The 72,089-nt window shown below is 39.1% G+C and overlaps 3 protein-coding genes and 2 long non-coding RNA genes across 19 annotated transcripts in view; 1 reads left to right on the top strand and 4 right to left on the bottom strand.

Moving 5' to 3' along the window:
- Window positions 1-13,165: 13,165 nt before the first annotated feature.
- Window positions 13,166-26,540, bottom strand: LOC129771718 (zinc finger protein 497-like). Of its 12 annotated transcripts, none has more exons than XM_055775680.1 (18): window positions 26,346-26,539; window positions 25,725-26,218; window positions 25,569-25,652; window positions 25,429-25,512; window positions 25,290-25,373; window positions 25,151-25,234; window positions 24,858-24,941; window positions 20,512-20,595; window positions 20,282-20,455; window positions 20,141-20,224; window positions 20,001-20,084; window positions 19,764-19,937; window positions 19,624-19,707; window positions 19,484-19,567; window positions 15,844-19,428; window positions 15,748-15,784; window positions 15,348-15,688; window positions 13,891-15,113 (listed from the first exon to the last, which is right to left on the bottom strand). In XM_055775680.1, exons 1-15 carry the CDS (start codon window positions 26,408-26,410, stop codon window positions 19,340-19,342), a joined length of 1,836 nt encoding a protein of 611 aa, XP_055631655.1. In that variant the 5' UTR covers window positions 26,411-26,539; the 3' UTR covers window positions 13,891-15,113; window positions 15,348-15,688; window positions 15,748-15,784; window positions 15,844-19,339. The 12 variants fall into 12 exon arrangements, with proteins under 12 accessions (XP_055631660.1, XP_055631662.1, XP_055631663.1 ...); XM_055775677.1 differs by having other exon boundaries at window positions 13,896-15,113; window positions 15,348-15,784; window positions 15,844-17,001; window positions 19,137-19,428; XM_055775676.1 differs by having other exon boundaries at window positions 15,348-15,784.
- An 11,476-nt stretch (window positions 26,541-38,016) lies between these two features.
- On the bottom strand, window positions 38,017-39,146 carry LOC129771728 (uncharacterized). The gene is made up of 3 exons (XR_008742464.1): window positions 38,968-39,146; window positions 38,474-38,908; window positions 38,017-38,417 (listed from the first exon to the last, which is right to left on the bottom strand). It is a non-coding gene; the product is annotated as an uncharacterized LOC129771728 (long non-coding RNA).
- Window positions 39,147-39,954: 808 nt separating this feature from the next.
- On the top strand, window positions 39,955-41,138 carry LOC129771727 (uncharacterized). The gene is made up of 3 exons (XR_008742463.1): window positions 39,955-40,172; window positions 40,232-40,669; window positions 40,726-41,138. It is a non-coding gene; the product is annotated as an uncharacterized LOC129771727 (long non-coding RNA).
- A 1,049-nt stretch (window positions 41,139-42,187) lies between these two features.
- LOC129771719 (zinc finger protein 501-like) lies at window positions 42,188-62,491 on the bottom strand. Of its 4 annotated transcripts, XM_055775689.1 has the most exons (15): window positions 62,243-62,489; window positions 61,680-62,107; window positions 61,474-61,557; window positions 61,334-61,417; window positions 61,194-61,277; window positions 61,056-61,139; window positions 43,624-43,707; window positions 43,364-43,447; window positions 43,224-43,307; window positions 42,996-43,169; window positions 42,856-42,939; window positions 42,719-42,802; window positions 42,581-42,664; window positions 42,357-42,524; window positions 42,188-42,300 (listed from the first exon to the last, which is right to left on the bottom strand). In XM_055775689.1, the coding sequence occupies exons 1-15, from the start codon at window positions 62,263-62,265 to the stop codon at window positions 42,212-42,214; spliced, it is 1,722 nt and encodes a 573-aa protein (XP_055631664.1). In that variant the 5' UTR covers window positions 62,266-62,489; the 3' UTR covers window positions 42,188-42,211. The 4 variants fall into 4 exon arrangements, with proteins under 4 accessions (XP_055631664.1, XP_055631665.1, XP_055631667.1 ...); XM_055775690.1 differs by lacking the exon at window positions 43,364-43,447 and having other exon boundaries at window positions 62,243-62,490; XM_055775692.1 differs by lacking the exons at window positions 42,856-42,939; window positions 42,996-43,169; window positions 43,224-43,307; window positions 43,364-43,447 and adding an exon at window positions 43,497-43,546 and having other exon boundaries at window positions 62,243-62,491.
- An 8,387-nt stretch (window positions 62,492-70,878) lies between these two features.
- The window catches only part of LOC129765680 (zinc finger protein 709-like), a 67,738-nt gene continuing 66,527 nt past the window's right edge, over window positions 70,879-72,089 (bottom strand). The window contains exon 30 of the mRNA XM_055766091.1: window positions 70,879-72,089. This exon is cut by the window's right edge and continues 932 nt beyond it. The gene's annotated coding sequence lies outside the window, so the exon portion shown is untranslated.

Below are 72,089 nucleotides of genomic sequence, written 5' to 3'. Positions count from 1 at the left end.
GGAACAAGGTTCCTGCAGTTTACGGAAGGCGCTTGAATTTTCATTGAAAACACCGAAGCCAGTGGATCCATTGAGGCGAGACCCATCAGTGAAGTATGTTTTCATGCAATTGACTTTTTGGTACTTTCGGTTAAAAATACGGGGAATGAAAGTTGGTCGAAGCTGATCTGAAATCCCAAGTATTGCTTGTTTCATCGACAGATCGTATTCAATTGAGGAACTGCTGATGGTGAAGTGAGCACGGTCTGGAGTAAACGATGGAAGACAAATATCTGATGAAATATAGTGATGATAAATTCTCATAAACCGAGATTGTATATTTAGATGAAGCATTTTATCAAAGTTTTCAATCACAAGTGTGTTCGTGATACCGCATTTCACCAGTATTCTGAGAGAAAGTTCCCAGAATAGGTTCTGTAGAGGAGTTACTCCTGCCAGAACCTCGAGACTCATGTTATGCGTTGAGTGCATACAGCCGAGAGCTATACGCAGACAATGATATTGAATTCGTTCCAATTTTAGAAGGTGACTTTTAGCTGCTGAGAGAAAGCAGAAAGAGCCATACTCCAGAATAGATATAATAGTTGTTTTATAAAGCGTTATGAGATCTCCCGGATGAGCTCCCCACCACGTGCCGCAAATCGAGCGGAGAAAGTTGACTCTTTTTTGACATTTTTGCTTCAAATACGTAATGTGGGTATTCCAAGTGCATTTTGAATCAAACCAGACACCAAGGAAGGTACGCTCCCAATCCATGGTGGGATGGCCAGTGTTCCAAGCTTTATGGAGATAAATCGAATGCATTTAAAGCTTTTCGGAAACGTGGAACCCCTGAAAATTTTCAGAAGTATTTGGACCTTGAAAATCAATTTAAAAACTTGATCAAAGGGAAAAAACGTGCTTATTGGCGAAATTTCGTGGGAGGTTTGTCACGAGAAACGTCAATGAAAAAATTATGGAAAGTGGCTCGAAACATGAGAAATCGCTCTTCATCCAATGAAAGCGAGGAATATTCACATCGATGGATTTTTAATTTTGCACGAAAGGTTTGTCCCGATTCCGCTCCAGTGCAAAGAATTATTCGAGATATACCACAAGATAGGTGCGATCTTGATTCCGAGTTTTCGATGGTAGAATTCTCTCTTGCTCTCCTTTCATGTAACAATTCTGCTCCGGGATCGGATAGAATTAAGTTCAACTTGCTGAAAAATCTCCCTGATGTGGCGAAACATCGCTTGTTGAACTTATTCAATCGGTTTCTGGAGCATAATATTGTTCCAGATGATTGGAGACAAGTACAAGTTATAGCTATTCAAAAACCCGGAAAACCCGCGTCCGACTTCAATTCGTACCGCCCAATAGCAATGCTGTCTTGTATACGGAAATTGTTGGAGAAAATTATCTTGTTTCGCCTTGATCGATGGGTTGAAACGAATGGCCTACTCTCAGATACACAATATGGGTTCCGCAGGGGCAAGGGGACGAATGATTGTCTTGCGTTGCTTTCTTCAGAAATTCAACTGGCTTACGCCGAAAAAAACAAATGGCTTCAGTATTCTTGGACATAAAGGGGGCCTTTGATTCTGTTTCAATAGAGGTTTTGTCAGACAAATTACAATCTCGGGGTCTGCCGCCTCTACTGAATAATATGTTATATAACTTGCTTTGTGAGAAACATTTGAACTTTTCTCACGGAGATTCGGCAGTAAGTCGGGTCTCTTACATGGGACTCCCCCAGGGCTCATGTTTAAGCCCCCTTTTGTACAACTTCTACGTAAGCGACATTGACAATTGCCTTACACAAAATTGCAGCCTAAGACAACTTGCAGATGATGGAGTGGTGTCTGTCGTAGGATCAAACGAATCCGACCTGCAAGAATCCTTACAAGATACTTTGAACAATTTTTCAACCTGGGCCATTGGGCTAGGGATCGAATTCTCCACGGAGAAAACAGAGATGGTGGTTTTTTCTAGGAAGCATAAACCAGCAAAACCAAAGCTTCAACTTTTGGGTAAACCGATCACTCATGCTATGTCATTCAAGTATCTTGGGGTCTGGTTCGACTCTAAATGTACTTGGGGGGCCCATATTAGGTATCTGAGTAAAAAATGTCAACAAAGAATAAACTTTCTCCGTACAATTACCGGCACCTGGTGGGGAGCCCATCCCGAAGATCTTATAATGTTGTATCGAACAACTATTCTCTCAGTGATGGAGTATGGCAGTTTCTGTTTTCAATCAGCTGCCAAAACACACCTCATTAAACTCGAGCGAATTCAGTATCTTTGTCTCCGTATCGCGTTGGGATGTATGCCCTCAACGCATACCATGAGTCTCGAGGTTTTGGCAGGCCTACTCCCACTAAAAGATCGCTTCAATTTATTATCTCTTCGGTTCCTCATCCGGTGTAAGGTTATGAACCCATTGGTGATCGGAAATTTTGAGCAGCTGATCGAGCTAAATTTTCATTCTGGATTCATGAGCTCATATCATGAATTCGTCTCCATGCAGGTTGATCCTTCTTCGTATATTCCCAACCGTGTTTGTTTTCCTGACTACATCAATTCCTCTGTGCATTTTGATCTGTCCATGAAGCAGGATATCCATGGAACATAAGATTATCTTCGATCGAGGATCGTTCCAACGATCTTCGATGCAAAGTATGGGGATATCAATTGTGATAATATGTACTTTACTGATGGGTCCTCTATGAATGAGTCCACAGGATTTGGAGTGTTCAACGAATTTTTTAGCACCTCACACAGTCTTCAGAATCCTTGCTCAGTGTATATTGCTGAATTGGCAGCGATACACTGGGCGCTGGACAGCGTCGCCTCACGACCTGTTGAACACTATTACATTGTAACGGATAGTCTTAGCTCTGTCGAAGCTATCCGTTCAGTGAGGCCGGAAAAGCACTCGCCGTACTTCCTTGAGAGAATACGAGAAATTTTGAGTGCTTTATCCAGACGCTGTTATGTCATTACCTTTGTCTGGGTCCCTTCACATTGCTCAATTCTGGGTAATGAGAGGGCTGACTCATTAGCAAAGGTAGGTGCAATTGAAGGCGATATTTATCAGCGTCAAATCGCCTTCAATGAATTTTATTCTTTAGTCCGCAAAAATACCATAGTTAACTGGCAACGCAAATGGAACGAAGATGAATTGGGCCGGTGGCTCCACTCGATTATCCCTAAGGTTAGCCTCAAACCATGGTTCAAAAGTCTGGACTTGAGCCGGGACTTTATTCGCACCTTCTCCCGACTCATGTCCAATCACTGTTCGTTAGATGCGCTACTCTTTCGTATTAATCTTGCCGACAACAATCTTTGTGTTTGTGGCCAAGGTTACCACGACATCGAGCACGTTGTTTGGTCGTGCGAGCTGTATCTTGTCGCCAGATCGAATTTAGTAGTCACCCTTCGGGCCCGAGGAAGGCAGCCCAATGTGCCGGTGAGAGACGTGTTGGCTCGGTTAGACCTTGATTACATGTCCCAAATATATGTATTCCTTAAAGCTATCGATCTTCGTGTGTGATTGTCCTTATACCCTTAGTTTTTCCTTTTCCTTTTCCTTTGTGAGAGATCGGATCCCTTCTTAAGAATAAGATGAAATGTAAATACATATTAGATATAAGATAGGTTTAAGAATTGAGTGTGATGAGTGTGATTGAGAGTGTGATTGAGAGTGTGAGTGTGATCAATGTCAACATATCCTCATATCCCCTCCTTTTCCTGAAGAAAATATGTCACCCTTCTAAACTCGAGTTGACCGCGAGTAATCGGTTTCCTATATTATTAACATTAGAATTAAGGAAAAATGTATATATACTAGTAACAATACAGTAAGGAGTTCGGCTCCTTTAAACCTATGTAACTGAGCCTGTAAAAATAAACGATTTAAATAAAAAAAAGACACCAAGGTACTTGAATGTCAATGATTGGGTAATGTTTCTCCCCAAAAGCTTAAGTTGCAATTGGGCTGGGGACCGCTTTCGAGTAAACAATACCAGTTCTGTTTTCTGCGGCGAGAATTCTATCCCTAAGTTCCTTGCCCAAGAGGACAAGTTATCTAGGGAATTTTGCAATGGTCTTTGCAAGTTTTCGGCATGGGGACCTCTGACGGAAACCACACCATCATCTGCAAGTTGTCTTAGCGTGCATTGTTCTGCCAAACAACTGTCAATATCTTTCACATAAAAATTATAAAGAAGGGGGCTGAGACATGAGCCTTGGGGTAGACCCATATAACTATTTCTGGAAGTTGTCAGCTGTCCAAGGGTGAAGTTCATTTGCTTTTCTGACAACAAATTGTACAAGAAGTTATTCAAAATTCCAGGAAGTCCACATCTGTTCAGATTGTCTGACAGAATTTCTATGGAAACTGAATCAAAAGCTCCCTTAATATCCAAGAATACTGAAGCCAGTTGCTCCTTGTGCGCAAAGGCCAGTTGAATATCTGTAGAAAGCAACGCTAGACAATCGTTTGTTCCTTTGCTCTTGCGAAACCCAAATTGTGTACTTGATAGCAAATTATTTGTCTCGATCCATTGATCAAGTCTTCGAGGGATCATTTTCTCCAGCAATTTTCTAATGCACGAGAGCATAGCAATCGGACGGTATGAGTTATGGTCAGATGCTGGTTTGCCAGGCTTTTGAAATGCTATTACTTTGACTTGTCTCCATTCGGGTGGCACAATATTGTTTTCTAGTAGAGTATTGAATAAGTCTAGCAAGCGTCTTTTCGCGATATCGGGAAGATTTTTTAGAAGAACGAATTTAATCATATCGCTTCCGGGTGAAGAGTTGTTCGATGAAAGAAGAGCCATAGAAAATTCCAGCATTGAGAATGGTCTGTCCAGAGGTCCACCGCTCGGAGACGTTTCTCGAAGAATATGTTGGGCTGGAACTGAGTCTGGACAGACCTTTTTAGCGAAATCGAATATCCATCGGTTGGAGTATTCTTCACTCTCGTTGGTAGATGAGCGGTTACGCATGTTGCGAGCTACCCTCCACAAGGTGCGTATTGAGGTTTCACGAGAAAGACCTTCGATGAAATTGCGCCAGTAACCGCGTTTTTTTGCTTTAACTAATTGTTTCAGCTGTATTTCAAGCTTTGAATATTCCTCGAAGTGTGTGGATGTTCCATGTCTGCGAAAAGCTTTGAAAGCATCAGATTTTTTCAAATACAATTTTGTGCATTCATCGTCCCAGCCAGGTGGCTGGTTTTCTTTTAAATGAAGCACTTGGAACTTTTCTTTTTTGTGCTTCCAGTGAGCTTTTATACAATAAATCGACGAAGAATCGATATTCTTCCAATGGTGGAAGTATATCTATTGATTCGACACCAATTGTTACCGCCGTTGCAAATTTTTGCCAGTCGATGTTCCTTGTTAGATCAAATGGAACTCGAGATGGTTCAGTGGATTGCGGGCTACACTTGATTGATATATTGATTGGCAAGTGATCGCTACCATGGGGATCATTGATGACCTTCCACTGACAATCTAATGATAGCGAGCTTGAGCAAAAAGATAGGTCGAGCCGACTTTCTCGGGCCGGAGGTTTTGAAATTCGTGTCGCTTCACCAGTGTTCAAGATAGTCAAATTGAAATCATCACATAAATCGTAAAAAATAGCCGCCCTAGCGTCATCATAAAGATCGCCCCACCCAGTACCATGGGAGTTTATGTCACCCAAAATTAGAACTGGGGTTGAGAGAATCGAAATTAGATTCCAAAGTTGACTACGGCTAATGGAAGTATTCGGGGGAACGTATACTGAAGCTATGCAGAGTTCTTTATTCTTTGCAGTTATTTGACAAGCGACGATTTCGACGTCTGATAGAGCTGGGAGAGGAATTTTATAGAAAGAGTAGCACTTTTTGATCCCTAAAAGTACTCCTCCATAGGAATCATCTCTATCCAGGCGAATAATATTAAAATCGTGGAAGTTGAGTTCTGTGTCAGAAGAAAGCCATGTTTCGGAAAGAGCGAATATATCACAATCATAATTTTGAAGTAAAAATTTGAACGAGTGTAGTTTAGGCACTAGACTACGGCAGTTCCATTGTAGCACATTGATCATATCTTCTACTACGTTAGATGAATTATCCATCGAAAGATATGATTGATGCAAGGAGGGGCCATGAAGCAGTCAATTGCTTAAGATAAGACTTTAAAGATGGAAGCAAGGCAGAAATAAGGCTTCTGAGGGGGTCTTGAATTTTGAACGTGTTTAGTATGAAGTCCACAATGTCCGAAAAAGCTATCAATCCTCGATTAGACGCGAATTTTCTACGAGAAGATCGAGGAGCAGCGTTTTTATTTCTCTCTTCTCTGGGTAATGACGTAAAATCCTTGCTGCAACCAGGAACTGGCTGAGAAGGAGCCTTCGAATTCGTTTTATTGCTACTATTACCCTTGGAATTAGACAATCTTCCGAGGGTCATTTTAGCTTTCTTACGGTGCACCATTGGTGAAGAGAGCTTTCTTTTTGATGATTCATCCTTTATTGAAGATTCTGGTGCAGCCGAAGTATGACCCTCATCAGAATCAGAATCCGATTCTTGAGATGACAAAACCGAAAATTGGTTTTCATTTTGAGCGGCTGATGCGGTCTTTAGCATTTCAGCATAAGTCCGCTTGGAGCGTCCAACGATAGAACGCTTCACTTTATCGGAGTGCTGTTTGTACCTTGGGCACTCTTGTAGAGGGTGAGGATTCTCGCCACAGTGAATACATTTTTCCACTGTTTGAGTGCAAGAATCCTCACTATGTTTATCGCCACATTTGCCGCAACGAAATTTGTTGCCGCAGTGGCTAACCGAGTGTCCCAACTTTTTACATTTGGTACAATTATAAACCCGCGGTACAAACAGGCGCACTGGGAAAAAACATTTTCTACTTTCACATAGTTTGGGAGAACAGAACCTGCGAAAGTAACTCGAAAAGAGTGCGAGGGCTTATAAACTTTTTTATTTTCTTCCAAAGATGCTGAATGCCGATTTCTAACATCCAGGATCTTTACAAGATCTCCAATCATCGAGTTTTTGAAGGAACCCGACGCTTGTTTTAGTTCATCGACACTCAGACTCGCGTCGGTTACTACGCCTTCTATCTCCACTTCTCGAGAAGGGATGTAGATGTGATACTCCCTGTTAAAAACTTCGTGGTCAACAATCTTGTTGGCCACATCAAAAGTCGGTGCTTCTACACGCAGTTTGTCCGGTCTCTCTTTATGTATCGAGACGCCCTTATAATTACGCAGCAAATCTCTTGAAATATCAAGAGTTCTCAAAGCTTTTTCCTTGGGCCGAAAGAAAACAACCCATGGTGCCTTCGAGGACTGTTGATAATAACGCGTCCGCGCAACATTGGCATCAGCAGATGTCATAACACGCACACACTCACGCAAAAACTCAACTTAAAACTAACTTAGACTAAAAACTAACTTAAACTAAAAACTAGCTCAAATCAAAAATCTTCTTGAAAAAAAAACAATAATTTCGTAAAAAAAAAAATTAATAAATAAAAACTCAATAAAAAAATTTAGTCTGATGAGTTCGAACAACTTGAACAACCCTATTCAGGGAGCTATACAACGCTGCACGCTACGGTATAAGCACAATAGCGAGACGGCAAAAACTATTCTATTGTACTTCTCTGTTTGATGTTTGGTGAAGATACAAATGTGACGCTCAATGGAACCAATTCACAGAACACCGGTCCAGCGTCGCTGGAGAGGTGCTGCTTCCTCGCTGTTCCGGATGCGTTGGCACTTAACTTGTCACCAATGGGCGAAAGAAAAAAAAACAACAACGAAAAATCACTTTGGCGGAGGGGGAAAAAAAAAACTTTCCAGCTTCGATATTGTAGCGGAGGACGGGCAATGTGTGTCCGTCTCTTGCAAATAATCGACGAGGAATGAATCGAAATCTATCCAGTTGTGAACCGTACAAAACTTTATTAACCTTTTGGGCATTGTAACGTCTCATAATCGGAGATTCGCTTCCAGTTCCACCATACACACCGCGTCCCTTTTGTGGAATTCTGGCTTTGATGTTATTTGTAGTGGTTTGTCTTGCTTATCCCACGATCTTTTAGGAACAATATCGTATTTTACCCATTTCTATACACCGTGATCCATTTGCTGATAAAAATTTAATCAAAAATTTACAAAATGTAGCAAAAATTTACAATAATTCATGTGGCTTCCAAACATCGAGTTTCTTTGCGAAGTTTTTTTTTGATTGGTTAATTTTTATGCCTAGTTTACACAGTGTAAGGTATTGCTGAATCGATCCTTCCGCACCTTCAAAGCCCAACCTCCCAACACTTGTTTGGTTTCTCGTAAAAAACTGGACAAGGTTCTTTTTCATGCTATCCAATGAGTCGAAATTATTGCGTTCAAGAAAAGTGGCCTGAAAAATTGATAACCGGAATGTGCAATATCTGGTGAGGACGGCGGGTGAAATAGCACTTCTCAGGCAAACCTAACATTCCCGGCCAGGCTGTCAAAGAGAAGGAAGATTGACATTGTCCTGGTGGAATATGACGTCTATTTTATTGGCTAATTCAGTTTGTTCTTTCTGGATCGCCGACTTCAGTTTCGTTTAGTTATAAGCAGTACTTGTTAGAATTTATCGAAGCTTTGTAGAAGTACATAAAACGGAATTTCTTTCCGTTCTCACCAGACACAAGACGCAAAAGTATGGAACCGATATATTGTAGCGTTCTACGTGACCAAGCTTCACCAGGTAATTTGTTGTTCATTTTCCTTTGGTTCATCACCTTTGGAGTTCTCAAAAGACAGATACAAGAACAAAACCCGTAGAAAACTATGTCGTGCATTTTTCAAATTACAAGATTCTAACATTCTTTGGTGGAGTCTTCGTCCTGGCGGAATGTATGATCCTCTTCTGCCAATGTAAATAAATCCATCACTCTCAGTGAATGTGCGTTACTCTCAGGATACACATTTCAGCGAAACAGTTCAACAATATAAAAATATATTGATAAATACGGAGTACTCGTAAGAGGCGTCAAGATTGAAATTTGATAAAAATGCAGAGCAGATTTTGAAACGTATAGCAACGTATTTTCAAAAATATAGTCATTTTATATATCCACGTGAACATTATCTAAACCCCCTCTTTCTTCACCGTGGACAAGCGTGGACATTTTCGTACCCCCTACCCCCCATAAAGTTGTCCACGTAGTATTTGGACCCCTTTTGAAAATGAAGGAAATGGAGCATCAAGTTCTGTGGCACACATTTGGACCAGGGGTTAGACATCAATTGAATACAGGCTAAAATCAAAATCAATATGGCATCATTTGTTTACCAACATATCATTTGCGAGGATTGAAATTGTTGAATTCACGGAGATAGTAAAAATAAAGAAAAATGCTGCTTTATTTTCAACTGCATGAGCGATTTTCATATTTCGGTTTCACATTTATCATGGAGTTTGAAGTTAGCCAATATTCGACTATATAACCGGACCGTAATTAATTGACAGAACCAAAAGTAAGTAATTGACAGAACCAAAATGTCAGTTAACCGCAGCAATATTGGGTATATGAGGGATTTGACGTTTTAGTCATACCCCTGGATTGGACGAGTTGACAAAAAGCAATACCTACTCAGGGATGCCAGGTGATTTTTTCAAAAGTCCTCACATGGTACGAGAAAATGTATTCAAATGGTACGAAAATATGTCTTCAAATGTCTTCACAATCATATCGAAGGAAACTAAAATTCATAGCTTACTTTTGAACAAAGTTTGATGGCTTATTCAATGTTATTTTAATTGGCATTGTTATATAGCGTATTTCACTAAACTTGTCTTGAGGTTTTGAAGTTTATTTCAATAAATGTGAACAAAGAATATATTTCACAACTGCAAACTAAATTTCATGAGTTTAGAAATGATAATTAGTTTGATATACCGTTGATTGAGTGAATATTGCCAAAATAATAAAAATACAATGTCACAATCATTCAAATTTTCTGATGCAAATGAGCTAATGTCTTCTAGGGACAATATGTATTTTCAACTGCTTGAAGTTCTCCAGATTCATATTTGAAGTAAAAGTCGCTTTCTTGTTGAATTAATTCTATATACTTGGGGATTTCCTGCTTGAAAAAGTTTTAAAAAGCGAGTGAATGATCCCGAGGCTAGCGTTGCGCAGTGACGATTTCATAACCAATGAGGTTTATTCGAGGTGTGATTATTGTTAGTTGAACTAAAAAACCTGAGATAAAAGTCTCCGTTGATTGATAAGAAAAAAAGTAAACAAGTGACACGCGATAAGAACGAACGAATGACACTGAGACAAAAGCCCCATTTTTTTTGACGATCTTTTCGGCCAAAACATAGAATTTTATGGAAATAATATTTCTCAAAAATTCACATAGGCTATCGTACTAAATGTTTTCACATATTTCATAATGTTTTCACAATGTCTTCACAAACGTAAATGTCTTCAAAGTCAAATGTCTTCAAAATCTGAGACGAGACATGACAATAGGGGGCCGATTCCGGACCACTCCTTCTGTCAAACTCGGACCACTTGCAACTCGGCTTCTGATTGGTTGATGAGAAAAACAATTGACAAAGATAAATATACAAAAATGGGATTTCCAACATTTTCACAGTGTTGCCAAATATATTCAAAATTGAATAATAGTTGCATTCACATTTCATTTTAGCGAAAATTTCTATTATGGATTCTTTGTATATTTTCGTTTCTGTTACGTCCGGTGCTCAGTTCCTGAAGAGAGGGAAACATTGCATCTTTTTGTGATTCTCTTGCCATCTGGCATAGCATAATAGCAGCGGCCTAGCAGAGAAGAACATTCAATTATTTTCCAACAGTAAAGCAGTTAGCAATAAAATTAGGATCAAATGACAAATAACAACGATACGGTGCCGACATCTGGATACGAAATTAGTTTTTAACAAGCCTTACTACTCAGTCCGAAGGCACTTTTCAATTGCTAAAATCTGAATGAAAATTTTTACTTGGCGTTATTTATTTAATTGAAGCACGTCTTCCTTACCCTAACTTGACCTATTTTCTATACACTTTGCGATATTCTCACTAAAACTTATCATTATAATATAAAATTATCTTCAAATACAATTTTTGTACGAGATTATTTTACCAAATGAAGAAAGCAAAGTTTTCCATTCACATTCACATTCACACTAATTTGATACGGAAAATTTAATTTTTATTTATAATTTCTATTTGAAAAGGGTTCATTCTACCTGAAAACCCATAATTTTTTTTAACTCGTGAAACTAAATTTAATGGCGCGTCGTTCATTTCGATTTCATCGTGAAGTGTAAACGATAAGGCCCATAATTTCTTGATAAATAAAATTAACTATGAATTTAATTCATGTATTTCAACATATACTCCTACTATCAAATCTACATTTTCTAGTTTTCTTTATCTCTTTACATTTAATTTTTTGCATACCAAAATAACAGGAAAGTACTTATTGTTTGAAATATGTGACATTCGGTTGAAGAATTAACACAAAAAAATGGTGCAGCTCAGAAAATACATGATACGAAGAACACATGTTTTTCATTGGAAAATAATCTTCCAAAATTTTATAACATTTGGCAACCTTCACATCTCGCTTTCCTGTTATCTAGCACTTGGTCGACGAAAATGCAGAAAGAAGAGTAAGAAGCCAGTTGTCACGTCTTGTCTTGAGACTGAAGGCTGATTTAGACGATGCCAGTCAGCGCTCTAGTTGAAGTATCCAGTGAATAGAGAACAGACACGCTGTTCAAGTTAGAGGCCAATTACTTGTTCGATACTGGTACAAGTAACTTGAATAGAGTGTCTGTTCTCTGTTCACTGGATACTTCAACTAGAGCGCTGACTGGCATCGTCTAAATCAAGACGGGTCTATGGTACTAGGTGAGGCCGTTTCGTCACTAAGTTGGTTAGGGGAGCGGTATATGAAAACAGTACGGAAGAAAGCAGAAGGGGAATTTTTCCCATGAAGTGTGAAAGAGACAGACTGATCACGAGCGAGCTTGGGCACAAGCGTATTGTGTTTTGTTTACAAACAAAACACAGTAGACTTCCAAGATGGCTGAAGAGTGGTTTTAGCAAGTTGGCCCACCTTAGGATATACTTCTACGCGCCTTGGTCTAAATCAGCCTTTAGTTCAAAATGAAGACATGTCTTCAAACATGGCATCCCTGCCTACACTGCAACACTGCACGTGAAACTCTCAAACCAAGGTGTTATACTATAGGTGGACCGCAATGTCAAAATTGCTGTTCGGCCATTGCTCGTGGAAAAAACAAATTTGTTTACAAAACAAATCGTATATTTTGGTGACAGCTCGCGTTTTACTGTCGGATCATAACTTTTGTCTCAGTGTCATTTGCGCTTGAGTAGTCGAATGATTGAGATATTGTATTTCTATTATTTCGGGCCTATACTATACAATAGATTAGCCTAATTCTTTCAAACGATCACTTCACAAATCGAATGTTTTCCAGTTACACAACGCTTCAAACATCAGTTTTATGGATATGGATATGGAGTCACAACCAAAACTTCAAAGCTGAAATAAACAAATTGAGTTATCATAGTACCGTTTTTGTGGAAGAATTGAAGCTATATTGAGTCAATCAACGGTTTATCAAGCGAATTATAACTTCTAAACACATAAAATCTAGAAATCTTCAAAACCTCAAGGTAAGTTTTATGAAATGCGCTATATAACAATACAAACTATAATAAAAATTGATTAAGCTTTCAAACTTTGTTCAAAAGTAAGTTATGAATTTTAGAGTTTCCTCCGATGTTATGGAACTACATAAATAAAGTACTGTTGTCAATGGCAAAATAAATCAAAAATAATAAAAATGAACGAACTACCGTTTTGCATCAATTAATGCTAGCATACAGAATCGGAAAAATATAGGTGATATTTTGGCAGGAACTGAAATTTCATTAATATTGAGATAATTTAAACTAATTATTGCAACTTTACTTCCCGCCGAAATTTATTATTTTTTGTGTTTTCGGGCGTTTTAAAAATATTTTTTCTTTCATTCAAACAAAAATACGAATTACACAAATTAAAACATTTATTTCATTCGAGCTCATACAAATCACAAGAAAAATAAAATCAAAGAATAATATTTAAATAAACATACTTTGGCTATCGTGCCACCTGAATCTGGTCTTCATTGAACACTTTACTGAGACCAGGTGGGTGACGTCTTTAGAGAACTCCTATTGAACTGACAGGAGCCAACATATCGAGTATCCCACTGACATTTTCCCTTTGTTTTCCCATGAATTGGGTATCCCACTGACAGTTCTGCTTGAGATTTTGCTAAAGATCTTAGCATCAATCATAGCACCCGGCTGACTGAGACGCTGCAGAACTTCGAACTGTTTGCTCAGCTGATTGAATTTCGATTTCCAATACTGAGCTTTCTGACCATCGATCCGGGAAAACAAAACACCAAAATATTGTGCCAAATATTAGGTAATTTTTCTTTTCGTATGATACAATCCTGATTGATATATCCACAATATTCTAATTACAGATTGCACGAAATGTGGCGACAGAGTTTTGCAAGGCTTTAAATTTTTTTTTGGAAATTTCACACTCGGATTCTGCGATTCGTCACTCCATGGATTAGGATCATCTCGGATGGAATCCGCGTAGTCATGAACATAGCGGCAAAACAATCTGCGCTACGTGTTGGTGATGGACGTAGTCCTCTTGCTCGACAATCGCCCTAGATGTTCGAAAGGCGTTTCGCAGTTTCACCAGGTTCCCTTTTCGGTTGAACTAGAGCAACGTATTTTTATTCAAATTATCCTGTAAAAGTAAATGAAAACTTTGCAACTTGCTTAAGTGGATAATAATTTGATCGATCTGGCTAAATGCATGACTTCTTCTTCTAGAATGGCGTTAACGTTAACGTTAACGTATACGTCTCAACGTATGCATTAACTAGCATCATTTATTAATACTTAGTTGAGATTTCTTAAGCCAAATAACACGCCTTGAATGTATTCCGAGGGGCAAGCTCTTGAATACGCGTGACCACAGTGCAAAGTCGAAGGAAACTTTTTTGACGAAAAATCCCCCGGCCAGAAAGGGAATCGAACCCGAACACCCGGCATGATAATGTGAGACGCTAACCACTCGGCCACGGGTGCACACTCTGCTAAATGCATGTAAAAATGAATGATGAAAATTGTTACGTAGCCGTTTTCTGATATCCCAATATTTAATTTTTCATGATTTTTTAAATGGCGCCTTTCGTTGAAAACAGGCAAAAAAATTGGCTATTTCTACTTTTTCACAAGCCAATTATAGATCGGTCCACTAGATTCTGAGTAAAACGTACCACTAGTTTCAGAGAGAGCAACAACGCGTCCAGTTGCCAACAGCATACCCACATTCCGTTTTGCCTGCCAAGATCGGGTCGATGAAATGTCAACAATCGACCTCAAATGCTGCCACCTTGCAATCGAGTTATCGACCTTTCATATGCATTCATCGAACAACTTGACGCCACTTTTTCGCCAACATGTGCAAGGCGTCGACCTGCTTGCAGCGCTGCTTCCAGCACTGCTTGCTGCTTGTTTGTATTGGTTTGTTATTGAAAATGAAAAGGAAATACATTGATCGATTTTAATCATTTTATTGAAAACATAATAATAAAAAACCATGTATAATAAAAATAAGGTATATAATGGAATCGGTGCATCCGGGTTGTCTGGATTGACGATTCAAATCCGACTGAGTACATTGATGAATACCTCCTTGCCCTTGATGACACAGATATGTGGCTGAGGAGGATTCTTCAATGTGCGTGAAGCACGGGATCTCCGATGGGGAAAATTGCTCGAAATACTGTCGATGGCCAGGTCCTGCTGCTGTTGCTGTTGATGCTGTTCCCCGGAATAGCACCCTGGACTTAAAGGATACTGCTGCGGGAAAGCTGATGCTGTTGGCTGGTGTGACAGAAGTGGAAATAAGCAATGTGGTGATGAGGGAAATCATCTTTCTCACTCGCCGATTGATTGAGTCGGATGTATTCATAGCTGAAACAAAATAAAATGATTAGTAAGTGAAAAGCAGAAATGAATGTGGAGGCGATCTGGCGTAGTGGTAACATCCATGCCTCTCACGCTAAAGGTCACGAGTTCAATTCTCACTCCCGACATTCTTCCAAAAATGGAAGTAAAAAGTGACGAACCAGCCAAATGAGTTGAAAATCACTATAATACAGATAAAAAAAAAAAAAAAAAAAAAGCAGAAATGAATTCCCTACTCACCAGTTGTATGATCCGGATAAAAATGCGAACATTAAAATGTCATGCGATTACGTTCGCTAACCTCGCCTATTTTCATTCTACTATACTACGGAATCAGTGCATTCGGGTTCCTCCGGGGTGGTAATTCAGCTGAGCAAGTTGATAAATACCTCCTTGTCGTTGAGTTTTCGTGTCTGAAGAGGATTTTTGAATGTGCGCGAAGCACGGATCCTCTAATGGGGAAAGTTCTTCGCAAACCATACCATGGTCAAATTCTGCTGCTGCTGCAGTTGATGCTGTCCCCCGGCGTTGCCAACAGGGGTTGGAGGTTACTGCTGCAGTAAAACGGATGTTGTTGGCTGCTGTGATAGAAGTGGAAATCCGCACTGTGGTGATGGGAGAAATAATCTTTCTCACTTACCGATTGATGGAAGCAAACGAGTCGAATGTATTCATAGCTGATAAGACAAGATAAAATAATTAATAATTAAAAAGCCGAAATATATTTCATACTCACCAGTTGTATGATCCATTTGTTTTTGTTTGAGATGACAGTTTAGCGGAGTGGAAAAAAGAACCACCAGTGACGCCATTTAGTTTGTTTAATTATTCAGTATTTTCGACTAACGAACTATTCGCATTGACGATATTGGGGAAGAGGCATGACAGTATGGATTTGCAGAAGGAATGAATACACTTTTAAAATGAAAATTATGAATGAACATGATTTTTCCTTAATCAAATTAGTACTCTATGTAAGTGAAAATCACCATTGCCTACAAGTGGTGAAAAAACGTCATAAAAAAATATGTTTTGAGATAATTTTATATTATAATGACAAGTTTTTTTGAGAATATCTGAACGTCTATAGAAAATAATTCAAATTAGGGTCATGACAACGTACCTTAAGTAGGAAAAATTATGCCAAGAAAAAAATTTCATACAAATTTTAGCAATTATAAACTGATTCGGGCCGACTAATATGATAGAGAATAGTTTGCCTCATACAAACTAATGCCGTATCCAGATGTCGATACCTAATCGTCGTCATCGTGAATAGGTAACAGCGCTACGGTCGTTGTTAGGTCGATGTTTTTTTCGTCGATTGGATTGTGGGACGTTACCAAACTATCAAATTACTCGGTGAGCCCAAGGCAGATCTATGGAACAAGGTGCGCCCATTTGCTAATCATATTTAACTCGAAACAATCGTCAAATTCGGGAAAATTCAAAGAAGGCAGTTTTGCAATCTTAAAATTTGAATGGAGATTTGATTACTTAAAACACGACGCTCTCTTGACCATTTGGCTATATATTTCACAACATACAACATTTACAAAAACTCGCCATTATAATATAAAATCATCATCAGACACAATTCCAGTTCAATATTACGTAATACTGTATTGCATAGAATACATATTCGAAATAGAAAAGTAAATTTTCATTCATAATTTTTTATTTTAGAAGTGTGTTAATGTCATCCTGTAAATTCATGGCTGTAGAGTGGTTTTTCACATTTTGACCCACCTGGCAGTATGTTAAGCGCCTTGATTTACACCAGCTTGAGAGTTTGACAGTTCTCGCAAGTGACAGTGGTCACAAATTGCATTTGTGACCCGGTACAATTCGATACAACGTACAAAGAGAAATGAAACGTTATATCGAAGTTTACCTGTAATTATATTTGTTTTTCGACCTCAACGGTTCATTAGAGTGGTTTGTATAGGCATATAATTAATACTGTACTCGCGCACAAAATCGTAACTGGTATACTCACAGACTGTGCGCTAGGGTACCAATGAATGTATGGGAAAAAATCGACCCTCAAATTTAAAAAAAGTTACCCTATACAAAATGTTCACCACCTCGAAAAAACACCCTATGCAAAATTTCAGCTCATTCGGACTTGGCGCAAAACGGTCACACTTTGAGTTTTTTGAAAATCGAAAAATCACCCAAGCGGTGGGTAAAGGGAATCGGGGTTTTCGATTTTTTTTTTATGCCAAATGTCTTAAAATTGCATGAAACGTCGTCATCTCGATTTTTTTTGTCAAAAATCGACACACAACACAAAATCGGAATTTTTTTGGACTACATGGTTTTGGGTACCAATAAAAATAGTTAGCTCGATTTTTCATTCGGAACTTGCTGCGAAATGTTGATTTGCACTATAATATACCCTATGCAAAACACTAACTCATTCGAATTTAATTTATTAGTGTCGCAGACGTTAAAATTTGAGTTTTTTTTTAACCGAATCACCGGAAATTGGGGTTTTCTGATTTTTTTTTTATGCGAAATATTATAAAATTACATGACACGTCGAGATTTAGAGCCCCCGCATACTACAGACTTTCTGTCAACCAACAGTTTGGTCGGGTCGGCCTTCTGGTGCAAAAACCGACCCAACTGAATCGGCATAATGTGCGCATACCTCTCCGTACTGATTAAGAAGCCGATTAAACTATCGGTCGACAAATCAGTCTGCAGTCTGCGGGTGCTCTTACAGTTACCTCGAAAGATTTTTTTTTATCAAAAATCGATTTTTCAGACGGGAAAACGACCAAGTGCCCAAAAAATTGTTTTTGACAAAGATTTTTTTCTAGTCCCAGAGTGTCGATTTTTGACAAAAAAAAATTCGAGGTGACACTAGATCTCGACGCTTCATGCAATTTTAAGACATTTGACCGCTTTGCGCCACGCTGCCTTAAGTCCGATTGAGTATTTTCAATTTTTTTTGGTATTTATTTAAATAAAAAGCTATCAACTCCAGAAAATATTTTTACTTCACGTTCATTCAGTTTTAATAGTTATTTAATTCAACCACTTCATTGATTCTCGTTATGCCAGACCGTATGCGCGAGTATAGAAGGGTTAAATTAATTGGCGATCTAACGTACAAATCTACACCTAGGCGGCGCTGCGGTGAAAGTGATAATGGTTTTAAATTTTGCCATGTGAGCTTATGGTAGGTTTGTAGTTCTTTCCATAAATTACAATGTTATAGTCATAAACGATTATTTGATTGCGATGAGTTTGTAAGAAATTTAATTCTGCACAATTTTATATATAACATGTTATTTATTTACCTCTTTCAGTAGTGAAAACTATAAAAATGTTGACAATGGTTGAATTAAAGAAGGAAATTCGAGAGCATAATCAAACACAAGTAGAAAAATGCACGATTCCTGCATGTGAGAACTACCTTGGAAAGCCCGGAAGTAAAGTATACGTGATTTGTTTTTGAGTTTTAGGTTACATTAGCATCATTTTCTTAGTTCAAAAACAAAATCCAGATGTCTCACCGATCGTTTACGTTTTGCGTTAGATCGCCAATAGCGTTTAAATTGGAATATACAGTAAACATTCACTAACTGGGCGAAAAGGGAAGACCACTTATCGACATTCGCGTTTTAACTGGTCCGGCATGTTAAACGTCAAATAAAATCGAGGGAAACTTCAATGAATTGTTTGATTCGCATTGTTCCTGTAATTGGATAAACAAAAGGATTCCAATGGAAGTTTCGCATTGAGTGCGACAACAGGTATGACATATGATTTGAGAAAATTGTTTTTCTGTAGTTTAATCAATGTTTTTGTCGTGCGAAAATAATGTCAACTTTCATAACATTTAAAATTACATTCGAATGCCCCTCACAGCAAATCTTCCATTTGAATATGGCGTCGATTGTTTACGAAATTCTGCTTTTTAACTGGTCCAAGGACCAGTTAACGTTCGCCCAGTTAAACAGCAGACCAGTTAAACCAGGACCAGTTAGCGAACGATTACTGTACATATGAACTTACCTTTTTGTCAGTTTCGTGTGCTTCCTATTCATTGTTAATCGATAACTCCAAATCAAACAAAAATTTTCTTAAAAGTTCTGACCAGTATTCAGAATATTTGACATTTTCTATCTACTAGTTTGTCTATGCGTACTCTAGGTTTGCTATACGAAGTGAGCGCGCTTGCAACCAGGGGGCTGCTAGCAATAGTAAAACATTCTAGGTCAACCTGTATGACTTCTAATGTGCTTTTGGAGTGTCGAAGAACAAATAAACGTTTTTGAACACTGTGAACAAGAATAGGGTCGTTCACCTGCAAATAAATAACTCTACTGAATGTTCCATTGTAGTAAAACTTTTTAGCCAACCCGTATGAATTCGAATGTGTCTGTCGAGCGACGAAGAATCCATAAACGTTTGTGAACAATGTGGACAAGAATAGGGACGTTCACCTAGAAAAAAAGAACTCTGATGAATGATTTATTGTACTAAACCATGTTTTACCAACCCGTATGAGTTCGAATGTGTCGTTTGAGATGTGAAGTTTGCCTATAAGTCATAGGACAATGTGGACATGAGTAGGGACGTTCATCTGCAAAGGAACGACTATGTTGAAGAGCGCATTGTATTGAAACATTTTTTACTAACCCATATGAGTTCGAATGTGACAGTGCAGGGCCGAAGATTGATTGAACGCTTTTGAGCAATGTGGACAAGAATAGGGACGTTCATCTGTGAAAGAATGGGTTTGAACGTGCCGTTTGAGCGTTTTAGAAAACTTAAACGCCTTTGGACAATGTGGACAGGAAAAGGGATGTTCATCTGCAAAGAAAAAACTCTGTTGAAGAGCACATTGTACATTTTTGTAAAACATTTTTTACTGACCCATATGAGTTCGAATGTGACATTGCAGCGTCGAAGACTGGTTGAACGCTTTTGGGCAATGTGGACAAGAATAGGGACGTTCACCTGCAAAGAAATAACTCTGCTGAATGATTAATTGAACTAAAACGTGGTTTACTAACCCGTATGAGTTCGAATGTGTCGTTTGAGATGTGAAGTTTGCCTATATGTTCTAGGACAATGTGGACATGAATAGGGACGTTCATCTGCAAAGGAATAACTATGTTGAAGGGCGCATTGTACTAAAACATTTTTTTACCAACCCTTATGAGATCGAATGTGATATTGCAGCGTCCAAGACTGGTTGAACGCTTTCGAGCAATGTGGACAAGAATAGGGACGTTCATCTGCACAAGAATGGGTTTGAACGTGCCGTTTAAGCGTTTGAGAAAGCTTAAACGCCTTCGGACAATGTGGACAGGAAAAGGGATATTCATCTGCAAAGGAATAACTCTGTTAAAGCGCGCATTATACTAAAACATTTTTTACCAACCCATATGAGTTCGAATGTGACATTGCAGCGTCGAGGACTGGTTGAACGCTTTTGGGCAATGTGGACAAGAATAGGGACGGTCACCTGCGAAGAAATAACTCTGTTGTATGATTCATGGTACTAAAACATGTAATAATAATAATGAAGGTCCCGCCTAATTCCCCTACATAGGTTTGTGTTTGTCGATCATCTAAAACGAACTGAATTTAATCTACAGATATGAAATCACGTCTTTATATGTATACCGGCTTCATATTTTCAAAGTTTCTTTGGACATGATTGTAAAAAGCAAAGAGTAAATTTTTCAGCTCAGCCAAATCACAAGTAGAAATGCTTGCTATCCCGTCAAGCTATTCCTTAGCATCTTCTGAGTTCACTGTAACCTGAGTTCCAATTTCCTTTTTATCAAGACTTACATATCCCAATCCAAGAACAAATTCTACTATGTTCCAATATATATCACAATTCAGATCTCTCATAGCATTAGCGCGCGTAGTTGAACACTCAATTTTTTTTTATGCGACTGATGCGCGCGCAAAAAAATTGCGCGATTTCGAACAAATCCCTTGAAAATATTGTGTAATTTCGAGAGAATGGCGTAAAAAAAACAGGAAGTGGGTTATATCTATGGTATAACCGCAAGGGTGACGTAGGACTATCGTTGATTTAGAGATCATTTGTTTGAAGTTGAATCTAAATCCATTCTGAATGAATCAATAAATGCATATTTGGGGGACGAGAAAACGAGAGCGTTACGTTGGAGGCACAAGGTTTTATGCATCCAATATAGGATACGAAAAACCTTGTTCTGAAGAATAATCTTCAGAAGCTTTCCTGCTAACTGTACTTGATTAACAAATCACAAACCTAAATGTATTATATGGATATTTTATGGATAGAAAACATTAAAATAAACTCTTTCGCTTGAATGTAATTTTCAATTCCAAGGGGAACTGGCAGATTATTTTCCAGCAACGATTAGATATTTCCAAATTTTCCTCGATACTGGAAGCCCACCAGTGGTTAATGCTAATTCGATAACCACCTGTTAATAGCACTTGATTGAAACATATTTGGTCACAGTGTTACATGGATAGAAAACATTCAAATAAACTCTTTCACATGAATGTATTTTTAAATTCCCAGAGGAACTGGTAGATTATTTTCCAGCAATGATTAGATCTTTCCGGAACTTTCTCGATGCTGAATGGCATCCAAACGGAAAGAATTCTGCGCGTGTATGTGTCGATCCTTCGCCGTCCACCTCCTCCAGCACGTTAGGCAACGATGTTGTCTTGTCGATGTCGTCACGAAAAATGAATGTGTCTCACCACCAGAATATCGCTTAAGTATGCTTTTTGTGTGTGATTGAATCGAAAGAAGGTGTGGTTTACGATGGCATTTTGGAAGGCAAACTAGAGGGGAATGAACTCTCTGAGCTCGAAACTTTCGGCGACTGAGCAATAATCGATTGCGTACGCATACAATATTGGATACGGAAATATCCTACTGATGGGGAAGAATAATCTTCAGAAGCTTTCCTGCGAATTACACTTGGTTGAAAAATTACAAAATCAAATGTATTTGATCGCTGTGTTATATGGTTAGAAAACATTAAAATAAACTCTTTCACATGAATGTATTTTTAAATTCCCAGAGGAACTGGCAGATTATTTTCCAGAAATGATTAGATCTTTCCGGAACTTTCTCGATGCTGAATGGCATCCAAACGGAAAGAATTCTGCGCGTGTATGTATGTGTAGCGATGTCTTCCCGGGGAACCGTTTGTGGCATCACTCTCCTCCTGATGGATTCCCTTCTGGCCTAGGGTGCACAAACAGGCTCTTGGTGACACCGTTCATCCGCGCTTTCATGATAAACGAAGAGCTTCACCACAACAGCGACAACATGCTCCAATTCAATTAGAACTGAGTGGATTTCCGAGTGGATTTCCGAGTGGCGCTCGCTTATATACCGAATGGTGATTTCAATAGCCTGTTTTGAAAGTAATTTTGAAACATTTGAAACATTTCAATAGGAGCATTTAGCGAAAATCGTGGTGGTGATATGGTGTAGTGAATATTATCGAAGTACACCATATCATATCGTATTCTTCATTATCAAATCCATAGTCAATGACACCTATCGGTATCGAATTATCATCAACACCACGATTTTTGCTAAATGCTCCTTCCAGTTCGGTCTGCAGAAACTTTTCTTTCCATCAAATTTGGTGTCCCTGAAAAGGGCCGTTGATCATATGCTAAGGTACTAAGCTAATGATGACGAAAGTGGAAGCGCGGCTGTTTAAGCACGCTCTCCTCCGATACGACGGGCCAGCTGGATGTCCTTGGGAATGATGTGACGCGTTTTGCGTGGTAGGAATGGTAGAAAGCACATTTTTTTTTACAACTTAAATGCATTTTTATTCAGATGTTTTGCTGTTTGAATACATATTTTACAGTTCAAGTGACACAGTCTGGGCTTTACATCTTTGGCAGTTGTTCACCATTTAATGGTATTGTTTGAAATTTGGTAGAAAGCAAAGAAAGCGTCATGTTTTATACTCATCCGTTCGGTTCAACTGTAGATTAGAAATGGAATTGAAAAAGAAGAACATAATACATAGGCGTCTGAGTTTGCACCCTCATCTCACATCGCCGAATCAACTGAATGGATTTCCAGAGCGTATGTGAGTTTATATACGGTTTCAATGACCTGTTTTCTACGACATTTTAAAGCTATTGAAACAAGTTTTCGGGTCAATAATTAACAATCATAAAACTCGTGGACATTTTGTCTTTCGAATTAAACTTTCGAACTCCGTTCAGCCAGAAAAAAGGTATCTACGTCCAAAAACATGTAGTCCAGTGTCACTCTCTCGTTTTCGAAACTTTGAACTTATACCCCGGTACAGAAATGAAATACATAGTCCTACGTCCAAAAGGTTGTCCCATCAACGTCACAACACACTTGCACACGCTCTCGCAGAATTTCTTTTCTTCTCTTCCTCTTCCCAACGAAGCGACGGTAAGCAGTGCCAAATCGGGTAGTTTCAAGAAAATCGCGTAATTTCGAGTAAATCGCGTAACAATAAAATCACGTGAGAAAATCGCGTAAAAAAGAATCCTGTGTAGTGTATTTGATTTTTCCAGCATTAAATTTCAACTGCTTGTAACTCAACCAAATACTAAGAGAATGCAAATCTCTGTTTAAATGCAATGCTGCGGATTCCAATTTTCTGTCTCTTATGAACAGAACTGTATCGTCAGCAAATTTATATCAGAAAAACGTAAGACTCGTTTCATGACATTTATGTACATTATGAATACGATAGGTCCCAATTCTTTTACCATATTTTCCATTCATCTTTCAGGCAAGAAAATTGCTGGATAAATTTCCTATCGATGGTATATAACACAACATATGTCGCAAAAAAGATTTTAAGTAATATGCATTTGAAAACTCCGTATGAATCGTTACATTTTTCGTAGAGTGACCGCCCTATATAGAAATCAAAGACATAGTCCTATGTCAAAATTGCGCAAGTTTCATATTTATTACTGTTTATCATTGACTTTCAGCATGTATCGAATGGAAGAGATGGAGTTGCGCCTTTAGATCCACATGTTCTTGAAGAGCAGTATTAAGGCTCGTTTCCAAAACTTGTTCAGCTGTTTCCAATGCATTATTGATCTGTGGAGCAACTGTATCACGAATATTGGTTATTTTCTCTGCTATGAAACTGAGCTTTTTCACCTCCTCTTTCAACAATGATATGTTAACAACCAAATCATTCTGTCACTTACGTACACTCATTACACTTCAATGGAATGTTCGCATTATCAACGAATTCGAAATGATGTGTCCAAAAACTATCGTGCCGCCTTAAAAATTCAACCAATCATTCAACCACAAAAAATAGAGGCGAATGAACTGTAAAGTTTAAAGCCTCTTAAAAACAAAGAACCAACCAACCAACCAACCACAAAAAAGTGTATTACGCAATAGAGGAAAAAAACCTTTTTATCTTCACACAATCACAGTTGTATTCCAAAAGAGAACGAAACCAAATCCAATATTACACCCAATTCATTACGCCTTCAACTTCATTACAATTACAACGGATCACAAATTCGAACAGGATTTCACACACAACTGTGTAATATTTCTTAGAAATAAAACACGGCGAACTGCAATCTTCGCCATTGAAACCATTGTCGCCATTGTCGTTTGAGATTTGAAGTTTGCCTAAAAGTTGTAAGACAATGTGGACAAGAATAGGGATGTTTACCTGCAAAGGAATGGCTCTATTGGAAAGTAAATTATACTAAAAAAATACTAACCCGTATGAGTTCGAATATGCTGTGTGAACTTTGTAGAATCCATAAGCGTCTTCTGACAATGGGGACAAGAATAGGGATGTTTATCTGCAAAGAAAATACTCTGCTGAATGGTTCATTATAATGCAGCATTTTTGACGTAGAATCAATTTTTCCGAGAACATATTAGGGGTACAAATTGAATACTAAATATCGGTCGCGTCATGGAAAGCAACATGCTACAAACAGCCTTACGTAATCCTACGTCAACTATGCTGTCGTGCCTCGGGCACAACCCTTCATCTTTTTTTACCAACCCGTATGAGTTTGAATGTGCATATTAAGATTTGAAATTCGCTTAAACGACTTCGAACAATGTGGACAAAGATGGAGATGGTCACCTGCGAAAGGAATAAATCCGCTGAATGATTCATTGTAGTAAAACAGTCAACCAACCAGTATGAGTTCGAATGTGGTGTCGGAGGACCGAAGCACTCACAAACGCTTTTGGACACTGTGAACAAGAATAGGGACGTTCACCTGCAAAGAAATGATTCTGTTGAATGATTCATTGTACTAAAACATTTTTACTAACCAGTATGAGTTCGAATGTGAAGTTTGAGCGCGAAAGGACGTATAAACGCCTTTGGACAATGTGGACACGAATAGGGACGTTCACCTGTAGTTGAATGATCCTGCTGAATGGTTTATTAAATTGGATTCATTTTAACTAACCCGTATGAATTCGAAAGTGCTCTTTGAGTTTGGATTTTGTGTAAAATATTTTTCCGCATTTGTCACATTTGAACGGGTTCTGTCCTGAAATAGATGATCAGTTAAAGTTTACAGAATTCTTACCCAGGTGTAACCGTATGTGGTTTCTCATCAAACTTTTGTCTATGAAGTCTTTCTTATAATTATGACGATTTCCTTCTGCGAAGCATCCCAAATCACCTTTTCTTTGTTTATTTGTTATTGCAACCGGAATCAATAAAGTATTGTCGTCTTCTTCGTCCATTTTTCTGATCGAGAACAGCTCTCCATTTTGTCCCTTGAATTGAGTTTCGGCTTCCTGTTCAATTGGAACTGTTTCGATAATGTTATCATTATTCGACAGCTTGTGGTCATCAATCATTAACTCTGGCTCCATTTTGATGGCAGTCGATTCAGTGCTGGACAAAATTAGGAAGCAAATCTCTGGAATGTTGTGGACGGTTATGAACTCTTGGCGACATTTTTCGCAAGTAGGATAGCTGCTTAGCTGGGTGGCGAAACTGCTCAACTTCTGCGGAATAGTTTTCAGTTTCTGCTCTTGAAAATAAGTGGGAACAAGTGCGTAACGTAATTCCTCGTTGCATACATCAGAGCAAAAACTACATTGGTCACTGTCGAAATGAAATGTGGTCAAACATCAGTTTATGATTAGATCAAAATCTTGCGATTTTAAAATTCATTCAAATAACATATACAGTATGCAGCGATTTTTCCTAAATGTTTTCCAAATAAACTTACATGTTGTTGCTAATAAGCGCCATCTCATTCCTCCAGGGAAATTTAATTTCTTCGATTGAATTCATAACTCAAAACTGTTGAATTATAACATAGAAATAGAAACTTTTCTTTATGTTTCAGGAGCAAAACAAATTATTGCTTGTATATGTAATTTGAAACAATTGAATCGAATTTCATTGACAGCTTCAAAAGTCTCACCTCCAGCGAGATGAAGATAGAAGGTGTGGAAGATTCACGGGTTTCAGTTGTGTTAAGTGCGATTCACATACAACATCACGCCACGTCCCGTCACGTCACGTTACGTCAGTTATTCTGCCATACAATTATTATGAAAACATTCACATACACCGGCAACGTAACGACCCGTCAGCATATGTTCAACGAAAACGACCGGTAGGATTTGCAGAAAAGAATAATGTGCGATTCACATAGAACGTTATGGAAAAGAACGTCCACGTTCCGTCACCGTCTCGACCAATTCACACATGCAGTCAATGCTTACAGCAGCACCGTCACGTCAAGTGTGGTTTATTTAATGTTACTCATGGTGTCGCCACCTACAACAGTTTTTATTTGCAATGCCCTCTTTCGAATCAACATGCCTACAACCAGTACTAAATTTTAAAAAATTCAATGAAAATCATTGAATAATATTATTTAAATGGTTCAACCCATTATGGGCAGCGGCAAGTGGAAAATATGTAGAGAAGGAAAATTGTATAATTCAGTTTCTGCATGCGCATACTGATGCACCAATAATTATCGGCGCTATCATTACCGTAGATTACGGGCCGCTCCCGATGTGTGAGGTTCTGAACCGTTGTCGCAAATGCTGGAGATGGCGTCCGGAGTAATCCGCTGGAGACACATGGTGAACCACAACTAAACTGATAGGAGCAATTCCAAATCATATCGACAAATGACGAAACATGAGTATTCCTGATTCGAATGAAAGTTTGTATTCCGTTAGGGTTGAAGGAAATATGAGTTTTCCACAGCAATTGGAAATATGTTGACTCAAGTGTAACTTTTCAATAGGACGTATCGATTTTAGTAGGATAAATCTCTGATCATTTATATCTCAAAAACTATGAGTCGTACCGAAATAGTGTCTTAGAAAAAGTTTTAGAGTATTGATGTTTAAACGTGAAAAAAAATATACTGAAATTAATACTCTTTTTCTATTTACGACAAGAAACTTTAATTTGCAATTTGAAATTTTTTGACGTAGGACTACGTCTTTCATTTCTATACCGGGGTGTAAAATCAAAGTTTCGAAAACAAAAGCGTTACGCCGGAGACCGAGATTTTGAGCAGTAATAGCTCCTAAACAACTGAACGAACCGGTATGATGAACACTTCATTCGAAAGATAAAATGTCTACGCGTTATATACTTGTTACTTTTTGATCCAAAAACTTGTTTCAATAGTCTTAAAATTGCTTTCAAAACAGGCTATTAAAATCATCAATCGGTATATAAGCGAGCGCCGCTTAGAAGTCCACTCAGTTATAATTGAACAGCGATTGGAGCATGTTGTCGCTTTTGTGGTGAAGCTCTTCGTTTATCATGAAAGCGCGGATGAACGGTGTCACCAAGAGCCTGTTTGTGTACCTTAGGCCAGAAGAGAATCCATCAGGAGGAGAGTGATGTCACTAACGGTTCCCCGGGAAGAGATCGGAGCAGCCGCCACACACACATCCACGCGCGGAACTCTTCTTTTGGATGCCATTCAGCATCGATAAAGCTCCGGAAAGATCCAATCGTTACTGAAAAATACATTCATGCGAAAGAGTTCATTTTAATGTTTTTTATCCATGTAACACTGCGACTAAATATTTTTCAATCAAGTGCTATTGACAGGTGGTTATCTAGTTAGCATTAACCACTGGTGGGCTTCGAGTATCGAAGAAAATCTGGAAAAATCTAATCGTTGCTGAAAAATACTCTACCAGTTCCCCTGGAAATTGAAAAATACATTGATGCGAAAGAGTTTATTCTAATGTTTTCTATCCATATAACACTGCAACCAAATACATTTGGTTTTGTGGTTTTTCAATCAATCGCAATTAACAGGAAAGCTTCTGAAAATTATTCTTCCCCATAAGTAGAAAATTTTTGTATCCAATATTGTATGCGCGCGCAACGGAAAATGTTTCGCATCGTGAAAATTATATAATTTTCAATCGATTAATGCTCAGTTGCCGAAAGTTTCAATCTCAGAGAGTTCATTCCCCTCTAGTTTGCCTTCCGAATTGCCATCGTACACCACACCTTCTCTCCATTCAATTACACGCACAAAAAACATATATAAGCGATATTCTGATGGTGAAACGTATTCATTTTTCGTGAGGACATCGAAAAGGCAACATCGTAATTGAACGAGCTGGACGGCGAGGGATCGAGGGATTTATTACCTGGCCTGACCTGATCTGAAAGAGATGCAGTTTGTTTGGAACTGTGAGTGAGGGCAGAAAAGCCGATCAATCAGAAGGAGAAGAGAAGACGACCGAGAGAGTACCAGCATCGAAAATTGGTTCCGCTTGAGGTATGGAAGCAACTGCCACACGCATACACGTGTGCAACTCTTTACGTTCGCTGGTTATCGAGAAGAATCCGGAATGAAGTGATCGTTGCTGTAAAATAATCTGCCAGTCCCACTTGGACTTGAAAATTATATTCAAGCGAAAGAGTTTATTGTAATGTTTTCCATTCATTTAATACTGCGACCAAATACAATTAATTGTGTGATTTTTCAATCAAGTGCAATCAACAGGTGGTTATCGAGTTAGCATCAACCACTGGTGAATTTCGAGAAGAATCGAGGAGAATCCGGAAAGATGTCGTTGCTGCAAAATAATCAGCCAGTTCCCCTTGGAATTGAAAATTACATGCAAGCAAACGAATTTATTTTAATGTTTTCTAAACATATAATACTGCGACCAAATACATTTAGTTCTGTGATTTTTCAATCAAGTGCAATTAGCAGGAAAGCTTCTGAAGATTATTCTTCCCCATCAGTAGGACATTTTCGTATCCAATATTGGATGCATAAAACCTTGTACCTCCAACGTAACGCTCTCGTTTTCGAAGTCCCCCAAATATTCATTTATTCATTCATTCAGAATGAATTCAGATTCAACTTCAAACAAATGATCACTAAATCAACGATAGTCCTACGTCCCCATTGCGGTTATACCATAGATATAACCCACTTCCTGTTTTTTCATATGAAATAGAAATCATGTAGAAAATTCAAAAAAAAATTCCAAGATGGTAAAACTATTTTTGACTACCTTTTATAAACATCGAATATTAACGAATTTTCGAAGCTTTGAATTTTTGTTTGTTAACAATGAATTTTTGGCACAATTTTTGATTTCAAACAAAAAAAAAGTTCATTATCAAACTCCTCCTAAATACAGCAGTCATCCAGATATTTAAAAAAATATTTATAATTTATTGTCTTTTTCATAGTAAATAGGCTCTTTTGATATGTTTGCCGTGTTATTCCCATGAAATTTTACGAATTTGCTTATAGTTTCCAACAACTTCTTCAAATATGTGATTACGATAAAACTATATATTTAGGAGTTACAACAAATATCAATTCAAGAAAATTAATATGAATGATAACGATATTAAAAAAATATATCCTATACCGGTAAGTCGCCATTCACCGTGCATTTTTGAAATATGTTCCAATATTTTTTCGAAATAGTGGGAAAATACCCCACTTTTGCATTTATGTTACCAAAAATAGTATAAAAGCTTTGATATGGGGCATGGTTGCGATCAAAATCCTTTTAAAGTTTCGTTTTGACGTTTTTGTTTGTCTACATCCGAAGCAATTAACTCTCCATCAGCGTTCCTACGAAGAAAAGTGGCAAAAACGTTTTTGAGATTTTAGTGTTTAAAATACTTGTTGCATGGGGTTTTCTCCTGTTTTACCGTACAATCGCAGCTTCATATAGGTTTTTTGAGGCTGCGTATCAAATATAGAAGAAAATAGTGTTTACATTGATTCTTCATCAAAACTAAAATGCACGGTGAATGGATCCTTCATAAAACAGAATTCTCCCCGACCCGACCCTTATTCAACAATAATAGGTTATTTTTCTCAGCTAGTCGCGAATGATTTTGACTACGAAATTTGGAACTAAGAGATATGTTGGCATAAAGAATACAACCAAAATCAAAACAAAAGCCGAGACACAAAGCCCAGACAAAACCCCAATGAACCGCCCGTCTCCGTCAAATATTCTTTTCTACTAGGATTGGGCGATCTTTATGAAAAGATCGATCTTGTCGAATCGATTCTCCAAACGGCGTAGATATCGATCCATTGATAAAATCGGTTCCAAAGAATCGATTTTTGCTGAATCGATCTTTGAAAAATCAAAAGGTTTTTTTTCCAATTTATCTGCTTATTCTATAGTAGTGTCGTGTTTTCTTTAGACATGAAATACAAATTTCATATTTCTATTCAAACATCAAAAGCATTTTGTGTTGTTCCTCAGCATGAAGGAAATTTAAAGTCCAAAAAAAACAGTTTCCAGGGCATTCATTTTGTGACGTCATGGAGTCGTTTTATTAAGCAATACTGTAAGTTCAACAACTGATAACAATAAGTGCCACTCATTTTTTCGAATTGAGGGACTATTGGAGGGACTGAAGCTGTTGCTTGTCATGCAAACATCAGAGGAAAAGACCTCTGTATTGTCAGCTTGTATTGGCCTCCGAGAGCTGCGGTTAGCCGCAAGCAACTTGTTGACATGTGCTCACTCCTTCCTGAGCCACGATTGATCTTGGGAGACTTCAACTCTCACGGAACTGCCTGGGGGGAACAGTACGACGACAATCGTTCATCGATGATATATTTGTAGCAGCTTCAATATGACCGTTTTGAACACTGGGGAAACAACACGTGTACCTAAACCTCCTGCTAACCCAAGTGCTCTTGACCTCTCGCTTTGCTCGAATTCATCATCGTTAGATTGCAAGTGGAATGTAATCCAGGACCCCAACGGTAGTGATCACTTGCCAATCAAAATTTCCATCACCATTGGGTCGAATTCTTCTGAATCTATAAACATGGCATATGACCTCACAAGACACATTGACTGGAAAAAAAATGCGGACGCGATTGCTCTAGCCATCAATTCCAGAGATGGTTTACCTCCATTGGAGGAGTATAACTTCCTTTCTCGTTTGATCTATGACAGCGCGGTTCGCGCTCAAACGAAACCCATCCCAGGCTCCACTATTCGTCGAAGGCCTCCCAATCCATGGCGGGATAGCCAATGTTCCAAGCTTTATCAGGATAAATCGAACGCATTCAAAGCTTTTCGGAAACGTGGAACCATTGAAAATTTTCAATCGTATTTGGACCTTGAAAATCAATTTAAAAACTTGATCAAAGGGAAAAAACTAGAAGTGGCCGGAAAGACGCGCTACTCTTTCGTTTCAATTTGGCCGGCAGCAATATCTGCGTTTGTGGCCGAGGTTACCACGACATCGAACACGTTGTTTGGTCGTGTGAGGTGTATCTTGTTGCCAGATCGAATTTAGAGAACTCCCTTCGGGCTAGAGGAAGGCAGCCCAATGTGCCGGTGAGAGATGTGTTGGCTCGGTTAGACCTTGATTACATGTCCCAAATATATGTTTTCCTTAAATCTATCGATTTTCGTGTGTGATTATCCTTATATCCTTATACCCTCCATTTCTTCCTTTGTGAGTAATTTGTCTCTTGCTATAAACAGGAGAATGAAATGTTAATTCACAACAGATGTACGAATAGATTTAAGAATTGAGTGTGTGTGATTATCAACATTGTAATAATTTCCTTATACCCCATCCTTTTCCTGAGAAAAATATGTCACCCTTTTAATCTCGAGTCCCCCGCGAGTGATCGGTTTCCCACATTACTAACCATAGATTTAAGAAAATTGTTCATATATATAGTTTTAAAAATATATTTAAGATTTCGGCTCCTTTAAACTTATGTAACTGAGCCTGTAAAAATAAACGAATTTATAAAAAAAACAACTGATAACTGTCCATAACTCAGCTGACAACGATTCCATAGAAGCCAGTCGTGCCATACGTTTGTCATTTAAGGCTGATTTAGACAATGCCAGTCAGCGCTCTAGTTGAAGTATCCAGTGAATAGAGAACAGACACTCTGTTCAAGTTAGAGGCCAATTACTTGTTCGATACTGGTACAAGTAAAGGCTGATTTAGACGATGACAGTCAGCGCTCTAGTTGAAGTATCCAGTGAATAGAGAACAGACACTCTGTTCAAGTTACTTGTACCAGTATCAAACAAATAATTGGCCTCTAACTTGAACAGAGTGTCTGTTCTCTGTTCACTGGATACTTCAACTAGAGCGCTGACTGGCATCGTCTAAATCAGCCTTAACTTGGACAGAGTGTCTGTTCTCTGTTCACTGGATACCTCAACTAGAGCGCTGACTGGCATCGTCTAAATCAGGCTTAAAGCTCACCTGAAAGCACCTGAAAGCTCACGGGCCTCCTTCGAATCAACGCATTTGCAGGAAAAACCGAAAAATGATCAAAATGCACGTGACTGATTGGTGATTGGCCGATGTTCTTCAGCAGCTTTGAGACATCGACGAAAGCTTGTGGATTCTCTAATTTGGAAAATTTAGCCCGTCTACAGCAGAGCTTAAGAGGGCCAGCGAGAGATGCAGTAAGTAGCCGACTTTTGCTACCCGACTCCGTACCGAAAGTTATGGAGACTCTGCGAATGCTTTACGGACGACCAGAGCAGCTTCTAAATACACTTTTGGCGAAAGTTCGTAAATCAGATCCACCGAAGTCGGATAAACTGGGATCGTTCATTAATTTTGGTGTGCTTGTACAACAACTCTGCGACCACCTCGAAGCTACGAATCTTGTGGATCATATGGTCAACCCTATGTTGATCCAGGAACTCGTGGAAAAACTTCCTGCAAGTACCAAAATTTTTTGGGTTCGATATAAACGACAGTGTGGAAGAGTGACCTTGCAAACACTAGCAGATTGTTTGTCAGATATCGTCTCCGCAGCGTGTGAAGTAGCTAGTTTGGAGGATAACGCTTCACAATCTGGAATTAATCGAACGGGAAAAAATGAAGGCAAATAAAAGAAGAGAGCAAGAAAGTAACGTTTATGCACACTATGGATCCGTGAGAGTCGACTGTAGAGTGGGAAAGACAGGAAGAACCGAACGTATTCCGTGCCCGATGTGTGGTCATACTAATCACCGACTACGAAACTGTGAGAATTTCCGTAGGCTGAGTGTTCCTCAGAGATGGGATGCGGTCGAAAAGTGGCAACTATGTTCAATTTGTCCGAACGCACATGGGGAATCAAAATTTAAGCTAACCATACGTTGTGCAGTAGAACAATGCGGATAGTGTCACAACACCCTACTTCATCGAGTAGCGGAGCAGTTTAGCTGCAACACACATGGACGGAGTGCGCGTTATGTTGGAGGGCACTGCCTAATCGGCGCTCCGTTGGGAAGAGAAATCCTGCGAGGGCGGCTGTGACGGGGCGCGCGTCAAGTTGGAGGCCGCTTCCTAATCGGTTCACGTCTCGACAGGTGAGAAACCCCGCGAGGGTGACTGTGACGGGTTGCGCGTCAAGTTGTAGGGCAATTCCTAATCGGTACACGTCTCGACGGGTAAAAGGAAATCCTGTGCAACGGATGTGCGTGGCGGAGTACAACGGATTCGTAAATGAGATATACAGAGAAAAAGGGAAGGATCAACGCTAGTTAGCGTTGAAAACTCGTGAAGTGCATGAGCACAGCCGCCCCCTGAAGTAGTCGCATAGATGTGGTCCCGGGGGGGGGGGGGAATGAGGCTACGAGTAGAGGGCTTGGTTTTTGTGGGTTTGATCCCCACTCGACGTCTGGGTTATCCCTTCCCAGATAAGGCTGGCAGAGCGTTCCTCACCTCTATAAAAAAAAACATGGATATGCAGCAAGAAACTCGATCCTCTTTCGCATGGCACCAATCATTTTGTCTAACGGAGACAGATCAATAGAAGCAATTGCATTTCTGGACGAGGGGTCATCCTATACATTAGTGGACAGTTCGATAATCAAGCAACTGAAGTGCAAGGGTACACAACCTCTTCGTGTCACGTGGACAGCAGGAGTATCCAGATTGGAGAAAGACTCACAGAGAATTCACTTGACAATCGCAGCTCGAGACACGCAGGAAAAGTTGGTAATCCAAAACGTACACACGGTGGACAATTTGAAACTTCCATGAAGACATTAGGATTCGAGAAAATAGCAGATAAGTACCGACATTTGAAAGGTATACCCATGATGGATTAGGATCAGGCTACATCGATGATTCTTATCGGTCTCAAGCATATTCACTTGTTCGCCCCGTTGGAATCACCAGGTGAACCCATAGCAGTTCGCTCGAAATTAGGTTGGACCGTCTATGGCCCAAAAGACGCAGAGGAGATTGGAAGCTTCGATGGACAACACTCGTGTGTGGGTCTAACTAACGAAAAACTCCACAACCTTCTTAAGGCGCAGTGTTCACTGGATGAAAATGGCATCTCCGCTCAAATATTACCGGAATCTAAAGATGAAGGAAGAGCTCGGGAATTCTCGGAAAAAACAACAGTTCGAGTTGGAGAGCGGTTCATGACTGGACTGCTTTGGAAAGAAAAAGATCCTCGATTTCCAGACAGTTTACCCTTAGCAATGAAACGGATGAAAAGTTTGGAAAAAAATTAAGGGGTTGTATCTAGGACACGACCGCATATTTTCGACGTAGAACTACGCAATTATGTTATGCAATTCAATTGTTTACCACGTCGAATATTATTTTAGAATGCATCGATGTTTTTTGTAATAGATTATGTTCTTCGTTACAAATACATTTTTTTTTTCCAAAATATATTTTTTATTAAGGCACATGTGGCGTTAGCCTGACGGGGCCGGGAGTCCAATATTTTGACAATTTTTGTCTTACAACTATGTTAGTAATATGTAACCGATTACTCGCGGTTGGCTCGAGGTTAGTATTACAAGTGTTCTCATAATTGGTATGTTGCAGTCTTCGATGCTCTATACGTGTGCCCGACACGGGCTACTTCCTATTGGGATGCAGCTGACCATTAGTCAGCAACAGCAATGTGAAATGAGCTTATTGATTTTACAGAAGTGTCAACCGAATTGAACATGACGTACGACTACTTGTACCTAATAGCAGGCGATGCTTTAGTTTACATGTACAACCATGACTCGGCTCTTTCCTCTTGGGCCTTCGTACTAGTGAGACGTACTTTGATATCGAGGGATTTCCCTTCCCAGCGAGAACTTCACAGAAATGACTTATCACCATATGTGTACGAAGAGCGTGTACCTACTAAACGCATCGTGCTAAGCTGCGTAATGAGCTTGTTTGATCCATTGGGTTTCATAACACCGTTTACGTTTTTTAGAAAAGTTTTGATACAAACCCTTTGGAGATCAGGATGCGATTGGGATCAAACCTTCAATGTGCAAGCAGCTGTAGACGTGAAGCGCTGGAAGAAGCATCTAGTGAACGTGGCGAAGGTTGAAATCCCAAGATATTATTTCGGTGATGGACTGATGCTGGATTACAATTCATTACAGCTACATATTTTTGTAGACGCGAGTGAAAGCGCGTATGGATGCGCCGGATACTTCAGAATAATGGCGGGACGAGTCCCTCGTTGTGCACTAGTTCAAGCCAAATCGAAGGTAACGCCATTGAAGCTTGTATCAATACCTCGACTCGAACTAATGGCCGCAGTCCTTGGTGTTCGGCTAGTAGAATCGATCAAAGAAAACCACAATTTCCTAGTAAAAGATATATTCTATTGGACTGATTCTAGCACCGTCCATTCTTGGATCATTTCCGAACAACGAAAATATAAAAGCTTTGTTGCATTCCGAATTGGAGAGTTCATCAGTCGATCAAAGCCTTCGCAATGGAATTGGGTAAAAGCCAAAGGCAACATGGCGGACCATCTAACAAAGTGGAAGGTTGATCCACACATTGGAGAGGAAAGTCCTTGGTTCCGAGGACCAAAAGTTTTATATGAATCAAGTATGAACTGGCCGCAGCAGTTACCAAAAACAGCGGATTTACAGGATGAATTACGAGCAACGTTTCTGCTACATACGATTGAGATTCAAGGACCACTTATATTTCAAGAATAACGAAATGGAACGTGCTGATCAGAACACTCGCATGTGTCAATCGATTTAGTTACAACATTCGTGCGAAACACAAGGGCAAACCAATCGTAGTAGTTCCAGCTACATCGGAGATTAAAGCGATGGCGCTGATATCGTTACCATCAATTCAAAAATCGCTAACAAGGGAAGAATATCAGGTTGCGGAAAGGATCCTCTGGAAAATGGCGCAAGTAGAAGCATTTCCAGATGAGGTGCGAGTTTTTACCAAAATCCGGCAGGATGATTGCAGTAGTTCTATGAAAATTGAAAGGAGCAGCAGTTAAGCTCTATCCGATTATGAACGAATTTGGAATCATTCGAATGGAAGGTCGAACAAACCCCGTTGAGTTCATTCCGTTCGAGCTTCGTTTTCCGATTGTACTTCCGAAAGGTCACCTCATTACACGTAAATTGATTGAACATTACCATCATAAGATGGGACACACTGGGCGAGAAACAGAAGTAGATGAATTGAGGCAAAGATTTTACAGCCAGAACATCCGCATGGAATTGAGTAAGGTGATGAAGGCTTGTATTTGGTGTAAGATAAAACGCTGCAGATTCTAAGAATGACTCCATTGCCAGCGCAAACAGTTACATCAAATCTATGTCCCTTCAGCTTCACAGGTGTAGATTTCTTTGGACCAATTATTGTTTCAGTAGGGCGTCGATCGGAGAAGCAATGGGTTGCGTTGTTCACGTGCCTGACCACGAGAGCAATCCACCTCGAGATCACACCGAAAAGGCCGTAGAAGAAGGATAAAGGGAATTTTTCTCCGATCAAGGAACAAATTTTGTCGCTGCGAGTGAGGAATTATTGAAGACCATTTTAAAGGATTACTGCGAAGTGTATACTGACGCAAGAACGAAATGGAGCTTCCGCCCGCGCCCCACATGGGAGGGGCGTGGGAACGTTTAGTTCGGTCTACGAAACAGGCATTGTCAGTTTTAGATGATGGTCGACGACTGACTGACGAAATACTGTTAACTGTCTTGGCCGAAGCAGAAGATGCTATAAATTCGAGACCGTTAACTTACGTTCCGCAGGAGTCCGCTGATGAAGGAGCATTATCGCCCAACCACTTTCTGCGAGGTTATCCGTTGAGCGGTGCAGAAGGCTATCCAGAAGCAGCAGACGAGGCAGCAGCGTTACGTGATCAGTACAAACGATCTCAATGCCCACAATCCGTTTTGCCTGCCAAGATCGGGTCGATGAAATGTCAACAATCGACCTCAAATGCTGCCACCTTGCAATCGATTTATCGACCTTTCATATGCATTCATCGAACAACTTGACGCCACTTTTTTGCCAACATGTGCAAGGCGTCGACCTGCATGTAACGCTGCTTCCAACACTGATCGTCTCTTGTTTGTATTGGTTTGTTATGAAACATGAAAAGGAAATACATTGATCGATTTTAATCATTTTATTGAAAAAAATAATAAAAATCCATGTATAATAAAAATAATAATGTATATAATGGAATCGGTGCATCCGGGTTGTCTGGATTGACGATTCAAATCCGACTGAGTACATTGATGAATACCTCCTTGCCCTTGATGACACAGATATGTGGCTGAGGAGGATTCTGCAATGTGCGTGAAGCACGGGATCTCCGATGGGGAAAATTGCTCGAAATACTATCGATGGCCAGGTCCTGATACTGTTGCTGTTGATGCTGTTCCCCGGAATAGCACCCTGGTCTTAAAGGATACTGCTGCGGGAAAGCTGATGCTGTTGGCTGGTGTGACAGAAGTAGAAATAAGCAATGTGGTGATGAGGGAAATCATCTTTCTCACTCGCCGATTGATTGAGTCGGATGTATTCATAGCTGAAACAAAATAAAATGATTAGTAAGTGAAAAGCAGAAATGAATTCCCTACTCACCAGTTGTATGATCCGGATAAAAATGCGAACATTAAAATATCATGCGATTACGTTCGCTTACCTCGCCTGTTTTCATTCTACTATACAACGGAATCAGTGCATTCGGGTTCCTCCGGAGTGGTAATTCAGCTGAGCAAGTTGATAAATACCTCCTTGTCGTTGAGTTTTCGTGTCTGAAGAGGATTTTTGAATGTGCGCGAAGCACGGAACCTCTAATGGGGAAAGTTCTTCGCAATACCATACCATGGTCAAATTCTGCTGCTGCTGTTAATGCTGTCCCCCGGCATTGGCAACAGGGGTTGGAGGTTACTGCTGCAGGAAAACGGATGTTGTTGGCTGCTGTGATAGAAGTGGAAATCCGCACTGTGGTGATGGGAGAAATCATCTTTCTCACTTACCGATTGATGGAAGCAAACGAGTCGAATGTATTCATAGCTGATAAGACAAGATAAAATAATTAATAATTAAAAAGCCGAAATATATTTCATACTCACCAGTTGTATGATCCATTTGTTTTTGTTTGAGATGACAGTATAGCGGAGTGGAAAAAAGAACCACCAGTGATGCCATTTGGTTTGTTTAATTATTCAGTATTTTCGACTAACGAACTATCCGCGTTGGCGATATTGGGGAATAGGCATGACAGTATGGATTTGCAGAAGGAATGAATACACTTTTAAAATGAAAATTATGAATGAACATGATTTTTCCTTAATCAAATTAGTACTCTATGTAAGTGAAAATCACCATTGCCTGCAAGTGGTGAAAAAATGTCATAAAAAAATATGTTTTGAGATAATTTTATATTATAATGACAAAATTTTTTGAGAATATCCGAACGTCTATAGAAAATAATTCAAGTTATGGTCATGACAACGTACTTTAAGTAGAAAAAATTATACCAAGAAAAAAAATTCATACAAATTTTAGCAAATATAAACTGATTCGGGCCGACTAATATGATAGAGAATAGCTTGCCTCATACAAACTAATGCCGTATCCAGATGTCGATACCTAATCGTCGTTATCGTGAATAGGTAACAGCGTTACGGTCGTTGTTAGGTCGATGTTTTTTTCGTCGATTGGATTGTGGGTGGTTACCCACAATCCAATCGACGAAAAAAACATCGACCTAACAACGACCGTAACGCTGTTACCTATTCACGATGACGACGATTAGGTATCGACATCTGGATACAGCATTAGTTTGTATGACGCAAACTATTCTCTATCATATTAGTCGGCCCGAATCAGTTAATATTTGCTAAAATTTGTATGAAATTTTTTTCTTGGCATAATTTTTTCTACTTAAAGTACGTTGTCATGACCCTAATTTGAATTATTTTCTATAGACGTTCAGATATTTTCAAAAAAACTTGTCATTATAATATAAAATTATCTCAAAACATATTTTTTATGACGTTTTTTCACCACTTGCAGGCAATGATGATTTTCATTTACATAGAGTACTAATTTGATTAAGGAAAAATCATGTTCATTCATAATTTTCATTTTAAAAGTGTATTGATTCCTTCTGCAAATCCATACTGTCATGCCTATTACCCAATATCGTCAACGCGGATAGTTCGTTAGTCGAAAATACTGAATAATTAAACAAACCAAATGGCATCACTGGTGGTTCTTTTTTCCACTCCGCTAAACTGTCATCTCAAACAAAAACAAATGGATCATACCACTGGTGAGTATGAAATATATTTCGGCTTTTTAATTATTAATTATTTTATCTTGTCTTATCAGTTATGAATACATTCGACTCGTTTGCTTCCATCAATCGGTAAGTGAGAAAGATGATTTCTCCCATCACCACAGTGCGAATTTCCACTTCTATCACAGCAGCCAACAACATCCGTTTTCCTGCAGCAGTAACCTCCAACCCCTGTTGGCAATGCCGGGGGACAGCATCAACAGCAGCAGCAGCAGAATTTGACCATGGTATGGTATTGCGAAGAACTTTCCCCATTAGAGGTTCCGTGCTTCGCGCACATTCAAAAATTCTCTTCAGACACGAAAACTCAACGACAAGGAGGTATTTATCAACTTGCTCAGCTGAATTACCACCCCGGAGGAACCCGAATGCACTGATTCCGTAGTATAGTAAAATGAAAATAGGCGAGGTTAGCGAACGTAATCGCATCATATTTTAATGTTCGCATTTTTATCCGGATCATACAACTGGTGAGTAGGGAATTCATTTCTGCTTTTCACTTACTAATCATTTTATTTTGTTTCAGCTATGAATACATCCGACTCAATCAATCGGCGAGTGAGAAAGATGATTTCCCTCATCACCACATTGCTTATTTCCACTTCTGTCACACCAGCCAACAGCATCAGCTTTCCCGCAGCAGTATCCTTTAAGTCCAGGGTGCTATTCCGGGGAACAGCATCAACAGCAACAGCAGCAGGACCTGGCCATCGATAGTATTTCGAGCAATTTTCCCCATCGGAGATCCCGTGCTTCACGCACATTGAAGAATCCTCCTCAGCCACATATCTGTGTCATCAAGGGCAAGGAGGTATTCATCAATGTACTCAGTCGGATTTGAATCGTCAATCCAGACAACCCGGATGCATTGATTCCATTATATACCTTATTTTTATTATACATGGATTCTTTTTTTTTAAATAAAATGATTAAAATCGATCAATGTATTTCCTTTTCATTTTCAATAACAAACCAATACAAACAAGCAGCAAGCAGTGCTGGAAGCAGCGTTGCAAGCAGGTCGACGCCTTGCACATGTTGGCGAAAAAGTGGCGTCAAGTTGTTCGATGAATGCATATGAAAGGTCGATAACTCGATTGCAAGGTGGCAGCATTTGAGGTCGATTGTTGACATTTCATCGACCCGATCTTGGCAGGCAAAACGGAATGTGGGAAGGAATAGATGGCCGCATTAGACAAGCAGCTCTAAAGCGGTCTGACTGACAACTAGTGATCCCCGATAATCGTTCGATTAATCGATTAATCGAATACTTCCTACAGAAATCGATTATTAATCGAACGAATACTGCACAACTAATAATCGAAGCGAACGAATAATTTACGTCGATTAATCGATCCAAACCCAGAGCAAAAAAACCGTATGGCCGCTGCAGTTTTATCCTGAAAATCTATCATTATCTTGGACGCTCTCCTAAACTCCTAAAAGAAGCTCAATGCCGTCGATTCGAAATGAGCTTCGTTTATGAGTTTAGGGAAGCGTAAAAGATAATAATTGATTTTCAGGCGGAAAGAAAACTTTTTTTTGATACCAGATGGCTTTCTAACAAATGGTCTAACTAATTATTTCTCTCAGAGTGACGATTAATCGATTATTTGGAGCGATTAATCGTATCGAATAACAAACTGCTGAAAAGTAATCGATTAGTGGATGAACGATTAATTTCAAAAATCGGGGATCATTACTGACAACTGACTCTGCTAAATAATTCATTGTATTAAAACCTGTTTTACAAACCCGTATAAGTGTCGAATAAGTATAAGAACCCGTATAAGTGCCCGTAAATGTGTCGTTTGAGATTTGAAGTTTGTCTAAAAGTTTTAGGACAATGCGGACAAGGATAGGGATGTTCATCTGCAAAAGAATGGGTTCGAATGTGTCGTTTGAGCGTTTTAGAAAGATTTAACGCCTTCGGACAATGTGGACAGGAAAAAGGATGTTCATCTGCAAAGGAATGACTCTGTTGAAGGTCGCGTTATACTAAACATGTTTTATTAACCCATATGAGTTCGAATGTGACATTGCAGCGTTGAAGACTGTTTGAACGCTTTTGGGCAATGTGGACATGAATAGGGACGTCCATCTACAAAGGAATGACTCTGTTGAATGACGCATTGTACTAAATCAGTTTTTACTAACCCGTATGAGTTCGAATGTGACACTGTAGGATCGAAGACTGTTTGAACGCTTTTGAGCAATGTGGGCAAGAATAGGGACGTTCATCAGAATGGGTTTGAACGTGCCGTTTGAGCGTTTTAGAACGCTTAAACGCCTTCGGACAATGTGGACAGGGAAAGGGCTGTTCATCTGCAAAGGAATGTCTCTATTGAATAGCGCATTTTACTAAAACAATTTTTACTAACCCGTATGAGTTCGAATGTGACACTGCAGGATCGAAGACTGTTTGAACGCTTTTGGGCAATGTGGACAAGAATAGGGACGTTCATCTACAAAGGAATGACTGTTGAATGACGCATTGTACTAAATCAGTTTTTACTAACCCGTATGAGTTCGAATGTGACTCTGCAGGATCGAAGACTGTTTGAACGCTTTTGGACAATGTGGACAAGAATAGGGACGTTCACCTGCAAAAAAACTCTTCTGAATAATTCATTGTACTAAAACATGTTTTACCAACCCGTATGAGTTCGAATGTGTCGTTTGAGATTTGAATTACACCTAAAAGTTGTAGGACAATGTGGACATGAATAGCAACGTTCATCTGCAAAGGAATGACTCTGTTGAAGGGCGCATTGTACTAAAACATTTTTTATTAACCCATATGAGTTCGAATGTGACATTGCAGCGTCGAAGACTGTTTGAACGCTTTTGGGCAATGTGGACATGAATAGGGACCTTCATCAGCAAAAGAATGGGTTTGAACGTGCCGTTTGAGCGTTTTAGAACGCTTAAATGCCTTCGGACATTGTGGACAGAGAAAGGGATGTTCATCTGCAAAGGAATTTCTGTTAAATAGCGCATTGCACTAAAACAATTTTTACTAACCCGTATGAGTTCGAATGTGACACTGCAGGATCGAAGACTGTTTGAACGTCTTTGGACAATGTGGACAAGAATAAGGACGTTCACCTGCAAAGAAATTACTCTGCTGAATGATTAATTGTACTAAAACATGTTTTACCAACCCGTATGAGTTCGAATATGTTGTTGGAGATGTGAAGTTTGCCTAAAAGTTTTAGTACAATGTGGACAAGAAAAAGGATGTTCATCTGCAAAGAAATAACTCCGTTGAAGGGCGCAAAAACATGTTTTACCCACCCGTATGAGTTCGAATGTGTTGTTGGAGATGTGAAGTTTGCCTAAAAGTTCTAGCACAATGTGGACAAGAAAAGGAATGTTCATCTGCAAAGAAATAACTCCGTTGATGTACTAAAAAAATACTAACCCATATGAGTTCGAATGTGACATTGCAGCGTCGAAGGCTTGTTGAACGTTTTTGGGCAATGTGGACAAGAATAGGGACGTTCACCTGCAAAGAAATGACTGCTGAATGATTCATCGTACTAAAACATGTTTTACCAACCCTTAATAATAATAATGAAGGACCCGCCCAATTCCCCTACATAGGTTTGAGTTGGTCAATTATCTACAAAAACAACGATTATCTACAAAAAAAAAATGGGTGGGTTATATCTATGATATAACCACAAAGTTGACGTGGGACTACCGTTGTCTTAGTAAGCATTTGTATTGTATTGATTGAATGAAAGTTAATATCATTCATACATAATAAAAAATAAGGTTTGATTACTGAAATGCTCATAAATGCTCTGAAAATCTCAGAAGATTCATCGTTAGATATTTCATATACCCTTTTCTACCGGGCTAATATCATTCATACATAATAAAAAATAAGGTTTGATTACTGAAATGCTCATAAATGCTCTGAAAATCTCAGAAGATTCATCGTTAGATATTTCATATACCCTTTTCTACCGGGCTGTTACCGTTTGAAGAACTCCTAAATACATAGTTTGACTTGAACCTCGGGCCCAAAAAGGTTGCATTTAGATAATTTAGATCTTCTCCTAAGCAGTTAAAATTACTTCACAATCCAGTGTCTTTGCTCTCATTCGAGGTAGCTTCGATGTTTTATGTGCAGTCTCGTCCTTGTCCAAATACTTTTTTTCATGCAGCAACATGCGAAATTACTTCGGATGTACAGCCCAGAACTTGTACTTTTTGTTATGTCTTCAAATGCCTGGAGACCCCTAATAAACTGCTCCATAAAGCACCAATGTTGTGTCGTCTAGTTAGTGAGTGTGTGTGCCCTCTCTCAGATTATTATCCCTGAAAACAGTTCTAGGTTTTCAAAACTTGAATGAAAATAACTGAATGATTTTCTTTGCTTGTTTCCATTCGTAGTATTTACTCTTACTCGACCGGTTTTTAAATTAAATATATACCGGTATTATAAGTATATATCCTCAAGAACTTCATCATTGTAATAGAAAATAGAAAAAAAACTGTTCAAGATTCCTTGCAGAAAACTTGACACCCTATCAAAGGATATTTGATTCATCGTTCATTACTTTTAAGTAAAAATGTGTTTATTTGTCGCTAACACACATTCCTTTATTAGCTTCTTGTACGTATGCAGTTTCTCCCCGTTGCATATTTGCAAATAAAGAGCCGGATATCCGGCCAAACCACTATCCGTTTCATCACCAGTAACAAGTTTGAAAGTTGCTCTTATGTTTACGTAGTTCTGGAACCGCGAAAGTTCATTAACCTTTAGTATCTGAAATGACGATTTTCCTAGGCTTTTAAGTTTGGAAGCTCGTTTTAGGGAAACATATTCCGGTCTGCACAAAGACAAGCAAGTAGTACTCGCTGCTTGCATATATTTGCAATGCGAATCCCCTCAGACATCTTTATTTTGAAATCTATCTTAGGGAAACACGTTTCGGTGGGAACAAAAATACCCCTTTCTTGCAAATATTTTCAAAATGAATTCCCCCGGACAAATTGATTTTGAAGTCCGTGTGAAGGAAACACAGCTCGGTGCAAACAAAAATACCTCTTACTTGCATGTATATTTGCCTGTGGGAAGCAGGTACATTGATTCTGAAGTCTGTGTTGGGGAAACCGTAAATCGGGCCAATCAAAGCTTGGCAGTTAGGGCGTTTAGATAACGCTTGACATTTTACAGTTATTGAATTGTTTATCTCATGGAAAATAACATTTTATTCATTGTGATAGACACATAGAAATATTTCCTATCAATTGATGCAAACATCTTTTCGATCTATTAAGAAATGTTCGAGTTATAAGCATTCCGAATCTTTCATTTTTTCCTGCATGTTCTGTGTTTAGGTTTTCATTTTACCCGCATATACACCGGTTAGACGTAGTCCCATGTCAAAAACGAACCGATTTAATCTACAGATACGAAATCACCTCTTTGTTATATCGATATATCACTAAGCTTCACCTATAATAAAGTTTCTGTAGACATGAATGTAAAAAGTAGAGATTAAATCTTTCAGTTCAGCCATGTCACAAGAAAAAAATGCTTGCTATCCCATAGCATCTTCTGAGTTCACTGTCACCAGACTTCCAAATTTGTGCCGGTGAGAGATGTGTTGGTTCGGTTAGACCTTGATTACATGTCCGATATATGTTTTCCTTAAAGCTATCGATCTTCGTGTGTGATTGTCCCTATATCCTTATACCCCCCTCTCCTTCCTTTGCGGGTAATTCGTCCCCTTGCTTAAACAGTAGAATAAGTTGAAACGTTAATACACTTTAGATATACGAATAAATATAAGAATTGAGTGTTCATCAACATTGTTACGATTTCCTTACAGGGTGTCGACTCAAAACCCGAAAAAAAATTCCCTGACATTCCCTGATTTTCCAGTAATTTTTCAGTAAAATTCCAGATATAGACTAGTAATCAAGGTCTCTACTAGTACTTTAGCTGTAGTTCCTAAAATATTTAGTCAGCTTAAACAATGAAATTTTATTCAGCTAATGCAGTTCAAAGTTATCTTGAAGGGATCTAAAACACTAGCATAGAATGAGTAATATCAATTTGATTCGGATCAATTTCACGATAAGGTTACGATTTCAACGAAATGCTGTTTCTGGCAATCTTTCGGCTCCCCTCTGTGTGTTTCCCAAAGTTTTCTTTGTTTCACCTCCAAAAATTTCGCTTCTGCTTCTCGTAGCCGTTTCATTAACTTACTCATTAATTAACTCATTTAACGCAGAAGCTTCTTTCTTGTCTTCTAGATAAATAGAATGCGAATTTCGGACACGTTGAATTAACTAGCTCAACCGATGGGGTTTCCACAAAAATGCTCCAGTCGTTCATTTTTCGGATCATAGTGAGCAAACTTGTTGTTTTGTTGCTATCAATATTGTTTCAGTACTAAGTCTGCTGGAGCCCCACTGATACTTTCAATATCTGTCAAATATCAAAAAGATCAATAGGGTTAATACTCAAAAGTTTCTCGAACTGTTTTCCACCAGTTTTTTTTTCTATCAGAAACAATGACGGCAAGATCAAGGATGCATTGGATGCTTTAAAACCAGTGTTCGACATCCCAGACGAAGTTTCAAGATGTGCCTGTCGTTAAATTTTAGCGGCTTTTTTGTATCCATCAATCTATTGATGAACCGTGTAAAATATGCAATCCGAAGGTACCCAAATTCAAGAGTTTTCTTCTCCATATTGAAAGTCCAGTGGCAGCCCACGTAATATGACCATTTCACGTTGGTACCGTTTATCGACACAAGAAGAAGTTTGTTCAAATATATAATTCCCAGACATTCTTTAAAAGCTGCAAGTTGATCTCTGATGTTTGGTAACGTCCCAAGAACATTGACGTCATGCGACGATTTACCACCTTCATCTCTTCTTCATCCCAATATCTGACATTCAGATCCATCTGCAGACTCTTTGTAGTCATGTTCAAAGACTCGTCGAAACCAACGAGAAAGCTTAGATTTAGAAAACAGGACAAAGCCAAACATCATCATAAAGTTCATTTTATCACGCCCTAGACCTCAGCTTTTGGTGGCATCAAAATTTTCTAATTTCTGAAATAATCAAAATTTAATTTTTCCAGATAGGTTACGAAATTCCCTGATATTCCCTGATTTTCCCTGACATTGTTCGAATTCCCTGATATTCCCTGATTTTCAAGGATTTTCAAGGTAGTCGACACCCTGCCTTATATCCCATCCTTCTCTTAAAAATATGTCACCCTTCTAAACTCGAGTACACCGCGAGTAATCGATTTCCCACCTTACTAACCATAGATGTAAGAAAATTGTTCACATATAGTTTTAAAATTATATTAAAGAATTCGGCTCCTTCAAACTTAAGTAACTGAGCCTGTAAAAATAAACGAATTAATAAAACAGGAAGTGGGTTATATCTATGGTATAACCGCAAGGGTGACGTAGGACTATCGTTGATTTAGAGATCATTTGTATGAAGTTGAATCTGAATTCATTCGAAATGAATGAATATTTGGAGAACTTCGAAAACGAGAGCGTTACGTTGGAGGCACAAGGTTTTATGCATCCAATATTGGATACGGAAATATCCTACTGATGGGGAAGAATAATCTTCAGAAGCTGTTGATTGCGATTGATTGAAAAATCACAAAACCTAATGTATTTGGTCACAGTGTTACATGGATAAAAAACATTAAAATAAACTCTTTCACATGAATGTAATTTTAAATTCCCAGAGGAACTGGCAGATTATTTTCAGTAACGATTAGATATTTCCACATTTTCCTCGATACTGGAAGCCCACCAGTGGTTAATGCTAACTCGATAACCATCTGTTAATAGCACTTGATTGAAACATATTTGGTCACAGTGTTACATGGATAGAAAACATTCAAATAAACTCTTTCACATGAATGTATTTTTAAATTCCTAGAGGAACTGGCAGATTATTTTCCGGATCTTTCTCGATCCAAACGGAAATTCCGTGCGTGTATGTGTGTGTGTGTAGCGGCTGCTTCGAGATCTTCCCGGGGAACCGTTTGTAGCATCACTCTCCTCCTGATGGATTCCCTTCTGGCCTAAGGTGCACAAACAGGCTCTTGGTGACACCGTTCATCCGCGCTTTCATGATAAATGAAGAGCTTCACCACAACAGCGACAACATGCTCCAATCGCTGTTCAATTAGAACTGAGTGGATTTCCGAGCGGCGCTCGCTTATATATCGATTGGTGATTTCAATAGCCTATTTTGAAAGCAAATTTAAGACTATTAAAACAAGTTTTTGGATCAGAAAGTAACAAGTATAGAACGCGTAGACATTTTATCTTTCGAATGAAGTGTTTATCATACCATTTCGTTCAGTTGTTTAGGAGCTATTAACACTCAAAATCTCGGTCTCCGGCGTAACGCTTTCGTTTTCGAAACTTTGATTTTACACCCCGGTATAGAAATGAAAGACGTAGTCCTACGTCAAAAAAAAACTGTTCTAATTGCCAGCATCTGACCCGTTGAATGAATTCCAGGTTGTAGCCTATCCGTTCATTCTGACGGTTATTTGCTTGATCTTTCAGAAATCGCTCATGGGCCTTCTTTCTTTCGATGTTCGACCAAACCTCAATCATAGCTGTGTTCCTTTTTATCAAGCCTTACATATCCAATTCCAAGAATAAACTCTACTATGTTCTCTTCTCTATCACAATTCAGATTTCTCATGGCTGTAATAGCGCGCGTAGTTGTACACTGCGTGTAAAAAAATCGCGTAATTTCGAGCAAATCGCGCAAAAAGTTTGCCCCATCCCAGGCGCGCCCTCGTCAGAACTACACTCGCACACGCTCACAGAATGCTTCCATCGAATAATTTCTCCAGCATTTTGTCAAAACTCTATCATTTAATTCACAGCTATTATTATTAAAAATAATAAGTATGATGTCACCAGCGAAAACATTACTTCTACTAAAATTAAAAACAAAACTCTAACCAATTATTTGAAAGTTCAAACAAACGCTGGTCACTAGAACATGGAAAGTGGTATAAGAGCCCCAGCATACTACAAACTTTCTGTCAACCAACAGTTTATTCGGGTCGGCCTTCTGGTGCAGAAACCGACTTAACTGAATCGGCATAATGTGCGCACATGCATCTCTGATTAAGACTGCTGATTAAGAAGCCTACTGATTAAGAAGCCGACCAAACTATCGGCCGACAAATCAGTCTGCAGTCTGCGGGGGCTCTAATAGTCCATAATTTCCAATCTGAACACCTCGCTCGACAGTAATACCCAAAACCCAAATGTTATCTATCGTATTGTTCAATCGAATGTTGAAACATATTGATTCCTGAATATACGAGGGCGGTCCGATAAGTACTTAGCCTCATCGCCCGATGGTGTCAGTATCGCAAGAGAGATTACTTATCGTGTAGTACATTCTCGTAAACAGCTACTGTCAGAATTTCAGCTGAATCGGACTCGTAGTTTTGTTTTGACCGTGTGTGGAAGCGGGCGAGTTCGCGGATTTTAGAAAAATGAAAATTCCGCCGTCTCTACGGCCAAATTGGTCGAATTGCACTACGAACTGCTGCGAACTTCAGGGAAACGATCTGGCGCAGTGGTAACATCCAGACCTCTTACGCTCAAGATCATGAGTTCAACTTTCACTCCCGACGTTCTTCCAAAAATGGAAGTAAAAATGACGAACCAACACTGTTTCGGCACGACTCATAGTTTTTGAGATATAAATTATCAAAGATTTCTCTTACTAAAATCGATACGCCCTTTTCAAAAGTTACGCTTAAGTCAAAAAAAAGGCAAATGCTGTGGAAAACTCATATTTCCTCCAACCCAAATGGAATATAAAATTTCATTCGAATCAAAAATACATGTTTCATTTCATTTGGAATTGCTCCGCTATCTTCCAAGTCATCTCATATCCTCTGATTCTGATAAGTTCACCTTGACCGTTACGAAAAAGCATTCAAAAACGAACAAAAAACCAGATCATGGAGTTGGGATGGGTAAAAGACTTCACTTTGTAAACAGCTCAGTCACTACCCGGTTATCTACGTGAACCAGTTCTTTGGAACTGTTCTTTCCCTTTTTTTGTTCAGCGGTATCAATTCGTGTTGACGGGATTGAGCTTCGTTTACGAGTTTAGGGGAGCGCCAAAGAATATAATTGATTTTCAGACGCAATGAACGTTTTTAAAAATAAAATTATAAATGAAAATTAACATCTCCGCAATAAATTAGCATTCTATTTAAATCAAAAACACTGTTTTGCAGGGGGTGAAAAGTTTCATTAACAAAAAAAAACCCTGCGTACATGCCTTTTGCTTATAAATGACAATATTGTATTATTTTTCTAACAAGCGTTCTCGTTATATTGGGTTGGGGAAAAAGAAATGTCGTATTTCTGATCGAAATTTGACGCGATATTTAACATACTTAAAATTATCCAATTTAAGTCAAATATGCGCCGTTTTGTTCGCAAACTTGTTGCCATTTAGAAGGCAACTTCATTATCCCCCCCTTATAAAACCCCCCTCCTTATTTGCAAAAAACCCAGGCAGCCAGTTTTCGCAAGCCTCTTTTGAGGCCAACTTAGTATCACCAAGAGCGTTTTGCATGGACCGGAAGAGATGATTATCACTTGGAGCCAGGTCCGGACTATACGGTGGGTGCAATAGGACATCCCATCCGAGCTCCCGTAGCTTCTGGCGGGTCATCAAAGATGTGTGAGGCCGAGTGTTGTCCTGGTGAAAACAATACCATTCGTATTGATCATTTCTGGCCGCTTCTGGTCAATCGCCTGCTTCAAACGGTCAAGCTGCTCACAGCAGAGAACTGAGTTGAGGGTCTGGCCATAGTTGAGCAGCTCATAGTGTGTTGGTTACTGAACAATCCGAGAATATTTTACATTCGGTAAACCCCCACTTTTATGATTTGCTGCATGGGTGACCTTCGTTGGCTTTGGAAACCTGAAATTTACCAACACAAAAAAACCATGATACAAAACAAAGAGAGAAAGAGATAGGAGAAAGGAAGACAAACAAGAAATCATAAGAAACAAAAAAGAAGATGAAAAATAGAAGGTTTATAAAAAAGAGAGTTGGAAGAAACGGCCATTGGAACGGTCAAATTATTTATGTCATATTAAAATTACCTGTAAATAATATAAATGTGAATGAATTGTAAATATATGAGTTGTGAATTATAAATAAACAGACTGTAGTGCATATTCAAGTTGGTGCTGTGTTTATTTGGTGGTTACTCACCCCCCAAATTATAAACCCAGGAAGGAAAACCGCGACAGTCCCAGGTCGACGAAACGCAGGATAGGGTCCTGCGTATTGGCATCGAACCAGCTACCCAACATTGGTCCTTCGAACCGGATAAACGGAAAGGATTCAGCAGCCAAATTATATCAAACGAAAAGGAAAATCCGCCATCACTTGGGCCAATACAACAGCGAATTTGGGATTCGCCATTGTTTATTCTACGACACAACCGAAGATCCGCCATCACAACCAACTCAACTGAATTCCACTGCACCACCAACCAATAACTGGCATCAATAATATCCAATCCACATCATACTGACTCGCACTACAGTAAATCCGACCGAAGGCAACAGGAAAGGAACATATCAAAAACACTCGATTCTACATTTCAACTTCAACACCAGGTTCAAAATCCTGGATGTCCAGGTAAATAAACAAATAGTTTATGTCCAGCCGATGCTGGGATAATTATTGTTATCTACACCACGCGTTTATTTACATTTCACAACTCGAGAAACAACGGAATCAACACACACAACTAAAAGCGATTCTTCATTAAAATAATCCACACAACCGCTGAGGAACTCACATCACACAACCGAATACGGCTCGGTTTGTTTACTAGTTTGATCACTATATCATCAATTACCTTATAAATTACCAGAGGAAATGATATGCAAACAAAGATATGAGATATAAACAAACAACATTTGGGGTCATCGAACAACATCACGTGATCAACGAAAACAAAGGCATATCCAATCCATCGAGCATACTTGATCACAACCGATACATTGATTCATCATAGCACCGGGTGCAATTCCTGGTTCTCCAGAAACAATACGGGATCCACGCACGCACACCATCCAGGGCAATCGCGATCAATCATTTCGCTGGGAATCAATGTCAAAATACGGGTTGGCACAACACATACGGTACACTGTGGCATCACAGAACATTTCGTCGGCTTCAATTCCTGGTTTGTCCAGGTAAATATATACACGAGATATGTCCAGCCGCTGCTGAGACATTTTGGCAAAATCTATACCAACTGTTTATTTATATATCACCATCGGAGAAACAACACAAACACAGCCGAAGGCAAAATCATATGGCCAACGGATGTCATCGCACTATTTTGTCATCACTGAGGACCAAAGTACGAAATCACATCGTAACACCGGTTAATCGCACCGCTTACCGTAGAAATCACCGCACATCGAATCCCTTATTCTTGTTAAGGTCAGTTTATGAACTGTATATGTCCAGCCGAGGCTGGAGTTTGTTATTGTTTACTACACCCACGTTTTCCATCTTGCACACTGGTATTGGTTTGGCATTTGATTGAATTTTTGTGGAACGTGTAACCGAGGGGTACTCGAATTTGAAAATTACACGTTTTACTAATGAGGAGCAGCAGATGTGATTCCGATGATCAGCCGGCGCACTGCTTTTGGATACTAGAACCAACAATTATTCCGTAGGTCAGTTCACAGTATATGCCCAGCCGTGGCTGGTGTTTTAGAGTACTACATAATTTGTATTTCCTATCCTACGAAACAACTTTGGGAATTATGGCACCAATCACGCGGAATACTTCACTCAAGGCGCTTCAAACGAGGTTGAAGGCTCTATTGGGAATGTTCGACGATATTTGCCGTTTTGTCGACTCGATGGATTATGACACTCCAGCGACTGCAGCGACAGTTCGTATAGAGAAATTGGACGAATTATGGGATCAGATCAACGACACAACAATGGAGATCGAGATGCACGAAGATTTCAATGACGATGACGAAACCTACTCCAGGAAACGATCGGAATTTGGCGATCGTTATTACAGGGCGAAATCTCTGCTACTTGAGAAGGTCAAGGAGCCAGAGAAGAAGTTGAACCTTTCAATTACCAACCAACAACCAATCCATGAGCACGTTAGACTCCCACAAATCAAGTTGCAGACCTTCGATGGCAACATTGATGAGTGGTTGAGCTTTAGGGATCTGTATTTGTCATTGATTCATTGCAAAACAGACTTACCAGATGTAGAAAAACTCCACTATTTAAAGGGGTGCTTAGTAGGAGAAGCTAGGTCTTTGATAGACTCGCTCGCAATCACCAAAGCGAATTACCAGATAGCGTGGGATGCGTTAATGAAACGCTATAATGATAGCAAGATGCTCAAGCGTAGGCAGGTGCAGGCACTTTTTAATTTACCAAGCGTTACAAGAGAGTCGGTAGCCGAATTGCAGTCACTTTTAGAAGCTTTTGAGAGTATCGTTAAAACTTTGGATCAACTAGTACAACCAGCCGATTACAAGGATTAATTGCTACTGGATGTGTTGTGTTCGAGAATGGATCCAACTACACGCAGAAGCTGGGAGGAGCATTCTACTCCAAAGGAGCATAATCGAAGATTTAACGGAATTCCTACAGAGGAGAATAAGGGTGCTTAGTTCACTTCCCGAAGAATCCGTCGAGGCGAATCAGGATTATTCACAACAATTCAAGGGGAAAATACCTTTAGCCAAAACTAGCCATAACGCATTGATATCGTCCAGGGAACAATGTGTAGTTTGTCCAGGTTTCCATCACCTTTACCAATGTCCGAAGTTCCAACAGATGACAATATCCGCTCGTGATAATTTGATCCGTACCCTTTCGCTATGTCGGAATTGCTTCCGGAGGGGACACCAAGCAACCGACTGTAACTCGCGATATGCATGCCGGAATTGCATGGAGAAACACCATACATTGATATGCTTCAAACCTCAATATTGTGCAGTGAAGAGGTCATCAAACCAAGGGAATATTTCACCAGAAATTAGGGGAGCTGGAATGGAATCAAATGGTGAACATTCGAACATTTCTGCAATAGTTTCATCAAACACAATATCAACCAAGGAATCATCGGTTATACTAGCAACGGCTGTCATTCTTGTGGAAGATGATAAAGGGATCACTTATATAGCAAGAGCATTGCTAGATTCGGGATCTGAGGACAACTTCATGTCAGAACAGTTTTGTCACCTCATGAGACTCCAAAGGGTTCCAGCAGAAGCATCGGTTATCGGCGTTGGCAAAACAAATAAAAGGGTAAAACAAAAGGTTAAGGCAAATATTAGATCGAGAGTAGAAGGATTTTCGTGTGAGATGGAATTCCGATTGCTTGATAAGGTGACAGGCAATCTACCAACTTCAAACATATTTGTAAGAAATTGGAAAATACCAAGGGGCTTGAAATTGGCAGATCCAGCATTTTCGAGATCAAAACCGATAGACCTGATTCTCGGAATACAACATTTCAACAAATTTTTCAAATCGGGAAGTCAATTTTATATCGGGAACGGATTACCAGAGCTGACAGACTCGGTATTCGGATGGGTGATTGCAGGGACTTTTAGTATACCAAGCACTACTCGCGTAGAATGTTGTAATATTTCCACAACATCCAAAGGATTAAACTTTGATAAAAGATTTATCAAGGATGGGTCAAACAAACGACGCAATATCCGCACATCAAAATTTAACTATACCAATAGGAGAGAATTATTGAACCTAAAATCAACAGATAAGCCTTCATGGAGAAGATTCACCACGATGAATTTGAGAAATTTTGAAGAATCCTGTGCTGCCAAGAGAGCAAGATTTTAGAAGGAACTTGGGATGAAATCAGAATGGTAAAAAGGAATTACCAGGATTGGGCAATTTGAAGATTTGATAAATGCAATAATCGGGAAATTAGGAAGGAAATGCGATAATTGAGAAATGGAATACAAAAGGGATAAAAGGTTTAGAAATATCATCAAGGAAAATTTAGGAGAGCTGCCAATCCAGTATGCGAGAGGTTTATTTATCATTTCAGAAATTAAGTAATTTCAGCGCGGGCGAGAATGTTGGTTACTGAACAATCCGAGAATATTTTACATTCGGTAAACCCCCACTTTTATGATTTGCTGCATGGGTGACCTTCGTTGGCTTTGGAAACCTGAAATTTACCAACACAAAAAAACCATGATACAAAACAAAGAGAGAAAGAGATAGGAGAAAGGAAGACAAACAAGAAATCATAAGAAACAAAAAAGAAGATGAAAAATAGAAGGTTTATAAAAAAGAGAGTTGGAAGAAACGGCCATTGGAACGGTAAAATTATTTATGTCATATTAAAATTACCTGTAAATAATATAAATGTGAATGAATTGTAAATATATGAGTTGTGAATTATAAATAAACAGACTGTAGTGCATATTCAAGTTGGTGCTGTGTTTATTTGGTGGTTACTCACCCCCCAAATTATAAACCCAGGAAGGAAAACCGCGACAGTCCCAGGTCGACGAAACGCAGGATAGGGTCCTGCGTATTGGCATCGAACCAGCTACCCAACATAGTGGATGATTCCCTTCCAATCCCACCAAACACACAGCAAAACCTTCCTGGCCGTTAATCCGGACTTGGCGATGGTTTGGGCCGGCTCACCGCGCTTCGACCACGACTTTTTTCGCTTTAGATTGTCGTACGTGATCCACTTTTCATCACCAGTCACCATCTTCTTCAAAAATGGGTCGATTTCTTTCCGTTTCAGCAGTGCATCGCACGCGTTGATTCGGTCTAAAAGATTTTTTTGCGTCAACTCGTGTGGCACCCATACATCCAGCTTTTTTTGGAATCCAATCTTCTGCAAATGGTTCCAAACGGTTCTATGGTCTATAACCAGTTCCTGGTCAATCGAGCGAGTGCTCACATGCCGGTCTACTTGGATGATTTCAACGATTTTATCGGTATCTACGACGATTGGCCTACCAGTTCGGGGTGTATCCTCGACAGCCACTACACCAGAACGAAATCGATCAAACCAACGCTGGTCCATAAATTATACGATTTTTTTCGGTCGCCTTCGTTGCAGTTTTACCTCGCAGGTAGTACAAAAGTAAAATATGGCGAATTTCTTACTTGGTGGACTCCATCTTTGACGCGCTATAACGCGCTATAACTGTCAAAACGACACTTGTAGCACATATTGTCGTCTTTAAATAGCCGTAAAGTATGACCCGATGCGATAAGTACAACACAAGATATGTTTAAGTGTTGCCATATATTGACAATATACGACATTTCATTTTCCCCAACCCAATATTAATTTCTTCCGTCGAGCACAATCAGTTCAGCTGTACTCGTCCGTTCGTTCCCAAACAGTTAACTCTTAATCAGTTCTTTCCCATAAAGTTCACTCGCAAACAGTTCGTTCACAAACGGTTCACTTTCAATAAGTTCGCTCTCAAAAAGTTCACTCGCAAACCGTTCTTTCGGAATCAGTTCGTGGAGTGTAATACCGTTCTTTGAAAAATTATAGGAGGTTGTGTCAAAGATACGACCGCATTTTTGAAGTAGAACTACGCTGTTATTTTATATAAGTCGCTTGTTTATACCGTCGGATATTATTCTATAATGCTGTGAAATTTTCGAAACAACTGCTTAGTAGAATAATCTTTGAAATGGTTTTTCATTGTAGAATCAGTTGACGATAATTGATTAATGGTTCATTCTTGCCCTCGCAAAACAATACAGTAGCTGATCGTATGTCGCAATGTCAATGCATTGAAAATTTACCTCGAACGATATTCCGGTGGCCTTTTTCGCAATTGACATAGACTCGGCTACAGTCGATTATATACATTTTACACCAGCACCATTATTCCACATCTAACTACATCAATATATCTTTGGCACCGAATGGAAACAACAACAATGACAACACTTGCAAGTATCAAATATCATGCTACATGTTATTTAGTATTGCCTCAAAGCAATCGCACCTCTATGCATCGTTCGTACAACGTAAACCAAGCGCCAAACAAGCGTTCGCCATTGCATACATACAGAACCATACATTGATGGCTTGAAGCTACTAGGAATACAAATACTACTCATCATTTTGCGCTATTCTCAAAAGAAACGCTTTTGTTAGTATTACTGGCCTCAAAAAAAGTTGCATTACTTTCTCATGCTCGAGAGAAGCGCAGCTGTCACCCTTAGTGGAGGAATTTTTGCTACTGGTAAGCGAAACCTAATCACATACAAAACTCCAGAACGACATTTACTTCCTTGGTGACTAAACAAGCGAAATAAACTCTTTTTGTTAATATCAACAACCTCGAAAATAGTAGCAATGCTTCATTATGATCAATATTAGCGCAAATGCAATCCTAGTTGAAGGCAGTTTTGCGTCTGGCACGCGAACCTAAATAACTTATAAAATTCGGGAGCTGCCATACAAATTAAACACAAATTTCTACATTACTCGGGAATTCATCAAGGAAATGAAACTAAATTGGGCACATTCAGGTTTTAGGGTGCAATAAATGAGTCTATGGTGGTTAGACTCTCCAGGGGGGAGGGTTTCTGCCATACAAATGAAACACAAATTTCTGGTAAGACTCTCTAAGAGGGGGCTGCCATACAAATGAAACACAAATTTCTGCATTACTCGAGAATTAATTAAGCAAATGAAACCAGACTTGTGGAGGTTTTAGGGCGCAATAAATGTTTTTACGGTGGTTAGATACACCTCCCTCCTCTCTTAGGGAGGGCTGCCATACAAATGAAACACAAATTTCTGCATTTCAGGAGAAATAATCAAGCAAATGAAACCAAATTAGGCATATTGAGAAACATGTTATTCGCAAGTGGTTGGAAAATCTTGAACGAGAATTGTGTCTGAAAATAATCTGATATTATAATGACGTGTTTTGGTAGAAGTACTAGGAATTTTATAGTAACAGGGTACATTAGAAGATCAATCAATGAACAGTTCTGCGATTGGACCCATGAACGTGCGCTTGGTAAGAAATCGTGAATGTGATTACGAAAAATACATTTTGGACGGGACGAAGTTTGCCGGGTCAGCTAGTATCATTTAAATGCTTAAATCCCGTAGTCCCGACCCAAGATTCAACAATAATAATATATAGACTACTCCGAACTTTGGAACTAAGAGATATGTTGCAATAAAAAAATACAACCAAAATCAAAACAAAAGCCCAGACAAAAACCCTACGAACCGTACCTCTCCGTCAATTACCTTTTCTACAAATCCTGCTGGCCATTTTCGTTGCTGACGGGTGGTTACGTTGCCGGTGTATGTGAATGTTTTCACAATGATGGCATGTTAGAATTGTCGTATTCAGGTTTTCAATTCAATTTTAAACACGACTACTCGATCCAACAATAATCCAGAGACTGACTCCAATTTCCGTGAGCTCATTATTAGAGGGACATTAACATCTTGCTTTTTGCTTCATTCTCAGCTCTCCATATTCTGTACATAAGAGAATGAGATCGGTTTTTATTTCCGATTTCCTCTCTCTGCAATGTTCTTATGTTAAGAAGCATTATGCAAGTTCCTTTCTCTCATTGCTATTTATAGAGTTCTATATCCATGATTCGTTAAACTCAGGTTCGTCAAGTATCTTATCAAAGCTACAGAACAGACGAATCACTAATTTTTAATATTCCTAGAAATTTCTGAACCGATAAACTTAGCTAGTATTTTTTATTCATATCGCATCTCCCACAAGAATAACTGAAGTAACGTGACGTGAACGTGACGTGGATGTCGTATGTGAATCGCACTTATTCCGTGACTCACGTTTGCTTGCAGACAAACACTCATTACAAATTACACTTGAATTAATTATTAGAAGACACGAAGCCTGTTTCAAAATGTTAGAATTTGAATGAAAAGTTTCACATCGTGTTATTTAATTACTTGAAACACGTACACTGAAGTCGCTTTTTACGCGGTTTTATTTAACGCGGCTTTTTTACGCGGTTTTTTTACGTGGTCTTTGGAATTTACGCGGATTTTGGAATTTACGCATTTTTTTACGCGGATTTCGAAATTTACGCGGCACGCATTAACCTTGTAAAATTCAATATGTTAATTGATGTGACTTTCAGCAAAATAATTTAGTATTGTATCATTGATTAGTAGCTGAAAAATAAAAGATGCAGATATCAGGATTGTAGCATGCAAAAAAAAATCAGGTCATCAGTTGTTAGAATATGGGTTACATTTCAAACTAGTAATTCACTGATTGTTAGAATTTTGCACGGATTTTGAAAATTACCCGGTTTATTTTTACGCGGATTTTACAATTTAAGTACTTTTCTTTTACGCGGCACGTATCCCCCGCGTAAAAAGCGGCTCCAGTGTATTCCTGACTCTTATTTAACGATTTGTCTATACATTTTCGACATATTCACTGCAAATTTTCATTATAATATAAAGTTGTCCTCAAAAACAATTTCTTATGAGATTTCTTCGAAGCGAAGAAAAGTTTTTTCATCTAAATAGAATACTAATTTGTTATAGAGAAGTTAATTTTCTTTCATAATAGTTAATTTCAAAAATTTGTTCATTCCGCCTGAAAATCAATTATCTTTGGCGCTCCTAAACTAGTGAAGGAAACTCAATGCCGTCAACGCGGGTAGTATGTTCACATTATCATCGAATGAATTTGAAATGAAGTGTCCAAAAATTTTCGTGCCGCCTTCAAAGTTCAACCAATAAAAAGTGGTTTACACAATAGAGCAAAACAACGAGATCAGATCCAATATTATGCAGGACCTTTATGAGGTAGCAACTTTTGTATAAACGTGAAGGGTGATTAAAACAAATTTTGAAATTGTGTAACATCCAAAAGGTGTCATCTGAGGAAATTTCTATCGCTGAAGGTGAAATAAATAAAACCAGCAGTGAATTAGTACATTTTTAAAACTGCACTACGATCCATAACAGATGTCCGAAAAGCGCGAGAATGTGATGGATGGTGGGCCACTGTAACAAGCGTCTCCGGTCGCCCTTTGATAATCCCCCATCAATCATTGGTCAGCTTGGCAGTTGCTTTAGCTAGACATGCGCCACAATTTCCATCACACGCAACCGTATCATCGCACAATACGTCCCACATTCATCCATTCGCCTGAGCACTTTATGTGTAGCGAAATATCAACACAATAGCAGATCTGAGATACCAGAAACGAAATTCAATTAACAACAGCTTGCCACTTGCTGCTGTTTTTGTGGATAATGTTGAAAATTAATATCAGTTCAGTCAGCAACTTTTACTTATCTCTGCAATACCAACTACCCCTGCAACTGGTTACAACGGATCACAAATTCGAACAGCATTTCACACATTTTTAATTTTTCTTAGACACAAAACACGACGAACAGCAATATTTGCCATAAAAACAGTATGAGTTCGAACGTATCTTAGGAGACTGGAAGTTTGTCTAAGAGCCCCCGCATACTACAGACTTTCTGTCAACCAACAGTTTAGTCGGGTCGGACTTGTGGTGCAAACACCGACCCAACTAAATCGGCGTAATCTGCGCACATGCATACCTCTCCGTACTGATTAAGAAGCCGATCAAACTATCGACCGACAAACTAGTCTGCAGTCTGCGGAGGCTCTAAAAGTTCTAGAACAATTTGGACAAGAATAGGGACGTTTACCTGCAAAGAAATGGCTCTACTAAATAGTTAATTGTACTAAAGAAAATTTACCAACCCGTATGAGTTCGAATGTGCTGCGTGAGCTTTGTAGCATCCATAAGCGTCTTTTGGCAATGGGGACAAGAAAAGGGACGCTCACCTGCAAAGGAATAAATCCGCTGAATGGGTCATTGTAGTAAAACAGTTAACCAACCAGTATGAGTTCGAATGTGGTGTCGTAGGCTCGAAGCACTCACAAACGCTTTTGGACACTGTGAACAAGAATGGGGACGTTCACCTGCAAAGGAATGACTATACCGAGTAGTTCATTGTAGTAAAACATTTTTTACCAACCAGTATGAATTCGAATGTGAAGTTTGAGCGCGGAAGTACGTATAAACGCCTTCGAACAATGTGGACAAGAATAGGGACGTTCGCCTGTAAATGAACGATCCTGCTGAATGATTTATTAAATTGAAATCATTTTAACTAACCCGTATGAATTCGAAAGTGCTCTTTGAGTTTAAATTTTGTGTAAAATGTTTTTCCACATTTGTCACATTTGAACGGGTTCTCTCCTGAAATAGATTATCAGTTAATATTTACAGAAATCTCACCCATGTGTAACCGTATGCGGTTTTTCATTAAACTTTTGTCCGTGAATTATGACGGACTTCCTTTTGCGAAGCATCCAAATCACCTTTTCTTTGTGTATTTGTTATTGCAACCGGAATCAATAAAATGTCGTCTGCTTCGTCCATTTCTCTGATGGAGAATAGCTCCCCATTTTGTCCCTTGACTTGAGTTTCGGCTTCCTGTTCAATTGGGGCTGTCTTGAAAATGTTATCATTATTCGACAGCTTGTGGTCATCAATCATTAACTCTGGTTCCATTTTGATGGCAGTCGATTCAGCGCTGGTCAAAATTAGGAAGCAGCTCTCGGGAAAGTTGTGGACGGTTATGAACTCTTGACGACATTTATCGCACGTAGGGTAGCTGCTTAGCTGGAAGGCGAGACCGCTCAACTTCTGCAGAATAGTTTTTAATTTCTGCTCTTGAAGATGAGTGGGAACAAGTGCGTAACGTAATTCCTCGTTGCATACATCAGAACAAAAGCTACATTGGTCGCTGTTGAGATGAAATGTGGTCAACCATCAGTGTTGTTTACGATATTCAGTTCGAAAACTGACGATTATGAAATGCATACGAATAACAAATACGGTTTGCAGTGGTTTTCCTTAAATATTTTCCAAATGAACTTACATGTTGTTGCTAACAAGCGCCATCTCATTCCTTCAGCGAAATTCGTTTTATTCGAATAAATTCAAAACTCTAAACTGTCCAATTATAACATAGAAATAGAAACCATTCTTTATGTTTCAGGAACAAAACAAACTATCGCTTGTATAATTTTCAAGCGAACTCGTTTTTGTTCAGCTTCAACCCCAGTGCCAAACTAACTGCTGTCAAAACGTTTTTTTATTCATTCAGTTTCAACCTGAGAGAGAGGAGCCAGCTGAATGACAGATAGTTTGTTTTCTTCTTATTCTTTTTGCGCTTTCTCATCAAGAAAATTCAAATCGGACAATTTCAATCAAACAAGTTGTTGTCATTCATCTATGAGAAAAGTGTTCAAACTTGACGTGAATCTTTGTTTGTGAGTACATTTGTGCGTTTTTATCCTCGATTTGGCTTTTGACGTAGGATTACGTCTAACAGGAATATATGGGGGGAAAACGAAAATTTGAACACTGATCATGTGGGATATAATGAAAGATGTACTAGGTCAGCCCATATCATGGCTTCCAGCAGCATCGGCCCACTCAAACAAGTTTCTTTTACTTCTGATTATTTCGATATAGTTGTCCTGAAGAATTATTTCGATGATTTCTAAAACAATATCCAAAATAATAAGCAAACAAATTTTTATGATTCCTTTCCCGGATGAGATCTTGTGTGAATTTATGGGTGTTTTGGGCTCATTTGTGACTTTTTCCGATCGTTCATTTAGTTTTCGCGAATTCATTCATGGTTTCCGGATTTAAAGTCAAGCGTGAAAAAGGCATTTTCCAGCGGCGAGAGCAGTTTTCTTCGATTGAAAACAAAAGGAATGTTTCGTTTTGCGGCGGTTGCCATCACTACGCTGCCAAAACATTACCGGTTCGGTTCGGATTACTGTAGCCGTTCAGCGAAAGGTGGTGCAGAAACAAATTTGTGGATTATTAATTTGGGAACGATGTTTTTCACAGCATTTGAGATGAAGTTTTGCTCTTGGCACCAAACAATCAACATGCTAATGTTGAGGGTGAAGGTTTATTCGGATGTTTTATTGCTTCACTGCTTTGATAATGGTTTGCGCATTTAGTTTGTCTACATTACATCTGCACTGTATATAAATATGACACAATGAATTACGTATTTAGAGCTTGTTTTTCTGAAGTGAAATAACTTGACCTAAATTCGAACAAATGAAAATAAACCAATATTTATATTTTTGACAACCTTTGGCGTAGTCCTACGTCCCTCCGGTTATGTCTCCGATATTACCCTTTACCCGACGCAATGTGCAGCGTATGTGGAATATATTATTTCATTAGTTTCTACCAGGTGCATTTTGAGGAAAGTTTTTTTTTTGTCCGATGGAAATAATAATAGGTTGACTAAAAAGGATGCAGTACCAACTGTTTGCATAGGCAGTGATCACGATTCGGAAGAAAATGAGAGTTATACTGCCAGTCTCTCGACGTCTTTTTCGTTTCTTGCTCATCGCTGGTGACAAATTCATGTTCAAATTTCAAATTTGGCATGCAGGTCGCTTATCAAGGCAGTAGAAGCACTGAATGTCCAATCAAATTGACCGATAGTGTTCCGTTTTCAACGGAAGTAAGATTCATGTATTATAAATCCGCCTATTGAGAGCCACAAATGATGAAATTTATAAGTAGCCACAAACCCATTTTCTACAAAACCAGTGCACAGTTCGCGCACGATATTCAGTTTCACATTCCATTCGACCATGATACAAACGACAAAATTCCAAAATAATCCAACCGAAGCAGAAACGAACCACATAGAGAAAATAACAACAATAACAACAGCAACATCAACGCGTCATCCCCACTGCGCATCAGCCCATCAGTGGGCAATGAAGTACAGCAGCGTAACGAAGTGAAATCATTCCTTTTCAAACAGTCAGAGCGAACACGTCCTAACGTGAAAGTGCAAGCGAAAAATACCAGAGAAATATAGAGAACTTTTAACCTACAAATTGATAGTTTATTTCTAGTAAGTGTGTGACCATCGTGCTCCCGTGGCCGAGTGGTTAGCGTCAAAACCTAACATGCCGGGGGTTCGGGTTCGATTCCCGTTCTGGTCGGGGAAATTTTTCTTTAAAGAAATTTCCTCTGACTTGCACTGTGGTCACGCGTATTCTAGAGCTTGCCACTCAGAATACATTCAAGGCGTGTTATTTGGCATAGAAATCTCAACTAAGTACTAATGAAAATGACGCAAGTAATACTACGTTGAGACGGCGGAGTTCCTCTAGGAACGTTAGTGCCATATAAAAAGAAGAAGAAGTGTGACCATTGTTGTCGGCGGGCTTTCCTCAAACCGCCCGAACAGATAGTGAAGGTGAACCAATCAGTCTCGTCCACAAAACTAAAAGGTGTGATATAATTAGCTTCACCATATCAATCTTAAGCAGCGATAACATGATCCAACCGCTATAAAATCATAATTGAGTGGATTCTCAAGCTGGCACCTGCTTATACAGATTTTTGTGATTTCAATAGCTTGCTTTCAAAGCAATTTTTGAGCTATTGAAACTAGTTTTTGGATCAATAACTAACAAACATAAAACGGGTAGACATTCTATCTTTCGAATGAAGCGGTTAACATACCATTTCTATCAACTAACAATGCTCGAAATCCTGTTTCTCTAATGTAACTCTCTCGATCTTGAAGCTTTGAACCTACACCCCAGTATAGAAATGAAAGATGTAGTCCGACGTCAAAATCATTTTCACATAAAATTTCTTGCAAAAAAAATGTTATGTTAAAATTTTCTACATATTTCAATACTTCCCCTTGGTTCACCGTGACTGGTTCGCGCTGACATAAGGGCGATCACAACAAACGCGAGCTGGCTCCTCTCTCTCAGGTTTCAACCAAGGCGGTATAATAAGGTGGAACGTTATGTCAGAACTGCTGTTCAGCCATTATTTGAGTTCGAATTGACAGCGACCAAACGAACGGCTAGAGTTTTACGAGAAAGAGGATAACAAATGGCATGCAATGATGAGTGCATACCGCTATGTGTTTGCTGCGCATAAACGTTGGTTTTGTTTACGCTGTTGGCATCATTGTTGTGTTTCGGTGACTGCTGCAAGTTGTTGTCTGCATTGCTGTTTTACGGAACGTGAGGGTTGTTGCTGTTGCTGCTGGGATTGGCAATTCAGCGATTGTGGGAGCTTTGCTAGTGGGTATATGAAAGGGTCACTACCGGCGGGCTTGTGCCGTACTGCTCTAAGTTCCATTCGCTTTGATGGAATTAGTCGTTGGCGACCCATTAGTGATATGTGGATATCCATGCATATCGTTTCCCGGCGACTGCTGCTTTAGCTGGAGACTCACCTGATCGTGCGGGTTGTGAGACACAACAGCTAGTTCGATTGAAACCGGCCCAGCGTATGTATATGTTGGTGTGGACCGCTATGTAGCATAAAAATTAGACCTGCTTTGTTAATAAACAAAATAGTCGCTGTCATTTTCATCTTCCATGCCTTATCATCATACTGTCGAAAACGAATCACCTGTCAATTCCAGCTCCTTGGTTTCAACCAAGGCGCGTAGAAGTATATCCTAAGGTGGGCCAACTTGCTAAAACCACTCTTCAGCCATCTTGGAAGTCTAGTGTGTTTTGTTTGTAAACAAAACACAATACGCTTGTGCCCAAGCTCGCTCGTGATCAGTCTGTCTCTTTCACGCTTCAAGGAAAAAAATCCCCTTCTGCTTTCTTCCGTACTTTTTTATATACCGCTCCCCTAACCAACTTAGTGACGAAACGGCCTCACCTAGTACCATAGACCCGTCTTGGTTTCAACCAAGGAAAGTGAAGTGGAAGGTAAAACGTAATGTCAGAATTGCCGTTCGGACGTATCCCGTAAGTTTGAACTTATTTACATAGATGGTATCCAAACAACACTAAACATTGACTACAGTTTCGCCGGCACGGTTGATTGCCGTTATGAACCAGCACAAAAAACAAAGCTGCAAATTATACGCCAGTGGTGGTACCACGATCAAAGCATTCCCTGAAACACATTAGCCGAGCCAGTTGGCGGAAGCGTATGCATAAAGGTTACTAGGTTACTATTTTCAACGACAACTGTTTATTTATTATACTGCTTCAAATACCTTCGACGAAATCAAATGTAACCATACCAACGTAAGTAATAACATAAACAAATCCAAACTTTTCGTCTTGCCATTCCTCATACGTCTATTCTAAATAGTATAAATTACGAGCCACCTGTTAACTCCACCATCTTGGTCCGAACGGCAATTCTGACATTACGTTTTACCTTCCACTTCACTTTCCTTGGTTGTATTCGCGTTGACAGCGGAATGGGGTCGACATCTGGATACGACATTAGTTTGTATGAATCCAACTATTCTCTATCGGATTAGTCGACCCTAATGGGCACCTTACACGATCAACCGGATTGACAATTCAATATCGTGACAGCTAGGTTTTCAACATCTGATCTAACCTCAATCAATATTTTTCCACCTTACACGGTCAATATCGCCCTCAACCCGAGACAACGAAAATATTCGCGATGGCCTGTGGCGACATTTGAGTTTCGGATCCGAACTATTCTCTATCAGATTAGAAGGCTGTAAGGCAATTTTCAATTGGTAAAATTTGAATGAAAATATCTACTTGGTATTATTTAATTAGTTGAAGCGCGTAGTCCTAACCTTAACTTAATCTATTTCCCCTGAATTTTCAGATATTCCTACTAAAATGTATTATTATAATATAACGTCAATTTCAGACATAATTTTTGTGTGGGATTTTCTCACCACTTGCAGAAAAAAAGTGATTTGCATTCACATAGATTACTAATTTGATTCGTAAAAGTTAATTTTCATTCATAATTTACACTTTAGAATTCGGTTTTTCTTCTCAAAAATAAAGGGTGTGTCACATCAAATTGCATCACGGAAAAAACGCTGTAGAAATTCGCCCAGTAGACCGATCCTTTTGAAAATTTTAGACAGTAAAATAAAAACTATTAAACAACTTTTGGCATTTTCTTTTTATTCATACTTTGAGCCCAAGCCCGTATGCTCGCACCTTCCTCTTTACCCCGTCCATAAGGTTCTGTACAAGGTCAGGTTGTAGTTTTTTTTGAACAGAAATCCATTTTCTCTTGAAGTCCGCCTCCGATTTGACAACTTTTGGATTCTTCCGGAGGGCCTGCTTCATAATCGCCCAATATGTCTCTATTGGGCGAAGCTCCGGCGCGTTGGGCGGGTTCATTTCCTTTGGCACGAAGGTGACCCCGTTGGCTTCGTACCACTCCAACACGTCCTTTGAATAGTGGCACGAAGCGAGATCGGGCCAGAAGATGGTCGGGCCCTCGTGCTGCTTCAATAGTGGTAGTAAGGGGCTGTCCACATACCATGTGGACAACTTTAGGGGGGGTAGGGGTTACGAAAATGTCCACGCTTGTCCATGGTGAGGGGGTAGGGGGTTTTGATAATGTCCACGTGGACACGTAAAGTATATTGAAAGGGGTGTAAGTGACATAATCGATTTCTCTACTCTTTTGGTCATAACTAAGCTGCAAACACATTCCCAGCTGTATTTGACAATGTGTCAGAGCCTCGTCTATCGGATTCTAAAGCAAACTCAAATTGGAACGTTTTTGCAGTTGAGTTATTTACTAAAGAGAAAGTTGTTGAAGAGAAATCGATCAAATCACTTACACCCCTTTCATTCTGAGTCCCTTATTTAATGTCAAATTTTAATAAGATCTGTTCTATATTTACAAGATATTTTTAAATATACGCCCACCCTGAATACTCTGTATTCAACAATAGAAAGACAGTGTTGCCTGAGAGTGCTGCCCGGTCAGACATCCATATTTTTTCATATGGCTGGACTTCCTCCCGGAGATGTATATTTTGAAAGAAACGCGCATGAACTGACATCGATCAATTTATTCCAATCTGTAATAGAGGATCATGTATTCCGTCAGGATAAAGACACAAAAATGTTGGAATTTTTGTAGTATGAAAAATCACGACTTATGTGCAGGTTTCGATTCAGCTTCTACTCTTGACCACAAAACGGCTTCGTATTTATTTTCCGAAAGCTACCAAGGTTTTCCGAAAATTGAAACGAACAACAAATTCTTCTATGAGTGGCCGCGGGCCGTATCTGTGGAGATCTGTTTCTTTGAATGATGTTTTTCTTTATTGATATCTGGTAATTTTTGTAATACGCCTCTAGTGGGTTGCAAGTTTGCAACATTTGCACAACCCGTTTGGATTTGACTCGATCAGAAGAATGAACGCAATATTGTGCTAATTTCAAATCCGACCGGATTCCGGAATAAAGGTTTATTTTATCGAAAAACATTTGAAAGAACGCATCTCAATCTACGATTCGTTTAATAAACGCAACGAAAATGCATGACTTGACTTAGATGGCACCCAGTGGAACTTTAGTCTTCTCAACGTAGGTATAACTTGCGTTATTTTTATTAGTAGATAGTATTTAGTTGAAATTTCTATACCGTAGAACACGCCTTGAATGTATTCAGGAGTGTAAAGCCCTAGAATACGCATGACCTCAGTACAAGTCGAACTCGAACCCCCAGCAAGATAAAGTGTGACGCGAACCACTCGGCCACGGGACATATTTGTAGCAAATTGTGAAGAGTAAATCATTCACAATAATGTTGAGTTAAAAAAGATATTGAACAAGTTAATAAAACCCCCAAGAAAGTTCTCTGGATCTGGTAGGACTGGAAGGAAATCTACATTATGAGCTTCTACCAAGCAACTAGTCTCGTTGAATTCCAATAAGTACTGCTCGTAGCTGAACGTATTAAAATCAACGATCTAGAACACTGGCGCTTCTAAGACTCCATCCGCCTTACTCACTACTTACTCACTCATTATCAATTGTTAATGTTTCTGTAAGACGAGAAAATATTTCGCAATCCGCGATCATTAATGTATATGAATGGGTTCTGAGACATATTACGTTCATTCTAGAACTTAAAAAATTGAATGGAAATTTTGACTTGGTGTTATTTGATTACTTGGTTGATTACACGTAATCCTGACCCCGACTTAACTACTATAATATTACCGCTAAAATTGGTCATTATAATATAAAATCATTATTAGGCATAACCTTCCTTAAACATTTTTCACCACTCGAAAATTAATATAATTTTAAATTACATAGAATAGATATTTGATACGGAGAAGTAAATTTTAATTAATAATTTTTATTTTCAAAGTGTGTTCAATCCACCAATCCATTGTCATTATCCCTTCCCAATAACGAAGCACAAAGTTTAATGCAGTCAATACAAATAACGTTTATTCGGTTGAGTGACAATTCGGGTGTGTTGAACGATCCAAAACTAGCAATACAGGGTAACTTCGATAAAACGTACATTTCACTTTCAAAATTGTACGTTGTATCGAAGCATAATAAACAACTCACAAACGTAGTCTATAATACATTATTGTGTAGCTGTTTTAGTAAAGTTAATGAATAAATTCAATTAGAAGCTGTAGCCAGCCTTTCTCATGGTGTTTCCCTTCGTACTGTTGATTATTTTTTTAGAATCCGGAATCACAAAACCAGCTGTATTTCAGGATTGATTAAATGTACAAAACATGTTTTAGCATCACAATACAGATAATTTATTGTTCTTTACATAAAAAATCCTTTGCACTTTGGAAATGGTAAAATGTACGTTATATCGAGTGACGTTATATCGAAGTTCCCCTGTACATTACAATATTTAGACGAATTGAACAGCGCGTTGATATCAAAATCGGTGAATTTAAAACAAATTGTTACTATTAACAAGGCTATCATTTCTATTAACAAAACATGTGATAGAAAATTGAAACAAACTTGAAATTAGATTTAAGCGAAAAATGTAGGATTCTCTTGATTTTCTCCCAAAAACTGGAGAAATGTCCACGTGGACAACAGGGGGTGGGGTATAAGGAATGTCCACGCTTGTCCACGGAGGGGGAGGGGGGTGTCTAAAATCATGCTTTTTCTGTCCACGTGGTATGTGGACAGCCCCTAAGCGCTTCTGTAGGCACTCCTTAAGGTAAACCTGCCCGTTTACCGTGCCGGTCATCACGAAGGGGGCGCTCCGCTTTCCGCAAGAGCAGATCGCTTGCCACACCATGCACTTTTTGGCAAACTTGGATAGTTTCTGCTTGCGAATCTCCTCCGGAACGCTGAATTTGTCCTCTGCGGAGAAGAACAACAGGCCCGGCAGCTGACGAAAGTCCGCTTTGACGTAGGTTTCGTCGTCCATTACCAGACAATGCGGCTTCGTCAGCATTTCGGTGTACAGCTTCCGGGCTCGCGTCTTCCCCACCATGTTTTGCCTTTCGTCGCGGTTAGGAGCTTTCTGAACCTTGTATGTACGCAGGCCCTCCCGCTGCTTGGTCCGCTGGACGAATGAACTTGACAAATTCAGCTTATTGGCGACATCCCGGACCGAACTTCTCGGATCACGTCTAAACTGCTTAACTACGCGCTTGTGATCTTTTTCACTGACGGAGCATCCATTTTTGCCGTTCTTCACCTTCCGGTCGATGGTTAGGTTCTCGAAGTATCGTTTTAGTACTCTGCTGACCGTGGATTGGACGATTCCCAGCATCTTACCGATGTCTCGATGTGACAACTCCGGATTCTCGAAATGAGTGCACAGGATTAATTCACGACGCTCTTTTTCGTTCGACGACATTTTTCCAAATTTACGAAAAATTGACAGTGAAGCATGGCCAACGTGATCTATATACTCTTATCTGATTATAAGCGAAAGCTGAAGATATAATTCCTAAAAATTAAATTTCTACAACGTTTTTTCTGTGATGCAATTTGATGTGACACACCCTTTACATCATAATACTCGTTTCACAAATACAGACTGTTCCTTTCAGTTTCAGAGATGCCAGATTATTTTAGTTTGCGAAAATATATGCAAGTTTTATTATCTGCAAGCAAATGTTTTTATTCCATAAATGAGACTATGACAGTAGAACCCCGATTAACCGCGAGCGGGTGATCCGCCCTGCGGATTATTCGTGACTGCGAATTCCATAGTAAATCAATAGGCCTTTCCGGAATTTGTTAGTGAGTGGTAGGCCCATGCTCTTTTGTTGTGGTCATGGCTTTTACATTATTTAGCCACTGGTGTACACGACCTCATAGATGGATAGTTGATTGATTTCTGTATTGATAGAACATAGTTTTTATGTTGAAACATCTCTTTTCGTGTTTGCATTTTTTGTCCTTTAATAGGTCATCCGCGATTTTCGTTAATCGCGGTGAGTTTGCCCGACTATTCCGCGGATAATCGGGATTCTACTGTAGCTTGAATTAACACATGATGTTTTTTCATCTGTCATTTTCCCAGATTTTCTCATTCTCCAAATTTTATAGCGGAGTGTGAAGAAACACACAACCCGCTCACTAGCGCAAAGAATGACCGAGTTCAACGTTAAAAAATTCCTAAAACGTTGTTAAGTTTCATCCACTCTCTCACCATCACATTGTCAGTTTACTTTGAAGTTTTGATTTGTATCGTGAAAAGTACCGCATTTTGCTATTCAAAGTATCGGTTTTCCAAACCAAAAGCTTCCATTTATGATTCCTACAATTTCAGTAGTTTATAAATTTTAATTGCAATCGCAAAAAAGACCAACAAAAATTAAATGTACGCTTGCATATCTGGCAACTCAGTCTGGAAGTCCGTGAGGTAAAACGTCAACATCATGCATCCATATGAAATGTCACGATATTGATGCTCGAAAATCCGGATTTCTG

Source organism: Toxorhynchites rutilus, chromosome 2 (assembly GCF_029784135.1).
Source record: "Toxorhynchites rutilus septentrionalis strain SRP chromosome 2, ASM2978413v1, whole genome shotgun sequence".
NCBI classification, from domain to species: domain Eukaryota; kingdom Metazoa; phylum Arthropoda; class Insecta; order Diptera; family Culicidae; genus Toxorhynchites; species Toxorhynchites rutilus.
The sequence above is the reverse complement of the archived record's forward strand: the minus strand, read 5'-3'. Positions and strand labels throughout refer to the sequence as shown.

Coding starts and splice junctions, on each gene's coding strand:
- LOC129771718 (XM_055775685.1), bottom strand. CDS start 26,410: ATGAATTCAATCGAAGAAATTAAATTTCCCTGGAGGAATGAGATGGCG. Junction 19,568..19,623: donor ACACATTCGAACTCATACGG/GTTGGTAAAACA, acceptor CTTTTTTTCTAG/GTGAACGTCCCTATTCTTGT. Junction 19,429..19,483: donor ACACATTCGAATTCATACGG/GTTGGCTAAAAA, acceptor ATTTATTTGCAG/GTGAACGACCCTATTCTTGT.
- LOC129771719 (XM_055775689.1), bottom strand. CDS start 62,265: ATGGCGCTTGTTAGCAACAACAT. Junction 61,558..61,679: donor AACAAATACACAAAGAAAAG/GTGATTTGGATG, acceptor AATCTATTTCAG/GAGAGAACCCGTTCAAATGT. Junction 42,940..42,995: donor TCACATTCGAACTCATATGG/GTTAATAAAAAA, acceptor ATTCCTTTGCAG/ATGAACGTTGCTATTCATGT.